The sequence below is a fragment of the Dreissena polymorpha genome, chromosome 4 (genome assembly GCF_020536995.1).
Source record: "Dreissena polymorpha isolate Duluth1 chromosome 4, UMN_Dpol_1.0, whole genome shotgun sequence".
Lineage (NCBI taxonomy): Eukaryota > Metazoa > Mollusca > Bivalvia > Myida > Dreissenidae > Dreissena > Dreissena polymorpha.
In genome coordinates, this window is record NC_068358.1 from 93,595,560 (window position 1) to 93,667,648 (window position 72,089).

At 33.6% G+C, this 72,089-nt stretch overlaps 5 protein-coding genes across 5 annotated transcripts; 1 reads left to right on the forward strand and 4 right to left on the reverse strand.

The window, feature by feature from the left end:
• The first annotated feature begins 10,316 nt into the window (after positions 1-10,316).
• Positions 10,317-17,973, forward strand: LOC127878622 (putative nuclease HARBI1). Its single transcript, XM_052425148.1, has 7 exons — positions 10,317-10,332; positions 12,069-12,272; positions 12,534-12,634; positions 13,391-13,623; positions 16,278-16,431; positions 17,116-17,216; positions 17,763-17,973. Exons 1-7 carry the CDS (start codon positions 10,317-10,319, stop codon positions 17,971-17,973), a joined length of 1,020 nt encoding a protein of 339 aa, XP_052281108.1.
• A 2,346-nt stretch (positions 17,974-20,319) lies between these two features.
• On the reverse strand, positions 20,320-20,931 carry LOC127878623 (NF-kappa-B inhibitor cactus-like). Its single transcript, XM_052425149.1, has one exon. It carries the CDS (start codon positions 20,929-20,931, stop codon positions 20,320-20,322), a length of 612 nt encoding a protein of 203 aa, XP_052281109.1.
• A 13,047-nt stretch (positions 20,932-33,978) lies between these two features.
• On the reverse strand, positions 33,979-35,052 carry LOC127878624 (NF-kappa-B inhibitor cactus-like). Its single transcript, XM_052425150.1, has one exon. The coding sequence runs from the start codon at positions 35,050-35,052 to the stop codon at positions 33,979-33,981; it is 1,074 nt and encodes a 357-aa protein (XP_052281110.1).
• A 13,450-nt stretch (positions 35,053-48,502) lies between these two features.
• LOC127878625 (NF-kappa-B inhibitor cactus-like) lies at positions 48,503-49,573 on the reverse strand. The gene has a single exon (XM_052425152.1). The coding sequence runs from the start codon at positions 49,571-49,573 to the stop codon at positions 48,503-48,505; it is 1,071 nt and encodes a 356-aa protein (XP_052281112.1).
• A 16,912-nt stretch (positions 49,574-66,485) lies between these two features.
• LOC127878626 (NF-kappa-B inhibitor cactus-like) lies at positions 66,486-67,478 on the reverse strand. The gene has a single exon (XM_052425153.1). It carries the CDS (start codon positions 67,476-67,478, stop codon positions 66,486-66,488), a length of 993 nt encoding a protein of 330 aa, XP_052281113.1.
• Positions 67,479-72,089: the final 4,611 nt, after the last annotated feature.

The following is a 72,089-nucleotide window of genomic DNA, read 5'->3' on the forward strand; positions in this document are numbered from 1 at the left end:
AGGATGGATAATTCTTAATTTCATATTAAGTGGTGGTTTATTCCAAATGTTGCCTTTGTTGTTTTTTAGCATCAATCGCACTATGTATGTTTATTTTATATAGGGACGTTACTGCTATCCGTGCCGAGCATGTACGTGCAGTTTGCCGCGTGCATGAAACAACCCGTCCGGAACATAATGTCATCCGTGTGCCACTGTGAGAAGTATTTACGGCAACAAAAGCATTTCACTATTGTAGCACAGCCTGTGTAGAAGACGCCATCGCTAGCCAGTCTTAGTCCGGATACATTTTTTGGTGGAAAGGTTTCAAACGATATAAATCTGTTTATTTCCCACCGCATATCCGCCCTGATTCGAGGAGCGATCGGTAGTACCATGATATTTTGTGTGTCCGCCGATGATAAACGATGTCTAATGTGATCGCAGCAATGTTCCAAATTCCATTATAAGCTTTATTCAATGTAATCTTAAAAGACAGATTTTCACCTCACGGTACATGTGATATTAATTTGTCCATACGTGGATTTGGTATGCTTTTACACTTTACTGGTACATAAATCGAATGTTTTCGTGGTGGCTGCTGTTGGATAAACATCCCTCACGCCGAAATACTTGGATTGTCTCATTTAATCACACGATACCCGACGACTGTTGAACAACATAAACACGTTGGCTTCATTTTGTCTCACGACTCCCGATGGTCTGAACACATATCTGCAGCTATAACCAAAACCTAACAACGTATCGACATATAGGACTGTGCATCATTTAATCAGAGACACAACTTGTGTATACGTGACATGAAAAAATCGTGATGTTCACCTTCTTATTCACGATAAACAGAGAACTGTTATTTGCTGGATATTGCTTTCTAGTGTAAGGATTGAGTGTGTGTTTTTCGATGAGCATTTTCATGTAAATAAATATCACCAAAACCACGTCACGTACTCAGAACTTGATTGTACAGTTTGTTAGTATCTTACTAGATATCATATGTAGGTGACTGTAATCTTAATGGACAGGATAAACACTTTTGAAGAGCGTGCGACCTCCTGTGCGCTTACATATTTTAATAAATATTTGTAATAATACTGATCATTGAAATAAAAACAATTAAAATCATTTCAAAATATAGCATTGCCCCACTAAAACACCTTCGGTGATTTATTTAGAGACGAATGCGTCATGAAATGAAGATTTCATATTGTGTTCGTAATTCGTATTTCGTCACGGGTTGTACATTTTACCACCCGTGATGTCTACGATAGGAGTATTTATAACTACACACCGTAACCAAATACATCAATAAAACATGAAGTTAAAATAAGACATGGACATTATGTATACAATGATAAGACATATCCAAATGAAATACGTATACTATTTTAAGCATAATGGTTGTAAAATATTAGCAAACGGTTTAGCATTTAAAAAAATATATTTAGTTCAGAAAATTTATTAGAAAATAGTTTTAATCGCGTCCCATATTATTAATGATAAGTCACGCGATTGAGTCTAAATTTAGACGGAGTGAATTGGCTGGTTAGTCTGGTTATACGCTGCTGAAGAGAGGATTGTGTGTTGAAAAAAGTTTTAAAACAGAGATGCATCGAAATTTTCATGCTTATATCTTTACTTAAAATCATAAGAATTTGTGTATGACTTGTCAATAATGATGTGTAGTCTCACTCAGCTTAAATGCATTCGATAAAATATTGATTTACTATTTTTTCCTCTTAGCGTTTAACTGATATTCAAAGTTCATATTTTATTAGAGTTAATAAATTCGTCAGTTTTCAGAATAATAATTTTTTTCAAGAATTTGTTGAAGTTCTACAAAAACAAATAAGTCGAAGATTTCAATTAAATTTAAAAAAAAAATAAACAAACTTTTTTAAAAAGGAATATAGTCAAACTAAGATTTCCTAAAGCCCTGTTTTAATTATCCGTCTTAGTTTCATTTCCCAGTGAGCTTGAATATACCGAATTAAGATTCAAAACTGCATGGGATCTCAAGATGCGGTATGTGTTTACATTACTGCATAAACTTCATATTTTGCTATTGATCAGTTTAGAGTCTTTTCCCAAAAATGCCATTGCTAATTCACACAGATTTGCTGTACGCTAAACAGTTTGATTGCTATCCGTCGACGTTACGTTTTACAGTTCTTACCAGCAACTTAAGAATGAATAAGTATCATAAATAAAATGTTGCTCTTGAACAACAATTCCAGAGACACATGCTTTACTAATTCCAAGTGAACTGCGGAATAAAAAAGAAAATACATTGTTATTACTTATAAAGGCGGGATTCTGTATGTGAGCGACTAATGCAGAAAGCTTTAACATATATTTGAATTTAATTTCTAGTAATCATTTTCAAATGCATACATTTCTTTTCTTGTATACCTTTTACATTCAAAGATTTTTAAGCGAATATATCTGAGCTTATTGTTTTGATGGAAACATACAGTATGATTTAATATAGTGTCGTCTAAATCTAGGCACAACAGAGTGCCGTTCGAATATACATGTATGTTGCGGATCTATATTCGTGTGTTTTCTTGACATTATGTCTATGCCATGATAATATTTATATTGTTTTAAGAAATATATAAACCCGCATTATGACTGTAATACATTTTAATGCATTTTACAACAAAATAAATATCATGCGGTGGATTAAGGATCAGCAATTAAAAAACAGATAAATCTGCATTTATTTTATTTCGATTTTTCCACTTTGATTCTTAAATCACATAAGCATGATATAAAATGAGTGACTAAACACTCATATGATTTAACAAATGTTACCAATTGAGGACACTACCAGTTGGTAGCGAATGATACAGCGTATGTAAGTTTAGGTGCGCGTGTAGTTATAATACATATATTTATATCAGCATGACATGTTATATCTAAGCTCGAAAGAATTTGTCGATTGAGTGGAATTAGTTCTAAGAGGTATTCAGGGTAAGTCTCTCTTTCAATATATTTTTAAAAAGCTTACGTTTTATTGATCAAATCGATAATCGATTACAATAGAGTTTGTATTACAAATTATAGTTGCGCCGGGATATATTTGTACTACTTCATTTTGTACAGTCTCTAATTATGCGTATAACGCGCTTAAGCAGTAAGTTAACATGTGTTTTTGTCATGGTATTGATTAAAGAAATAGCGTCCCTAATAATCGTTATAATTATTGATCTTCGTGACAGTTTATCCCAGGATAACATAATTGATAGTTCAATGTCATAAAGGAGCCCTTTATCCGATAATAACCCCCATAAACTTGACTATTTTATTTGGGCATTCATGGCTTGAAATTGTTTTAAAAACTTTTGATTTTGCGATTTTTGAACTTTTGGTACGAACCAGTTCGGAACAAAACCGAAGTTTCGTACCCATTGAAAATAACGAAAAAACAAATATTATATGCACAAATTCTTCACTACAACTTCATTAAACAACACATAAAATTGTATTCTCTAAAATATGACCGTATTTGTGCGTAAAATAAGGAAGGTTTAAAGTTGATATGCGTAAATGGGTTTCGCATTTCCTTAAAACGAACGTAATGAAAAACGGATGTGTTCGATTCATGTTTTGCGTTAGAAATCGTTATATACAAAACTCTTGTAAAATATTGCGATATTGATACTGTAAGAACATGCACGACCTATGCCAACGTACCGTGTAAGAGGTATATACTAGAATTGACAGATAAATACGAAACCCTGCAACCTCCAACACACATTATTTACTGAGTGATGGTTTAATGGCGATACAATTTATTTTAAAATCGATGATGCGTTATTGTTTTTATTTAGAAACAAGGGTAAACACATTCCACACGTGACACTAATGTCGTCCTAATAACCACCATCAACAAACGGACAGTGCCAGAGGAGCTAAATCTGAATCATGATATTGTATTGCTATTTTCTATTGTATTATATTAACACATATGGATTGACACCAACGTCATAGTTCTCACATACAGTTTTGAGTGCTGCGGACAGCGACCTCACAACATACCTTTTTTATACTTAAGTTGGTATTCTTATATTTTAAATTGGCATTGATGCCTGCTTCCAAGGGTCAGCCACGGATCAAACAATCATTCTGCAATCCAGCTAATTTTAGTCTAATTTGAACAATTAAAATTCAGTTGCCGTAAATTTGAAATTAGCCTTTTGTGACAGTTTAAAATTTAAAGTAGCCTCAGTTGGGCATATAATTTTAAAGTCCAGTTGCCGTAAACTTGAAGTTAGTCTTTTGTGACAGTTTGAAATTTGAAGTTTAACTCAGTTGGGCATATAATTTTAAAGTAAGCCTTTTTGACATTAACTGTTTGCTGGTAGGTTGTCCTAAAAGGCACAATTTGCTTGACGGACTGTTGAATAGAAGTTGTGATAAACACGATGAGTACGGGAACCATGTCCGCAAGTCCAAACCTGGAAAAAAGACTGTCTAGTTGAAATTAAATGTAGAATATTCATGAAATAAAAGTGTTTTCAAGGGTATAATGTTTTATGTGCTTTTTATGTCGATGGAATGTCGGACAACGAAACTGCTTTGGTAAAATCCGGATTTATACAACATAGTAAAATTTAGCTTAGATAAATGATGCAATATTGCTTGTTTGGTCTTACAGGATTTCACCCGGGGGGTACGTTGTCCGGCAATCGGTAGTCCTCCAATCTCCCAATAATAGCGGTTATCGTTAATCGATAACCGATATTTATTGGAGTGCGGTCTGTCCTGTTCTGTTCTGTAAAATAGTAGGGATAATTTGATCGGAATGACGTTAGGTTTACACCGCCTTGCTACTTCCTCTTTAGGGAACAAGCGAAAATTGAAAGGTTCGAAACAAATGTTGTTTAACAATTTTGGCAAAAATAATTTAAGCCCACCCACCACTAACCCAAAATTTATGTGTAATCATGTTCAATTACAAGTGTTGCTTTGGTGCTCTCGTGTGATTTATGTTTCAGTTTCCATGAATGTATGCTCATGGAGTCGGGCGTCAGTATGCATTGGAACAAAGAGGTTAACATCAACGTCGTGGTTCCCACATTCATGTACACACTAACACCAACGTCGTGGTTTCCACATACATGTACACGCTAACACCAACGTCATGGTTCCCACATACAGTTTTGAGTGCGGCGGACAGCGACCTCACAACATAACTTTTTTATACTTAAGTTGGTAGTCTAATAATTAAAATTGAAGTTAGCCTCAGTGGGGCATATAATTTTGAAGTTAGCCTTTGTGGCATTATCTGTTTGCTGGTTAGTTGCCTTAAAAGGCACAATTTGTTCGACGGCCTGTTGAATCGAAGTTGTGATCAACACGATGAGTACGGAAACCATGCCAACAAGTCCAAACCGGAGACAAAGACAGTCTAGTCGAAAGTAAATGTAGAATATTCAGTGAATAAATGAGTTTTCAATGGTATAATGTTTTATGTGATGTTTAGGTCGATGGGATGTCGGACAACGAACCTGCTTTGGTGAAATCCGAATATACAAAATATAAAAATTTAGCTTAGAAAAATGATGCAAGATTTCTTATTTGGTCTTACAGGATTTCACCCGGGGGTACGTTGTCCGGCAATCGGTTGTCCTCCAATCTCACAATAACTATATTTTACGTCTTCATTGTTTACTGCGAACAATGTAGTCGAATTGTGAATTGCTTTGAATAATAATACAAACTAGTTATCATTCAAATTTTTGAAAGGTTTTATACGTGATGACAATGTTTATCTAGATGGCGTAATGTCGTTTTGCAGACAAAACAAGATAAGATGCATGAAATGCCTTTAAAACAATTAAACAGTATGCATCACTATAAAGGTAGGTATAACAGTTCATACAACAGACTATTAATAGTATTTGTACACAGTGCTGTTTTATCATACACGAAATAGCGAAATGTGTACGTTCAATTTATTCAAAGTCACCAGCTAATATCATCAAGTATGGCATCAATCGCTATCAACCATAAATTATCTCAAACAACACGAGTTTAATATCGATTAACAAGTAGTGCACGTAAACATATAGTTAAACATAATCATACGTACCTAAAGTATTCTTCAATAATCATCGAATACATATTTGAAAGGGGGTTTACAGGAAGCAACATGACATAAAGCAAATAGTTTAGATGAAAAAATAGTAACATAGTAAAACACATTTCTTTTAAGGTTTCTTAAACGCACAGCACGTTACCATCAATGAGTTTCGTTTCCAAATCCTGATGTTCAAACCGTACACGCAACACTGATACATAATATTCAAGCAACGGCTTTTACCACTACGACTTAAAGTGATAATATCGGCATCTGACAGTATACAGGTGTCTATCGCAACCGTTGTTTATTTTTGTTGTTTTCACTTCATATACACTTATATTTGTTAAAGCAGCATCAACAATATTAAACAATATCCTGGAAAAAAAACATTTGAATATCAACCGTACTTGCGTTTTGACAACTGACGACAGAAATGATTTGCTGTACAATGTGAGTCTCAATGTAGTTTTCATGAAGATTTGTTCATACGACACAAAGACACAATTTTGTTTTACGGATCATTTCGGCTTTAGAGGACTGGGTGAGTCATGTAAAATATCGAAACTAATATATACTTTTAATAAACAACTGGTAGCAAGCGGAGTTGTCGATAATTGGTAAGTAACCACGTTTTAACTTATTCTTTTGACCTGTTAAATCTTTTCCGCTCAATTAAACAGTGAAAAAATGCCCATAATATCACTGTAAGTTTAAACGAACAACATCTGCCGGTATCTCCCACCGTAACTAGCAATACAATTCTGAAGTTGGTTGTTATAACGTTCATATTTTGCTCATTATAGTATGGATAATTCTTAATATCACATCAAGTGGTGTTTTATTCCACATGTTGTCTTTGTTGTTATGAGCATCAATCGCACTATGTATGTTTTTTTCACATAGGAACGTTACTGTTATCCGTGCCGAGCATGAACTCGCAGTTTGCCGCGTGCATGAAACAACCCGTCCGGAACATAACGTCATCCGTGTGCCACTGTGAGTAGTATCTACGGCAACAAAAGCATTTCACTATTTCAGCACATCCTGTGTAGAAGAAGCCATCCTTAGCCAGTCTTAGTCCGGATACATTATTTGGTGGAAAGGTTTCAAACGATATAAATCTGTTTTTTTCCAACCCCATATCCGCCCTGATACGAGGTGCGATCGGTTGTACCATGATATTTTGTGTGTCCACTGATGAGAAAAGATGTCTTCTGTGATCGCAGCAATGTTCCAAATTCCCTTGTTAGGCAAGGAAACTGCTGCCTACCTGACGTAAAATTGAAATATCGTTCAGGCGCACACAACACTCGAGTGTAAAGTACGGATTATGTGCCTATTACCAAATGGTTAATTTCCTAGATATGTGTTGTTCATTGGCGTTTAGAAAGCTGTATCGGCGTACGCAGAGAATCACCATTTATATTAATAAAATCCGAGTTGTTTTTTTTTAATTTTGTTGAAATAATGGGATCCCAGTTTTTCTATGTTTGAATGTCGAATAATCGTTGATTAACTTCAATAAATAACGATTTGCTGGCCTGATGTGTTAGTAATTAAATTTTAGATGTGTTTTAATTACCTATTCCGACGTGAAGGAGTGTCGATAGAAATATAAAATATTAAGGCTCTGTCCTAATATCATTTTGGATTTCATCATCAGCAAATTTAAATTATCAAATAGTATTTCTTTAATGTTAACTAGTTAAATACGGTACAATACATGTACTACTTGTAAATGGGAGTTTAAACTTAACATACATTATATCATATCTCACAGCACACTTAACAGGTAACGATACTTTTCATAACGAAAAACATGTTTGGGATTCCAACTATTTTGTTAGAGATAGATATGAATACCAATATGAAATTTGCAATTTGATATTCGATACACCAGTATACATTGCAACACCAGTCATTTCAAGTACACCATAGATATCACAGTTTACAGTCCTACTTAACGTCCACTTATGTTCACTGTTGTTTGAAACTTTTTATGAATCATTGTATGAATGAAATTTGTGGCGTGTCTATTTAATCTTCCTGTTTAAGAAACGATAATAAGGCCAGATTTTTTTAATTAAATGATTTTCGGATTTTTTTCTAAAAATGTCGGGTAGGAGGACGGAAAAAAAAAGATGGGTGACCAAATATGCACTCATTTTAAAAATGTTATGGTATGAAGTTCTTTTTACTAAGCAACCACAGTGATTGTTTTCAAACATGTTGATTTACAAAATTAGCATAATCAGACTGTAGGTCTTGATGTGCAGTTTTAAATTAGTTTGAATTTTAAAAATATTCACTTGTCCATAATAAACTTTTTGGTGATTTTTTTGCTGAGCATTTTGGTCATAGTACTAGTGCGTTCTGCGGACTTCGTGCGTGGAACAAAATAACTTTTTTCATTTTGATATCATTTTAATTAATTTTTTTAGTTTAAATTGTCTCATTTGGATGAAACTTGCCATCTGTATGTTGTTGTTGTTTTTTTCACAAGGAATCCTTATTTTGCATTAAAAATACTTTATCTCAACAAACAACACAATTAATAAGCTATTGAGGATTAAAAGAAACATTTAATAGTTTATTGTCCAGTAAAAATCAATACCGCAGAAAAATACAAATAGCATAATAAAACGCTTTTCACTGGCCCAAAAAATGTTGTCGCCACTTTATCGCGGTGTGAACACCGCCGGTAATTCCAACTTTATTTAAAAGGACAATCATTTAAGGAACCTTACGACATTAATGAATAATGGCATTGACTATATTTTTATTACTTTGAGAAGTATGTTAATACATAAATAACAATAAGTACCTTCATAAGTCTTAATAAGCTTTATTTTTATATAAATAACATTTTTTCCACTTGATAAACCAGATAACCAACATTATATAATAACGTTAACAATAATGTATGCATAAATGTTTCAGAATTATTTATTAAAACCTAGAATCACACAAATATACATCATCTGAAAGGAAAAGTAAATCCAACATCAGAAAATAAAGCATCTCAATTCAAATTGTTAAACATTTACATTTGGTCATTTGGACATGATCTACATCAACTTCTGTTTATTATCAAATTCACAAATTCTAAAACAACACCTATTGTTAAAAGGTTTTCTGTTAGCTGTGGTGGTCGATTTCCAGGTTCAATTAATGAATATTGTTCACATCAATTTCTTGACAGAAAGGCCCAGGATAATTGCCACCATCCATTCTTGTTGTCTGAAATAACACAAAACATATTTTTTACAAACTATAAAAAACAAAAAAAACAAAAAAAAATTACTATCTTTTTATGAAATAGCGTCCCTAATAATCGTTATAATTATTGATCTTCGTGACAGTTTATCCCAGGATAACATAATTGATAGTTCAATGTCATAAAGGAGCCCTTTATCCGATAATAACCCCCATAAACTTGACTATTTTATTTGGGCATTCATGGCTTGAAATTGTTTTAAAAACTTTTGATTTTGCGATTTTTGAACTTTTGGTACGAACCAGTTCGGAACAAAACCGAAGTTTCGTACCCATTGAAAATAACGAAAAAACAAATATTATATGCACAAATTCTTCACTACAACTTCATTAAACAACACATAAAATTGTATTCTCTAAAATATGACCGTATTTGTGCGTAAAATAAGGAAGGTTTAAAGTTGATATGCGTAAATGGGTTTCGCATTTCCTTAAAACGAACGTAATGAAAAACGGATGTGTTCGATTCATGTTTTGCGTTAGAAATCGTTATATACAAAACTCTTGTAAAATATTGCGATATTGATACTGTAAGAACATGCACGACCTATGCCAACGTACCGTGTAAGAGGTATATACTAGAATTGACAGATAAATACGAAACCCTGCAACCTCCAACACACACTATTTACTGATTGATGGTTTAATGGCGATACAATTTATTTTAAAATCGATGATGCGTTATTGTTTTTATTTAGAAACAAGGGTAAACACATTCCACACGTGACACTAATGTCGTCCTAATAACCACCATCAACAAACGGACAGTGCCAGAGGAGCTAAATCTGAATCATGATATTGTATTGCTATTTTCTATTGTATTATATTAACACATATGGATTGACACCAACGTCATAGTTCTCACATACAGTTTTGAGTGCTGCGGACAGCGACCTCACAACATACCTTTTTTATACTTAAGTTGGTATTCTTATAGTTTAAATTGGCATTGATGCCTGCTTCCAAGGGTAAGCCACGGATCAAACAATCATTTTGCAATCCAGCTAAATTTAGTCTAATTTTAACAATTAAAATTCAGTTGCCGTAAATTTGAAGTTAGCCTTTTGTGACAGTTTAAAATTTAAAGTAGCCTCAGTTGGGCATATAATTTTAAAGTCCAGTTGCCGTAAACTTGAAGTTAGTCTTTTGTGACAGTTTGAAATTTGAAGTTAAACTCAGTTGGGTATATAATTTTAAAGTAAGCCTTTGTGACATTAACTGTTTGCTGGTAGGTTGTCCTAAAGGCACAATTTGCTTGACGGACTGTTGAATAGAAGTTGTGATAAACACGATGAGTACGGAAACCATGCCAACAAGTCCAAACCGGAGACAAAGACAGTCTAGTCGAAAGTAAATGTAGAATATTCATGAAATAAAAGTGTTTTCAAGGGTATAATGTTTTATGTGTTTTTTATGTCGATGGAATGTCGGACAACGAACCTGCTTTGGTGAAATCCGAATATACAAAATATAAAAATTTAGCTTAGAAAAATGATGCAAGATTTCTTATTTGGTCTTACAGGATTTCACCCGGGGGTACGTTGTCCGGCAATCGGTTGTCCTCCAATCTCACAATAACTATATTTTACGTCTTCATTGTTTACTGCGAACAATGTAGTCGAATTGTGAATGTATGAACTGTTATACCTACCTTTATAGTGATGCATACTGTTTAATTGTTTTAAAGGCATTTCATGCATCTTATCTTGTTTTGTCTGCAAAACGACATTACGCCATCTAGATAAACATTGTCATCACGTATAAAACCTTTCAAAAATTTGAATGATAACTAGTTTGTATTATTATTCAAAGCATTTGGACCAGGAAGTCGGCAGTAGAGTTCATAATGCACAAAACGACCTATGTAACGTACAAAACCTTCATAATACGAGTAGATTTAATACGGATGTACTTTATTAAATGTTTACTTTGATGTTGATAGTATTTGTTTTACGCATCTCTTTACTTTACTGTCCAGGAATATCTTTACACTGAAAAAATACCAGACAATTGATAATTTATATAACCTGTGACTACTTTTTTTCTCTTCCATATGGTGGGCCATATCCATTTTGAATGTATAATTGTCTGTACTATGTGTCTTTATTTCTCAACATTCTATGTAAAACTAAAATAAAACCGAGTATGTGATATAACAATAAAATTAATATCTCATATTCACACTCTTTTATCGATTATCGAGAGGGGACCAAGAAATACTGTTGAATTACAGTCTTAGAGTGCGTTTCACTAAGATGCGTACGCAAATAGTCTCCGTAAATATTTGCGTACGCAAATGTTATTCTCAAAAACGCGTTTCACTAAACAGCGTAAATTAACGCTGTGCGTAAATTCTGGCGTACATTTACGTCACATATGTACTTCGCGTAAATCAGAAAAATTGGCGTAAATCTGGAAGTGTCGTGGCTGCCATTGCTGAAGCGTTCGCAGTACGCGAGATTCGTCCTCGAATATTCCGAGCACGAATCGACACCTTAAGCTATCTGAGCGAAAAGCAAATCGTTGAGAGGTATCGTCTGTCGACGGAGGGTATTATTTACCTCGAGGAGTTAATTCGTGCCGATTGCGAGCCTATGAGTGACAGGAGTCACTCACTGAACGTCAGAACAAAGGTCGGTGTACGTTGTCTTTTCGAACATGAATACCATATTATATATTATAATCCTTTTTTTGTGCAATTTAGTACCACATAACCGACACCTGTTTTCGTTGTTATTTCCCTTGAATACACGGACGCCATATTGTTGTGAACGAAAAGCTGATGTAGTATCTCCACAATTTAGTTTGGAATTTTATTCTTGTTTGTTTCTCTATCTAAAAAATATAAGTCTTAACATTATATACCGTAGAACATGCACGAAATGCATTGATTCATCTGCTTCTTATGGTACGAGTTTATAGACCTTCAGTTGAATTTTTTTTTGAAGAGTAACTGATTTTGACAATGACATTTTTTTGTGTGTGTTATTTATTAATATTATTTACAAACAAACTTGTGTTTGTGTAGTCCCATTTTATAGTTATTTCTGAACAAACGTGGATAAACTATTGTTCAGGAAATTTAATAAAGGTTATATATCACATAAGTAATTTTGAGAGACAATTTTTATTAATATTTTGTATTGGATTGCATGGGTCTCTTTTTCAGCTCCTAGTAACACTACGTTACCTTGCAAAAGGAGATTTTTTAGCGAAGTTGGAGATCTCCATGGAGTCAGCAGGAGCTCTGTGTGCCGGTGTATTCAACAGGTATGTCTTAACCCTTTGCATGCTGGGAAATTTGTCGTCTGCTAAAATGTTGTCTCTAAATTTCTAAAATAAGCATTTTCTTCGATTTTTTTCAAAGAAAACTCTCTGAATAGCAAACAGTTTGGATCCTGATGAGACGCCACGTGTTGTGGCGTCTCATCTGGATCCAAACTGTTTGCAAAGGCCTTCAAATTCCGGTTCCAGCGCTCAAAGGGTTAAGAAAACTTTATTGTGAAAACGTTCTCCTAAATTAATTAAACAATTTTCAATTAAAAGCTGTTTAATTCTTCTGCGGTTGAAACGCATCATTGCTAAAACGAACTTAGCTAAAGTATGCCACTAACCAGGCTGACATATTCCAACCTACAGCGATATAATGGTTAATGAACGTTTTGCTGATAAAAAATGATTTTATCGGGTTTGTACCCTTAAGGCAAAAAAATGGTTCATGTATACTAATGCACCTCAATGTATGCACAAATTATGTCTGTTTCCAGCATCTTATTTGCATAATTTCCAAAGCTTTATTAATAAATTAGATGCCCTAACATTCATGAAGCGACTATTTATTACTGCTATTTACTATTGTGTAAACTGATATATGTTCTAATGAATTCATTGAAAAAAATGAATTATTTGCATATATGAATAACATTAGCACATTCTTTGTGGAGGCCATCTTCTTCATCAAAAAATAAAAACCAGTGGATTGTAATATTTAAGATTATAATATATGAGACATTCTATAACTTTCAGGTTATAAGTGCCATTAACCGAAACCTGAACAACATCACCTTCCCAACATCTTTGCATGACCTTGCTGCAACAAAACAGAAGTTCCATCGTGTAGCAGGAATCCCGAATGTTATTGGCGCTGTGGATGGAACACTGATCCCAATTCAAGCTCCATCTGAAAATCCTCAGACGTATGTGTGCCGAAAAGGATACCATGCTGTAAACATTCAAGCTGTTGTGGATAGCAGCTTAAGGTTTGTTTATTTTGTTGTACCCCATTGGTAGGGAGAGGGGGGCTATATGTGTTGTTTTCTAAGCATAATGCTTGTGCGTAAATTGTCATCCCTAATCATGGACGACAATTTATGCTTTAACCCATTTATGCCCAGTGGACTCTCCCATCCTTTTAGATTGGATCAATTTATTTCCAAAATAAGGGATGTCTAGTATATTTATTTCTATATTTATGCCCCCCTTCGAAGAAGAGGGGGTATATTGCTTTGCTCATGTCGGTCGGTCTGTCTGTCGGTCCGTCCACCAGGTGGTTGTTAGACGATAACTTAAGAACGCTTGTGCCTAGGATCATGAAACTTCATAGGTACATTGATCATGACTAGCAGATGACCCCTATTGATTTTGAGGTCACTAGGTCAAAGGTCAAGGTCACGGTGACTCGAAATAGTAAAATGGTGATTTGAATGATAATTTTAGAATGCATACGCGGCCAACAGGGCACACTCTGAACAATATTACTGAAGCAACTGGTCTGTAATCCTAAATCTATAATTATCAGTCCAATGAAACATCATCCTTTAAGTAAAATACAGTGGATCAGTAAAAATATTATCAGAATATGAGATTTTTTGTATATTTTGTATATTAAATACTGTGTTAATGTTTAATTTTGTTGATTAATATAAATATAAGCAGGACAGGGGAGGTAATACACTACAGGGGAAACAAATGCAATAAGTTTAAATTTATTGTTACAGATTTGCCTCCCTTGTAATATATTTTAATTTTACCAAATGTAAGGCTAACTGCATTTTTGTAATGCATACTACTACTACTACTACTACTACTACTACTACTACTACTACTACTGCTACTACTGCTGCTGCTGCTGCTGCTGCTGCTGCTACTACTACTACTACTACTACTTCTTGTACTACTACTTCTTGTACTACTACTACTACTACTACTACTACTACTACTACTACTACTACTAGTACTACTAGTACTACTACTGCTACTACTACTTCTACTGCTACTACTACTACTACTACTGCTACTACTACTCTACTACTACTACTACTACTACTACTACTACTACTACTACTACTACTACTACTACTACTACTACTTATACTACTACTACTACTACTACTACTACTTCTACTACTGCTCTACTACTACTACTACTACTTTTACTACTACTACTACTACTACTACTACTACTACTACTACTTCTACTACTAACACTACTACTACTACTACTACTACTACTACTACTACTACTACCACTACTACTACTACTTCTACTACTACTACTACTACTACTACTGTTTCTTTTGCTACCACCACCACCACCTACTACTACTACTACTCTATTTCTACTACTACTACTACTACTACTACTACTACTACTACTACTACTACTACTACTACTACTTCTACTACTACTTCTACTACTACTACTACAACTACTACTACTTCTACTACTACTCTACTTCTACTTCTACTACTACTACTACTACTACTACTACTACTACTACTACTACTACTACTACTACTTCTACTACTACTACTACTATTTCTTCTGCTACCACCACCACCACCACCACCACCACCACCACCCACATTGACAAAAAACGTATTCAGTGACAAAAAACGTATTCACACAATTGCTGCTACTACAACTGATAGCCCATATAGGGGGGGGGCATGCATGTTTTACAAACAGCCCTTGTTAGAATATTACTTACTACAATTCCTGTAAGCAAACAGCGTAGACCCAGATGAGACGCCGCATCATGCGGCGCCTTTCTGTCTACGCTGTTTGCAATGTCCTTTTTTCAGGACGCTAGGCATGAATGGGTTAATTGAATTTATTGTTTAAATGATGTAAGAGACATATAATCTTATCGAAAATCTAGTTAGGCGAAAAGTGTCCTCCCTGATTAGCCTGTGGGGACTGCACAGGCTTATCTGGACTGACAATTCACGCACATGCATTATGCCCAGTTTTCTCAGAACGCCACAAATATTGCAGTCACTCTGTCATGGGAAAGAATTACATCGATATCTCCATGGTGGAGGTCACACTTTGTACTAATTCCTTAGAAATGCCATTAATTAGCTTCTCTTTTTTTGTGAAGACAACATGCAAAATATTCTGTTTCAATGTGTCATGTGGAGGTATTCATCACGTCTATGAAAAAGCTTTAGTTTTGTTTTGTTCCCTTAGAACCAGTTTCAATAACGACATAGATGTTTGTATTTAAATAAAATTACATTACTAATTGTATTAACCTTTTTCATATAGTTATAATAGTTATGTCTTTCTTTTTTTTTTAAATAGTCAACAATAAAGTACATCATTAACTTAAGGGGCATATTGACAGTATTAACCTATATAAATGCTAACATTAAGTATAGCACACAGTCCAATTTTTACTAATATAAGAAAATGAGGAACACTTCTTTATTGATGAAATAATTATTACAACAACTTAAAACGCCTAAAAATATTATTCCCAACACAATTCGAACTCTAGCTCAACGTAACTTCTAATTTTCAATGAATATTTTGTACACTGAAGTATTGTTAAAAGTCCATTTTAGTCTGTTAGCATGCGGTTTGAAATGCACTTTTAAGCATTTGATACATTGTCATAAATATGCACAGGTTTACCAATGTCAATGCAAAGTGGCCTGGTTCAACACACGATGCCACAGTATTTGATAACTCTTCACTGAAGGACCACCTTGCTACCAACAAGCCAGGATGGCTATTGGGAGATTCTGGTTATCCATTGAGAGAATACCTGATAACACCCAAGGTATTTTCATGGATTGTAGGTTTTTGTTATCTTCTTGTTGTATTAAAGGGGCATACTGACGGCTTATGCTCTACAATATTATCAACAATAAAATAACCTTTTGATCAGTAATTGAAATTAATGGAATTTTGTCAGTACAGAGCTATTTTCTCAGCAATTATTGCATGGTATGTAATTAAACTAAAATAAATGTGAATCATCATAATGCGGTGGTTCATTACATAAATTTTGTAGGGCTCGACTTCGTATTTCAAGAGTACTGTCCTCTTAATTGATTTAAATTCAGTATTTTTTTGGTGTTCATTTCTAGAGTTATGGACCTTTAAATGACTGATATTGAGCATTTTGTCTGTCTCGGCTGTAGTATGGAATTTAATGAAATTCAAACTAAATGTGTATTATCATCCTTAGTGTATTCAGGATGATTATGTCTTTTCGGAGTTGTACCTTTTATTGATTACATCTAAAGAACTTTTCATTCGGCGGCGGATACCAAGTAAATGAATTTGCTTGTTTATATGGAAATAAACATTTCCATTATTTTTTTTTTAATTTCATAATAACATTCTCTAAACATTTATTTATAATTTTTAATTTGAAAAATATTTACAATAGATTATTCAGATTGTTTATGAACTACTTTGCAATTTTCAATGGTTGAAATGAATTTTCCATATGTTTTAGAACAACCCACAAACAGCACAAGAATTGCAATTCAATGGGGCTCACAGCCGAAATCGAATTTGTGTTGAAAGAGCATTTGGACTTTTGAAGGCTAGATTTAGGTAAATTTGAGTGTTTGTTCAAATTGCATACTTAGTATAATTTAAATAAGTATTCTGTTTTTCTTAAAATTGTGTAGCTTGGCAGAATTAATGTCAGTGTTTTTCATGTTGATTTATTTACATGTATCACTATTTTTTAACTCTTTTTTTTAAAGCAATTTAAAATAAAACGGGTACGTGTTATGCATGCCAATAACTATTGTTATCAAATAAGAAATATGGTAAGGATTGTATTTAAATCTTAAGCTTGAGTAGCCGGTCAAAATTGCAGGATTGTATTGCTTTATTTGATTACCATAGAACTATATATTTACATATTTCAATGACAAAATCTTCCAAATGCCCTTGAAGCATTGAATATTTCTGTATATTTCCAAAATTAGCACAATTCTAATTATGAGAAAACGGTCAAGTTTAAAAAACATGTTCAAAAAACAGTAAATTCTTTCATTCTAATCTCTACTTGGGAGAGTAAAAAAACGGTTGGGTCAGTTAGAAAAAATTAGGGTTTGCCATGTTAGTGGTAATATGAAAAAACAATTTCAGGTGTCTGCATAGAAGTGGTGGTGTCCTTCCATTCCGTCCTGGCAAGTGTATGGAGGTGGTGTTGGTGTGTGCCAAACTCCACAATTTGTGCCTTGACCTCAAGATACCTTTTGACAATGAAGAAGAAGTGGACATTGATGAAGATCCACAGAATCTGTATCCTGAGGGCAACAATCAGCAAAGCAGGCAGAGAATAATTGCAATGTTTTAAAGGATATGTTCTTATTACATGCTTCATTGAAAATTTAAAGTCAGTCGAATGATACACCTGCATTGTGTTCTGATTGACTAGGGCGTATCATTCGACTGGCTTTTAATTCCCACATGGAATTGTAATTATTTGGTTGATGTTGGTGATTATGTTCAGCAAGTGGAAATTTACCTGTTTCACTATTGATTAAGGAAAATTAAGTATGTACTTGTAATTATAATTGTATGCCCCCTTTAAAAAAAGGGGGTATAATGTTTTTGGCCTGTCTGTCTGTCTGTCATTGTGTGTGACTGTCCCAAACATTAACCTAAGTTAGAGTTTTGTCATAACTTTTGCAGTATTGATCATAGCAACTTGATATTTGGCATGCATGTGTAACTCATTGAACTGCACTTTTTGAGTGGTGCAAGGTTGAAATGGTTTCAAGTCATTAACTACAAATACTGGAGTCCTGACGATTTATACTCTACTTAACACTGATTTAGCATAACAAATGACAAAAGGGCATCCACAGAAGTATGGATCTTCTTCAATTCCTCCAACTTCTGCTCTTCAACCTTTCGCATCCTCTGCATTTCCTCTATTTTAATTCGCTTTAGTTCGAGCTGCTGCTCTTGTAAGTCCATGTAAGATTTTTTTCGCAATTAGTTTTTTTCCAAAATTCATCATTTTCAATTAGTTTTTTTTCCTACAATGAAACCATGTAGAAAAAAGTGGCAGAACGTGTATTATTTACAGCTTCTCTATGTTCTGTACTTTTGTTGTGCTTGACTATGGTGTCTCTTTGAATGTTGCACGAGCCCTCTCTCGCCCAGACAGACGCTACATTGTGTTTTATACAAGGAGAACACCTCAAATGAATATCGGCATCCGAGCCTTCAATCTGTAACCAGGGAAAGTCATTTTCCATGCTGAGATCTGTTTTTGCGTGATACCGCGATGTTTGGGTTTGGAGATCTTTGATTCCACCGTTTTTGACACTATATAAGATAATAGACTGCCAACAATAGACTTTGGACTTTGATCTCGTCGCGAAATGAAACTAAGTATACTTGGCGCTGTCACCGAATGAAGTTTCTTTTGAACACGTCCACGCTTTACAGCCGCCATGTTCAATTTTGTAAACAGAAGAGCGGAAACGTAAATGCGAATATTATTGGTTAGAATCAACTAATTCGCGGACACGGTATTGGAAATCTGGTTATCATTTAAGTTTCGCTGCGCAGAAGTCGGAAATTCTGTACGATCAAACAGCCGGTCATAATTCGGATCCGTCTGTCTCAATTCGTTTTGATACGATGGATTTTGATTTTCTTTTCGTTTTTCTTTCAAAACAAATCGTAATAACGATAAAACGATGCTTATCTGGAGCTCTGTTAATTTATGTATTGGTCATTGTACATAGAAAAATAGAATATAATAGTAATTACACGAATGAAAGCTTCGAATAGTACCGATGAACACTTGAAATTCCGATAAAATTACACAATAACAGACAAATGCTTTATGAAATACACACATGCATTGTATGTAAAGTATACATATGAACATAATTACATTTACTTTTTCATGTTCATTGTAAAACACCAAAATATATTCAAACGACGTATTTATACTAAGACAATTATACAATAACGTCCCATTCCCAAATAGCACGAACAACCGCGGAATTTATGGGGCAGCCATCTATTTTATACTAAAAAACAACAAGTCATATGAACATGTTTGCTGGGACTGAGATTGATATAATGCGATATAATACTGATAATTAGGCTGAAAATACAAAACAATGATTTGAAATCGTATATAAATGAACAAAGACCTCCTTATAAAAATAAAATTGGCTACATGAATACAAAAAAGATATACTTAACAACGTGAACCATGCAGTAATAACCATTGACTACATTAAATATGCATACCATTTGCAACATGTTTCATGCAAAAACAACATGAATAGATTGACATTAATTAAAGACAACAATTGAAATATGATGTTAACAATACAACATGACACCTGGGACAGAAATATACATGTATATTCAAGATCAATCGTCACGTGGTATCTAGCCTATCTCCGGACGACCTGAGTACAACCATCACTTGTCAATAGCAACTGATCCGTTTGGAATACTTAATAAAGTGTATGCTTTACTAATAACGCGTTGGACCAAGGGCACAGTTTACAGTTAAACTGTAAGTATGACTAGAACATATATACATGTAAGAAACCGAGTGCAGAATTAGTTTATAAGGAACCCTATTCAAGGGATATGTAAAAGGAAATGAGGTAAATGTGAATTCAACAAAAAGATAAACTAACGTTAACAGAAACATATTGATACTTCAATCTGTGTCACTGTGCACAGATTCGGTGCCATGTTTCGCGCCTGCAGCCGCAAGGATCGTGTATACCCCGTCCTGGTGATGGTCACGCGCAAGGTCAAGAGGCGTGTACCCGCTGTACGTCCGTGCGTCTATATTGCACGATCTAACACTCATTAACGTCCGCACCAGTTTGACGTTACCGCTAATACACGCCATGTGAAAAACAGTTCTACCCGCTTTCCTCTCAATTATGTTTAAGTCTTCGTCGCGTTCGATGAGGAGTTGTAATATGTCCACGTGTCTATTCATGACTGCAAGATGAAGACAGGTCAAACCATCATAGTTCGCGATATCGAAATCCTGTGGAATGTTTTGATAAGGTATATCGAAAGAATGGCATTGGATTTCGCGGTTTCGCACTGGCTCTAACAAACAACGAGCAATTTCGTACAAACCATCACGAAAAGCTATATGAAGCGGCGTATTTCCGTTCCTATCGACTGCCGTGACGTCTGCGTCTGCGCACACCAGCTGCCGCGCGATGTTCATTTTGCGCATTATAACCGCCAAATGTAGCGGCGTTTGAAAGAGTTTGTTTCGTATGGACAGAAACGTACACGCTGGGGCCATTTTGATAATTATAGTAATCAACCACAGCTTGTCCAAAATAATTGCAAGATGCAAAGGCGTATCGCCGTCATCGTCTTTTTTAAACATTTCTGCAGTATTACGCACGATGTCCTGTTGAAGTACATTATTGACATTCACACTATTAACATATTGTTGTCCATTAGCTTGAGTCTAGTTCATCAGACAGCGTTGTCACCGTTGGATATTTGTCCGTCGCTGAGTATGGATCAGTTGTTACTTCTGATGACGGTGATTCGTCTGCCCGAAGGCAATACTCCTCCTCCTCTGATATTTGCCGGGCATGCGTTGGCATGGCTAATCTGGATTTCTTGACATTGTGGTGCGTGCCTTCCATATTGAAGTTCAAATGTGGTTGGTTGCTTTTCGTAGAACGTCTCCAGTATCTTTATCTATGTCATATAGATTTACTTTCTGAAATATATAACATTGATAATTAGTAACATTTGTTAAACGTGATCATTTAAATACCAATACCATCACAAAGGCGACAGCTACACTAATCGTGTTGAGCGTAAAAGCTATTTTCGAAAATCATAATTATTGAAAGAAGTTGTCCTCTTTGACCCGTGTCCGTAACTATTATAGACATGGTCCCAAATCTTGATCAACTAACTATAACCAGAACACAACCATGGAGAATCGACCGTTTAATGATTCAAATATAGATTCAAATCAATATATATTAGAACTATTAAATAGACATGCCAAAATATGTTAAATCATTATTTACGTTACAAAGCCCCTTGTAAAGTCAGTCAATTGAACGCATTCATCTCAATTTTTTACCTTTCGGTGCGACTAATAATAATGTTTACATTAAACGTGGGTTGTAATGATTTGACATTTTATCTCAAGGTTACTGGGACATAGATTGTAAGTTTCTTTGTTGGGAGCTATCGGATAAACATCCCACATAACAACTTAAGTCTGCACGTGTGACGCGTCCGGCCTAGTTATGCAATACAAGGCGGGGGAGTAATTACATGTAACTCGAAACATTAATTATACACTGAACAACACTCTATCTTCAAGGGGCTCCCGAACTTCTATATTGGACACTCGGATGTATGTACTTAAACATTCTAAGCACCGGCTTGAGCATTAAACGGCTTGAGCATTGTTACATAAAAATGTATACAAGTTTGTGCTTAGTTGAGAACTTGCCGAAGTTGTTTTATTAAAATAAAAAAGTCATGCTTCTAGTTTACTTTTTCATTATTGAATGCATTGAAATATGTGTTGCAACCACCATTTCATTTTTATTTTCTTTAATATCATTTGTCATAACCAACAAATGGAAATTTATAATTGTAATGTTGGTAGATAAATATCCGTTCAGACGTGCACGTGCGCATTTAATGACCGATACGTGCACATGTGGAGATCTGCAGTTACGCACGTTAAGACTTGCTCGAGGAGACCAGTACACGCGCACGTTCGGAAAACAATAGTTAGGATGTCAAATTCATGCCACCTTAAATAATATCGTATAATATCACACTGTATTTAAATATGTGTTCGTTGCTGACTTAAGTGAAATAAGCGATCCAAATTACCGCTACGTTTAACTAAAATTGTATTTGCTTATAACTAGACAAATATTGCACAATCTGTCGCAATTTAGGATTGTATAACTCTTTAGCCAATTAAGTGGTTAAAATACCTAATCATAAAATATATTTGAGGACCGTAATCACAGTTTATTTGTCGTTTAAGTTTCACTGTTGCTATGGTAAACAAGCTCCGCACTAAATGATGATATGGTTTGTTCTTCAACTAGCAAATTCATAACTGGTCGATGTTAGTGTTATTGTATAGGCATTTCGTATGCGCTTCGTTTAATGTTTTTAGGGAATAGGACATATGTCTGTTGGATGCTTATTTAGTAATACGAATCTATGAAGAAAAAAACACTCACGAAACAAAACATTAAAAGAATCATTTGACCAACTGTGGTAGTTTTTTTATACATATTTTGTGTCAGTTTGTATTTGTCACAAAAATCCACTATATTTTTTTTGCTGTCATAATAATACGGTTAATACCTGTGATTTGAGTTCAAAATTGAAAATAAGACATAATCCTTATTATTAAAGGCCTTTTATTAAGTTTGATACACAAAATTAACAGTAAGTGTTATCACTTGGTTTACTTAACGAAATACAGTAAAAATGGTGTATTTGTTCAATTCATAGAACCTGTCACTGAAATATCCCTCAAGTTTACAGCAATACATGTATGTACATCTAAATGAAAAAAAAATGATACTTTTAAAAATCAAGTAATCTCGCAAAAATGAACATATAGTTTCAAAATTGATAAAATGGAAACTTGGAATAAATAAACAAAGATATATTAAAAACACCATCTATATCATAGTATATGAGCGACCAATACAAAACCTCAATTAACAACGGCACATATGATACAACAAACTTAAACGTAAATAAAATACACAAATTAGTAGACAAAATTCTTACCACGTGCTAACCATGCTTGTTTATGACAACTGCTTACAAAAGTTGTATTTATCTCGTCTGCACTTGGAGATCGTACTCTTTCGACTAATTTCGGTTTATTCCGGAACAATCCGGTAGATCGACGTACGCAGTGAATCACCATTTATATATATTTATAGAATCCGAGTTTGTTTTATTTCTGTTGAAATAATGGGATCCCAGGATGTTCTATGTTTTAATGTCGAATGATCGTTGATTAACTGCAATAAATAACGATTTGCAGGTCTGATGTGTTAGTAATTAAATTTGATATGTGTTCCAAATACCTATTCCGAAGTGCAGGAGTGTCGATAAAAATATTTCACAGATTTTGGCATGTTTTGAAGTTTGTCATTAAATGCTTTATATTTATAAATGTTATCATTGGATATAAAAAGCTCCAGAAAAAAATCAAGAATAAAATAAGAAAAAAAATGTTACCCTCAGCAGAGCTCGAACCACTGACCCCTGGAGTCCTGAAGTAAAAGGCCTCACGCCTAGACCTCTCGGCCATCCTTCCAGATAAAATGTTATGTGTATTTTATACTTCATAAAACCAATCCTCGTAATTTGACAAAATATAACGACAACAACAGAACTATCCAAATTATAAATTCGTTTCGCGTTGCAACGCTTTATAATTTTCGGGTTTTTCAATCGTCAAAAGATGCATATAATGGCTATTTTAGAGCATGGTAAATGTTCAGTATTACTGTTTCCTCACAAATATCATAACTTAAACGTAAATTTGCGAATCTGAAACAACTTCTTTCGGCATAGCTGTATAAGCCAGCTTTTCACCTTAACTAACCTTTGTAAGTGTCCAATAAAATTCAAATAAAATTTCCCGCGGCTAGATACGAATGAAAACACTTCATTTTTTCAATTGGCTGATTTGAACATACAACCAGAACATTGGAAACATGACCGCGTCTTTGTAACAATATTTTACTGCGTTTTCAGCATGAAACAATTTTTATTTGTGAGCTGGCTCACAAATAATGCAGACGCAAAATTTCAAATCGCTTCGGCTTATCTACGGGGAGCCTAACTACGCTTTACACATGCCGTATCCGCGCGAGAAAGAGTTGTATAATTTATGAAAGAGGTTTGAGTTCTCCAACCATATTCATTCACAAATGGAAATATTATACGAATATCGTATTAAATGTAATAGTTTCGAACGGAGCTTATATAGAAAATCAATCAATAAACAATGATTGTATTATACCTGTCGCGGAAGAGATTGTTTATGAATGAATAAAATAGTCCACTTTCTGCTACGTCTTCATGACGTAGTATTTTTGCTCAGTTCATTCATAATTTGAGGCTATTAATAGATGCGCCTGTCGATAAACAAAGGAGAGTCCGCTTGCACGGGTGATAACAACGCAATATGTTACGCTTGTTTGTATTCACAGTTCTCAGTTTATAAAACGTTGAACATGAGTTCAACAATTACTACTGGGTAGACAAAATCAAAAATGCTTCATTATCGCTAAAACCGATTATAACAAACAATTATGTATAACAAGAATTATCTTTTCAAAAGGTAGTCTTGCTGTTTTTAAAATAAAGTTTGAAATTTTGTTTCTAAATAATTTAATTGAAAACAATAGTTAAAGTGATATTATGGGCATTTTTCACTGTTGAATTTAGCTGAAAAGAATTAACAGGTCAAAAGAGTTAGTTAAAATGTGGTTACTGACCAATTATCTGCAACTCATCATGCTACCAGTTGTTTATAAAAATATATATTTTATATTTGATATTCTTACGTGACTCACCCAGTCCTCTAAGCCGAAATGATACGAAAAACAAAATTGTGTCTTTGTGTCGAATCTGCACTAAAACTCAATTTAGGTTTACATGCATGATCAGTTGTCAAACGAAAGTACGGTTGATATTGAAATGCATTATTTTTCTCTTTCCGGTATATTGTTTTAGTATGTTGATGCTGCATTAACAAATATAAGTGTATATGAAGTGAAAATACCAAAAAATAAACAACGGTTGCGATATACACCTATAAACTGCTAGATGCCCATAATATCACTTTTAACTATTGTGTTGTTGTTTTTTTTACTTGTTAGTCGCATATTTACCGCATGAAATGTGTGTTATAATAGGCAAACCATAGATCTACATAAGTATAAGTAGATACAAATTATGCTATGACCGCCATCATCGCAACATATCGTATGTTAATATTTGATTAACATGCAGTTTTCTTTCCAAACATTTGAATCACACTTGCATTACCGCGTCATGCGAAAATGAGTCTTGTGGTCTTTCGACCAGCGTAGCTCAAGTTTTAATGTGTTTTGCTTGAAAATTTAATACAATGCTGTTTATTACCAATACATTATTATTTGTGAGCGAAGCTCACAAATAATGCAGACGCGATTTTGCAAATCAGTATGCCTTAGCAACGGAAGGGCCCGTAACCCATGACTGCCTGTGTGGATAACTCCAGTCAAATTTAGCAGACGACAAAATTAAGGCTTAAAGCGTTTCTGTTTATACTTAACTGGTACACTTCAGCAGACGACAGCCTGTAATTAGTAATTATGTAAACAATAGGTTTAAGAGCTTGTGGGACGTATTGGCCAGTCTAGTGTTTAAAACAGCGTGTGCGATGACATTGGTAAGTTTATCATTGAAATCTGTACATATTGGCTGCTTTCAGGGAAAACGGGGCTTAATGCAGCATTTAAAGTCACGTGGGCAAAATTGTTTCTCAATAATGTAAAGAAAATAGATAAAGTATTAGATACACATATCACAACATGTACATGATTATAGGCTTGTTATTCTTTAGCAAGGCAACCACAATTCTGAAGATGGTTGCCAGTGAAGCGACAAGTTGTGAAAAAAGACAAATTGTTGTTATTTTGTCAAAGTTATCTCTATAACATAAATATGAGGATAAACAGTCACACATATCTCGACATGTGCTTTAAGACACACTCTTTAAAATTTGAATGGGTTGTCTTCCTTTCAAACTTGCGATATAAAAAGCTATAACATTAGTTTGAAAACTGAGTTGCTTCTAAGATTATGCAATAGCGAACAAATTCAGTGCCTTCAGCGCTTTGATTTCTATCATGAAAAGGCTTGATAGATAGAACAGTTTTACACTCAACTCTCGACATCAATACAGTTGGTGCGTGTATCTTTTATTTTCAGAGGATTGTCAGCGCCAGAGCGTTTGTACTTAAAAGCTATGTTCTCATATTTAGTAATTACTTCCATATTCCTGTCTGTGTAATAGTATATTTAAGTTCATAAAAGTATCGCTTTTCCCTATCGTGATATTCGTTTTGGCCAAACCATTTTACATTATTTTCGAAATTAAACATTTAACATGATTGTAAAAGAATATACAGGTTTAAACAAGCTGTCGTTCCAGCAGTGGAAGCGTGGCCTCACTTTAATGCATTGCATTCCAACCCGCAATGCATCAAGGTCAGTTCGCGGCCAGTACAATACTCGTTATATAATATAGACGCTATCGCGTGAACTAAGTGAACTGGAATGGACCAGAAATAGGTTAAATGAAGATATTCAGCGATATAATTATGGTATGTCAATAATAGATTCTTAATGTGTTTTCAACAATACCATGATAAATATTATTTTTCATTAATTAAAGAATAATTATTCCACCATATTAACTAATGTATTAAGCATGAGCGCGATGATTCTCGATACTGTTAATAATCGAATCAAATAGCAATGCCTGACAAACCACTAAACAGGTTTGTTCGGCCGGTTGTCTCGTATGTTTTAATTTCACTTCCATTCTTCTTTTGGTTTTCTGTTTGTATCTATAGGTTTATGACCAGCAATATGTAGCCGCGAAAACTCCGCGTAACATCCCGTACTGCGTGTGATGCAGCTAAGAACTGCACAAAAAAGACATTCGCTATCTTTGATCTCATTCATTGAACTCTTTACCTTTCAACAACTCCAACCACAATCAACGCCGTATATCTTTTTTAAAAGATATTTCTTGTTTCAATTTTGTCAAATTACCCAAACGTGAAAATGCCCCTTTAATTAGAAGCTAGCGTGTCACAAATAAATTCACTAATCCAAAATAACGCTAGCAACTGTAGATGTTTAAACGCTTTTCTTGGACTTCTATTCACTGTTCAGTTTATTATGGGTGGCTTATTTTATCAGACACATTAAGAAAATCGGATTTGCACTTTTAGAAAGTATTCACTCAGGAAACATTATTTTGTTAGAGAACATACATGTACGTATAAGTATTTTGGTAGATCAACGGTATTCTTAAACTTTAAGGAAACACTTTTATATATGCCGCTTTATGACTAATTATAAAAAACATAATTTCGTTCGAAAATTTTTATGTTAAAAAGTGTTTAAGACATGAATTTTCTACAAAAATAAAACAATAAAAATAAAAATCAACAACATTCGATTTATTACTTATATTTTTTATTACTTACAATAAATTAACTTTAGGGAACATCCTGACAATTTATAATCTTTGTATGTTTTATCTTAACAAATAAGATACATTAAATATACTATGTATATAAGGAAAATTATCAAAACATATAAGAATTAAGGCTAGTCGTTTTTCGATATTTTCTGTAAACATATAAAAAAAACATTTTTTATATTTCTTGTTGCATTTAACGTCAGTAGTTATTGATTGTTGACTTTCGAGATTTTAATGTAATTAAGTGATGAAAGTTTTAGCAATAATACATGAAATATATACATGTCTTTGAATTACACGGATATAATATAATATTTATATTAAACAACTAAACATACTTGTAAATTATCAATGAACGCTGAATGTAGACATGATAACAATGAAGAATACTATCGGTAACTATTTTTGGAGCGAGTATTTTCAAAGACGTTAAAGCTTGTTTGATTTGAACCTCAAACAATTATGTCTCGTGAAAGAAAGTAATTTGTTTCCCATTCCGAAGATTATTTTATATAAATTATATTGATCTGAATTGAGTAATTGAAAACAAAATGTATCGAATTAATTATCCGAAAACATAATATTTAAAAAAAAAATTCACGCGTGATGCTTTATTCTCAACCTTTGATACATATTTTTCATTTTATCTCTATATTGAAAATATACCCATTCAATAAATTCGCAATCATTAACAGGACTTAACATACAGTTTTTCAAATTTATTCCTTATTGCTTTTCTTTCTCCTTTAAAATGTACTTAAACTGCTAACAAAGATGAAACGCCCATGTTGGTGAATTTCCTATATATAAGGGCATGTTCGAAACAATTAAAATATAGAAAAAGATAGAGATGCATTTTAGGACCTTAAATCACAGTCCACACAAACACATGTATGTTCTCATCATAAGATCAAAACATACATGTGTATATAAGATACAACGCGACAGGTTGAATTCGGTATGTTTGAAATGTGCGTCGCTGGCTGAAGCCGTAATTAACCAACATCGTTGTACTTCCATATTTTTAAGCAAATGCCATTTGTTTTTACTTGTCCGCTTGCGAACAACTAAGGATAAGAACAAGTTTTTCAAGTCGGTCTGCTCTTAACTACGCTAAGAACGATAACCACCGCATCTGCTTGTGCACACTGATTAGCCTGTTTATACTTCACCACTGGTAAACTGCAGACAGTGAGAGTGTGTATGTAATCAATAGTGTTTGATGCGAGCGAAGACAGTGGCCAGTTTGTCATTGAAAGCTGTACATATTGGCTGCGTTCAGGAAACACGAGACATGCATGTCGGATAAGTTTTGTCCTGTGCACACTGTTTAGCCAGTACAGTGCGCACAAGTTAGTCAAGGACGACACTCTCTGATTTTATTGTGTTTTTCGTTAAAAGAGAGTCTCTGGTACTGGGATGACAATTAATGCATGTGCATGAAGCCAAGTTTTCCCAAAATGAAGCTTATATGATCTTTTCTATTAATGATTCGAAAAAAAAGATAAAAGTGATAATAACTTCAAAGTAACCTCGCTGACAAGGCAAATAATCAAAATCACCTTTAAATCAAATTAACAACCAATGAGTTCTTTTTTTTTCCTTGTGGCATTTTTAGTAAACATCTAAAATATTCACAGTTTTTCATTTAATGCTTAATATTGATATATGTAAACATTGGATCTTAAAAGCTCCATTAAAAAACAAGAATACAATTAAAGAAACAAAAAAAAGTTACCCTCAACTGGGCTCAAACCACTGGTCCCTGGAATAAAAGTCTATCGTTTAGGCCACTCGAATATCCGTGATCATACAATGAGAGATGTATTTTATACTTTATATAAGCAATCCTCGTAGTATGATAAAATATAACGACAACAACAGAACCCTCCAAATTATTAAATCGTTTATTGTTGTCAATTTACCGAAACGTGAAAATGTCCCTTTTATGTCTTCAGACTTTCAAATTGAATTAGTTCAATACAGATCTTTCATCATAAATAACTTACAGGTTTAGTGGTTGCCTGTTAGCCTGGGACCAGTAGATTTTAGCACAGGAAACTCAATTTCAAACGTTGGTTATAGTTGGGCTACAAAGCAGGGCAACTAGCTTTTTCAAAGCTTGAAACAACTCAATTCAATTGAACATATAATACAAATATGCGACTGTGGATCAATAAGCCATTGCGTAAAAAAAGAGACATTTTGTTGTTTTTTTGTCTAAGTTATCTCTATAACATAAATATGATGATAAACAGTGCACCCACATCTCGACCTGTGCTATAAGACACACTCTTTATAAATTCGAATGGGTTGTGTTCATTTCAAACTTGCGATATAACAAGCTATAACATAATTTTGAAAACTGAGTTGCGTCTAATATTATGCAATAGCGAACAACTTCAGTGCCTTCAGCGCTTTGATTCAATATTTATTAACGTATGTATACACGTAGAAATCGACTGCTGTTTTAAACAGCCTTAGTCACCTTACTTTAAAACGTGATATGTAAACTAAATATATACATTATGTTAACGTTTATGTTCTCCTATGATCGGGTATTGCGTAACATAAGCTAGACATTGACAAAACAGATATGCTGTAGCAATAGGTCATTCGTCTAGGACGGTGCAATATGACTATGCATTTCTTATTTTAAGACAAACATTAATGAAAAAGAATTAATTTTAGTACGATTTAGATGATAATCGAACCATGATATTATTTGTTAACTTAAATTGGCGTATTCCAATCAATTTTACACATCGAGTTGAATTACTTTGTTCAATAACAATTTAGAAGGTATTGTACGACTATCCATTCAAAACAAAACTTAATAATACTGTTTTCAATATCAAACGAAGACTGTAAGTTTATGGGACTCCAAGTGATCGGTTTAGTTTGTTTATATGCATACTTAATCGTTGTTATTCGGAACTCTCCAGTCTGGGTTTTTCCGATATTTGAGCACGCGCGGTAGGTACAAAAAAAAGCTGACTAGCGTATTTTAAAAGAGAGTGAATCAATAATTTCTCTTATCGCTGAATAGTAAACACCACTTGTTCTGCTCAAACGTTCATTATAGTTGATAACAATACCATGATTTAATCATTTTTCATTAGGTGAACTAATCTCGATCGTGTTTAATTTGTAAGAATACTATGTAACACAATATAATGCTGCATGTACATATCAACAGCTTCGGTCACGTAACTATGTCATTGTATTTACTGTGCGTAGGCCTGGGCATAGAGTGTTAATGGAAGTTTGTCAACGAAACTACCAAGACATTGACTCCATCGTATATATATTATACTATTCAAATATATTTTAAATCATACAGACAAGTACCAAACAACAAAAACCTTACTATCCTCAGTCCATTCGTATTACTAGAACTGATATATCGTTCCATATCAGTTGGATATTTATATGTCTATTGATAAAGCTCTATTGCGATGCTTTTCTTTAATCTAATATGTAAAGTAAAGAAAATGATTCGCTTAAGACTAAGACTTTAAGTTTAGAAGGCACTTCAATAAAGAGCTTTACCATACATTTCTTTTATTTGCCATATCTATAAAGCATGCCAAACAAAACAAGAACATGAATAATGTTTTTCAGAAGAAATATTGCATATGTCATGCCGTTTGCATAGGTTCCTTCATTACCACACAGCTGAAAAAGTCTGTTTTGTTCATGTATTTTAAGGATGTTAGCTACTGGACCCATTCGTATTTGCGGCTTTACATCTGAACGGTGTATTTAGACTTTAATCATGTATTAAACGTCTGACATTCATGTATATCATTGTTGGATTTGTTATGTGTAATTATTAATAATAATAGTTATAGTAATAACAGCAGACTTGAATTTTGACATTTCCTAAAAGAAACACTACTGTCGTTTAAATACTTATTATCCACTACTGATTAGGAACCAAACCGGATATCTACGTTACTGGTCATTACTGTATTTATGACAATGTTTGTACCTCCCGCGCGCGCTCAGCAGAAATCGGAAAAACCCACAGCGCGCGAGTTCCGAATTATATCTATTAGACTACGCTGTTATTTTGTTTGCATTCATAAACAGTAAGATAAGACTTTGCAGTTAGTTTGTTTACTTGCATGATCAGTAAGACAAGACAAGGTTTTTAGTTTGTTGAAGAATGTAAGACGTGTACACTTCATGCGTCAATAGTGCATTTTGCATCAGTTTGCATCGGTGAAATTACTGGACAAATGAAGCTGAAATGTGGTATGTCTTGAGACGGATGTTTCTTTAGAGCAGTATTTGAATTTCATACATGTACTTGCATGTAAAAGATTTGAATTTATATTGTAACTTTAATGTACTAATATCACACTATGATGTAAAGATAAAGCTGTTTTTTTAAAATCAATTACTGAAATAGAACATACACACGTGGTTCTGTAAAACGTTCATATTGAAAACGCATTTTTAAGTATCATATTTGTAAAACCCAAGCCATCACATTCGCTACAAATGTACAGTGCTTAGACTGTATAATCGAAAAACTAAATCAAATATTATACCTACACACACAGTCAGTTAAATCTGAAAAACTGATGCACAAAGTTGTAATTCATTTTAATAACAAATCCTTAAAAACATAACATACTCATACACACTTACAAAAAAAATTGCTAAAAACACCTATCCCTTGGGACTTTATTAACATAACGACAACACATAGATTGACAGAGGATATAATGGTTAGTTTTTAATTATCATTTTAATAACAAAATGCTGATTCAAATCTTCATGTTCATAATTAAGCACCATTCTGCAAGTATACACACGCAGACAATCATCTTATAATTTGGTACAGGTACAAAAACTGTTTTGGAATGTTCCAGACGTTATACCCAAACACAAAAGTATTGCACTTCGCCCTCAAACATAAACCAACAGAAATCTAAATTATTGGTGTTTGCTCAAACTCTTAAACAGCCCATGAATGTAAAAGTACACTGAATTTAATTCAATAACAGGTAAATCAAAACCATATAGTCTTAAATTATACAGAAATACTGCATATAAGCCACTGTTGGTGTTAAATATGACAACCTACAGAAGTACATTTGAAAGTGTATATAGCAAGGGAAATAGAAACACGAATTCAGAATTTGAATGCCGATGAACACCAACTTATTGCAGATCTAATTATGTATTATTCCGATAAAACAATTACACTTAAAAACGAATTATACAATTACGTACATGTATCTATTCTAAACTTAATGAACAACCATGGAATTAGTAGGACAGCTACACAATAAACAATAATAATTAACACGTAATATCGCAACGTTTGTTAAGCCTGCGGCTTACATCATATGAGCTAATATGGATAATAGTACAGAAGAACAATTTACAAACAAACGGGAAAACAAAATGCATATAATCACAAACAATAGGTACAAACACGTATTTACAATAACTTTAAATCGTGTGTAAATGAATAAAACCCTTCATGTTTAAAACAAAGTTGGCACCATGGTTACAACGATGAAAAACTTAACAACGTGAACCCTATCGAGCCGACGGCGCGATAAAGGGGCACTAGCAGTAATATAATCAGCGAAAAAAGAAGGGCATATAATTTGCAACACGTTACTTGCGTTCAAAATGTAAGTTCAGCAATATTTAAAGACAACAATCGCATTATGCTATGTACAATACAACCTAACGCCTGAGACAGTAATATAAACACAAGATTAATTGTCAAGTGGTATTCTTAGTTTATCCAGTCTATTTGTGGACAACCTTAGTACAATAATCGGTTGCCATAGCAACACGTTTGCAGTACTTAATTAATAATATTGTAAGTTGTTTTACAAATGATGTGTTGGAGCATGGGCACAGTTTACAGTCAAACTTTTAAGTATGACTGAAACATAAACTCAACACTTACCGAGTACGAAATAAATGTGCATGGTAACGTATAGTATATGAGGAATAAATAAGGTAATAGTGATGCCAACAAAAAGATAAACTAACGTTAACAAGAAACAACATATTGATACTTCATTTTGAGTCACTGTCCACAGATTCTGCGCTATGCTTTGCGCCTGCAGCCGCAAGGATCGTGTATACCCCGTCCTTGTTATAGTCTCGGGCTAGGTCAAGGGGCGTGTACCCGCTGTACGTCCGCGCGTCTATATTGCACGCTCTAACATTCATTAACGTCCGCACCAGTTTGACGTCACCGCTAATACACGCCATGTGGAAAACAGTTCTGCCCGCTTTCCGCTCGATCATGTTCAAGTCTACGTCGCGTTCGATGAGGAGTTGTAATATGTCCACGTGTCTATTCATGACTGCCAGGTGTAGACAGGTCAAACCGTCATAGTTCGCGATATCGAAATCCTGTGGAATTGTCTGATACGGTATATCGTTCGGATTGCATTTGATTTCGCTATATCGTACTGGCTCTAACAAATGATGAGCAATTTCATTAAACCCATCACGGCAAGCTATATGAAGCGGCGTATTTCCGTTCTTATCAACTGCCGTGACGTTTGCGCCTGCGCACACCAGCTGCCGCACGATGTCCATCTTTCGCATAATGACCGCCAAATGGAGCGGCGTTTGAAAGAGTTTGTTTCGTATGGACAGAAACTTATGCGCTGGGGCCATTTTGATAAATATACTAGCCAACCACAGCTTTTCCATAATAATTGCAAGGTGCAAAGGCGTATCGCCGTCATCGTCTTTTTCAAACATTTCTTCCGTATTACACAAGATGTCCTGTTGTGTAGTCCGTTGAAGTAAATTATTGATATTAACACTATTCAAATCTTGGTGTCCATTAGATTGAAGGTCGGACAAGTCACATGATTCCAGTTTATCACACAGCGTTGTCATCGAGGGATATTTATCGTTCGCAGAGAATGGGTCTGTTGTGACTTCTGAGGACGGCGATTCGTCTGTCCGAAGGCGATGCCCCTCCTCCTTCGATATCTGACAGGCATCCGTCAACATGGCTAATCTGGATTTTTTCACAGTGTGGTGCGTTCCTTCCATATTGCAGGTCAAATGTGATAGTTTTCTACGAATAAAGTCGGCTTCCTTTCCCCCAGTATCATTCAGTTTCGTCATATTCGCTTTCAGTTATTTTCTGAAAAATATTACATTACCCTTACGTTAATTGTGAAACGTGAAACAACAATCGCTACATGTATACCCATACCAACAAAGTGACTGAGGCCACGGGTAATATAACCCAGCTTTGAAAATCGTTAATTGAAGATGATTTCTCGATTACCCGTGCCTGCAACTATACTTGACATGCTTCGTCGAATATTGGGAAATGTACAAAAATGGAAAATATAATATTTTAAATCCACAAGCAAACTATCAAACAAACATGCCAAAATGTAAACATATTCTTAAAATTCCAAAGTCCCTTGTTAGCTAAATGCAATGCATTGTTGTAAGATATATTGAACCTCACGGTGCATGCGATATTAAGTTGTCCAACGTTGGTTGGTATTCTTTTGTCATAAATCATAAGTTTTCGTGTGGGTTGCTGTGGAAGAAACATCCACCACAACGAGATACACCTTTCCTTTTATGCGTCCCTCCCTGTTATCAACACCAGGCGGGGGAGTACTTAGTACATGTTAACTCAAAACACAAATTAAACACTTAACAGCACTCTTGCTGTAAGAAGGTTCTGAACAGTATCGTGCTCACTCAACCTTATGTACTTCAAAACTAAATGGATGTCGGTACTAAACGCTTATCGTTCAATAAACTACAGATGTTGTAGGAGGAACTGTAATTAAGCCAAATAAGTAAGTTGTTTGTTTGCATTATCATCGGCAATAACCGGTTGGTAGATCGGCTTAACGGTTGTGTGTGCATTTCGAAATTTATGAGGTCCTTCCACCGGAGACTACATTATCAGAGGGCTCGGTTTGTGTCCGATATCTAAGTCAGATAGTATCATATCTCTTACCTAATATATTAACTAGAGTCACGAAAGTCAGGACAAAGTTTAAATTATTGCTGAAAATACGCCTGCTATACAAGCTCTATTATGTATATTGATTATATTTTATCTTAATCATGAAAACTGATACCAAGTCGATATAAGTATTTTGTCATGGGTATGACGTATGAGCTTCGATGTTTAAATTTAAAAAAATGTAAGTTGGTCTTTTGTTTTCGTAATTGCTATATTTATATATCTTAGAGAGTACACACATACAAACTGTACAAAAAAAAATCATACGACCATCTGTGGTAATTGTTGTACAAAGTTTGTGTCAATGTTTTGGTCGATAATGATATTCTCCCAAATTATTTAGCTTAAGTTTAATTTTGAATGACAGGCATACTCTTTATTAGATATGGCCTCCAAATATGTTTGCTATTTCTTACGATACTTCGTGCTATTACCGGGTGAAATGAACAAAATTCATTATATATTTTCAATTTATAGGAATTGATGTCTATTGTATATCCCAAAAATTAACTTTAACACAAAAATCTTACTCAAGTCACTGAGTTTCTTATAAAAAATTAATTTACCTGGACACAAATAAGATACATTTTAAAGGAAATTGATAAATGAGAAACTTGGAATATATAAACATAAATATGACCCCAAAGCAAGTATACGAGCGGCCAACACAAAACCGTGATTATAACGACACTTTATGACACTTAAAATACTAATACATAATTTTTAAGTACCTGAAAACTCTTACCATATGCTGACCTTGCTAGTTTATGACTACTTTTAAAACATTCAGTATTTATATCGTGACAAGGTGATCGTTACACATTGTTATGGCATGTTGGAAATCCAGTGTTTCACAGTTTGAACTTCGACCTTGTATTAAACGTCATAAAATATTCATGGTCGACATTCGATATTTAAATTTAATACATAGACGAAAATGTTTGCAATAATTAATGCAAAATATCAGTTGTATTTAAGTGCCATTTTCATTAACCCAGCAATCTGCGATTAAATGCTAATGCTTCTACACAAACACAATTTATAACTTTTGTCTCAAAATTAGTCGTTTGATGGGCTTTTTGCAACGCTAAGATTCCCGGCTCAAACATGGGTTTCCGTTCATTTAGCATTTGTATAATCCACATGTATCCCTTCAAACAAATTTAACAGGCTATGGGGTTAGAGATCTACTATTTACCGCTATTGTAAGTCGAATGGTATGACCGCAGTAGACCAAGAAAAATTACGAACACATTTTCATTTTGAATGTTCGAACATAAATGTTGTACAATAATTTTTGAAATTGATAAAGAAACCCGTAGATGGTGGCTTACAACAAACGCTTTACTTAGCGGTGTTTACATAAAATATTCTGGAATTCCGTCAAGTTTCGATTTGTATAGTTCGAGAATATTTACTCAGATGAAAATAATACGTTTACTTAAGAGGATTATTAAACATGAATGTTTAAGAAATTTGTTTTAATGTATTCATATTCGAGAAAGGTTGGTACTGTGATCTTTTAATGTATTATTCGACTATTTTTATGATTGTGTTGAAATGTTACGCAATATTCAATTAACACAACTAGTATATGGATAAATTGGTTGTACATGTTTCGATTTAGAACAGTGTAATTATCTAGGGTTTCGTGTGTCCTTAAAAACTTACGTATTTAAAAGTCTTCATTTTAATATTGAGAATGACACACTTTGTAACTAAAATATGAACATTGGCATTTAGTATTTTGAAAGGCAAACATCAGCTATGATATGTCTTAATTGGTTGTACATGTTTCGATTTAGAACAGTGTTATTATCTTGGTGTTCGTGTGTGCCTTGTTGTTTTACTTATTTCAAGGCCTATATATTTATAGCGAGAATCATACACTATGTAACTAAAATATGAACATTAAACTTAAGTCAGTTGACAGGCAATGATAGGTATAAACGTGTTTCATTTTACCAATTATATGAAGCTTAAACATCTTCATGTATATCTTAGCTTTTTAAAAGTAAAAAGAAAATCGAGCTATTTAAGTGTCTGTTTTAAAATAGACAATATTACTCCAACGCACATTCCGTTTTTAAGACATAATAAACGGTCTATTAAGCAAATGTTTGTGTCTAAAGATAGATTTTGAGACATGACGTATACTAAGTCGCAATCACGAATAGCTATTTATGTACTGTTTTCCATAATTGACCGTATTTGTGTTTGACACATATTCTTTTTTAAGCATTTTGTAAACGGTCTATTATGCTATGCTTATGTTTAAAAATAGAGTTTCAACTATGACTTAAATCTGGGACGCAATTAAAAATTAAAGTCAACGGAATAACGTGCTTGAAATAAAAACAAATAATTATTGCTAATAATCGTATAATTGATAACTGCAAGTTTACCCCCCTCCCCCCACAATTCAGCGTTATTTGTTCGTGCAAGTTTGCTAGTAATTCGCAAATCGTATTTAATTTTATATTGTATTAAGTAAATAGAGTTATTTATTTGAAGATCCATAAACACGCAAATTCAACGAATACTTCGTAAAATAAAATTTAACCCACCATACAAATCAGTATTCCTGATAACGAAAGTCACAATTTCATAGCTAGATGTGATCTGGTAACATTGATTTCACGAGATACAAAATGCTCTTTTTTAATTTTTGTGGGACAATATATTCCATTTGAATTTCCCGCGACATTATCCGAACATTTACGAGCTGCTCTAAGCAATTCAGAAAAAAAGGAAAAGGAAAGAGAGCGTGCAAAAATGCAAGTGTATGTGAAGAAAAACATAAATGAAAGGAACTTATTCAAGGAAAGAATGTAGTTGCCCGTTATCTTAATAGCGCGCGGACCTAACAAGAAGCACTGGCAATTGCTATCCAAATTATTCAAATGAAAGCACACCGTATGAATCCGATCCTGACGCGAGTTTATCCGTTTAACGAAGCAAGGTGACATATTGAAACATTTTTAGATGCTTAGTTGTTGAGGATGTTTGTATTTTAATGTGTTTACACCAATGATGATTGTTTTAGAGTCTTCCTATAGTACTTTACCTTCGTATGGCACTTTTTGTTGTTGGAAGTTTTTATAAGCATACTAGTAATGGGAAGTGCTTAGGGATCTTCAACATTCAAATTACGCTAATTGTAAACTAACTAACACGCATTTATGTCTTTAGTAAAACATCGATGCGTATTTTATTTGTCTAATTCGAGGCCAATATATATCAATAAATTGATTTTTTGGTGAAGTGTGAAATCAAAGAACCAAGGCATTATTATAACTTTTATCAAGATTAATAATTGTCTCGGTTGGACGTGTCGTACCAAAAATAAATGTATTAACACATGAATTGTTTTGGTTTTGATATATATTTTATGAAATCATATATTTTCATTAATATGATATGGTTGTGGAAATCTATTTAGGGGCCAAGAAATCTCTCTCAACTAGAAAATAAGAACACACGCTGGTAAAAGCATAAAATCCTAACATAATATTTACTTTACCTTGCTTCCTTCTACATGATAGTTCATATCCATTGATATTGTAATGCAATTGTGTGTGATGCTTATAATATAAAAAAAAACACTATCATTACGCGGTTTCTTCATAACATCGCCTTTATATATACGTAAAGCATGACATACATCTGAAAGCATAGGTAACTACAAAATAAGAAATTGTATAATAAAACAACAATAACATGAGTTTCCTTTTTTTGCGTTCTCCCATGTGGGCGTATAAAGTGCTTTGAAATCAAGACCATTTCATTGGAGTCTCGCTTATCATATTTGTTAAATTCCACAAACGATATCTGACTCAAGTTCTATAAAATATAATTTCTACGTAAGATAAATCAGTTTTTCTTAGGAATCTTCTAACTTCCGGCACGAATAACACATGACACATTAGGAAAGTATGTCTTGTTAAATAGCTGACCTTGTATAAACCGTTCTATGGTTGCATTGGCTTAAACAATGAAATAATTTAAATAATCTATTATTATAGTTGATAAACATATTGGTTATCAAAACTTAAATCGCTTACATGTAAATCATTTGAGTTTTTCTGTAACCTGGAAAAGTTAAAGGACGTGACAATTGTAGTGATATTTATTGCTAATTTCTTGCGCAAGGAGTTCATCCGGGAACTAAAATGCGATTAATAATCTCGTTTGTTTCCGTGGTTTAACAATTGCTTCGTGGAACAAATAGAGAAGATGATTTTTTTGTGTTTATTAGTTTATAAAATCCGGACATTGTGCTCTGTTTAACCCGGAAAACAAACTCCGATAGTTTATCTATTTCTATACAAGTATCCGGCACAAATTAACCTACATACTACAATAAAAATAGTCATTAGTGAAAATGATTGTGTAAAGTCTCATGGCAAGCTTAAGCAAACCCATTATAAATAGCTGAAAATAACTACTTAGAACTAATGTTCATGTTATTTCCATATACACGAGCATTTAGCATTACATTAATTGACAACATTGAACATTGAACATTGAACGCATGCCTTATGCACTAAACAATGGACAGTTATTGTTTTAACGTATGTATTACAATTCTCGTAATTCGATCGTGAAGACGCCCATCAGATTTTTGTATTCACTGAGAATATGTATTAAATGTTGTTGCAGTAATCTTATATAATGTCCGAAGACAAATTAAATTTCAAGCAATGCGTTGTATAATTATTTCCAACATACTAAGCATTTTTAGAAATATTAGTATAGATACGTAATCATTAAAAATAAAGCTACTGTCCGAAGGCAGGAACATGGACGCAAATACCCTCGACCGCTTAATCGAAACAAAAAGAAAGAGGGTTCAGCACAAAATAATGTTCTTGCTTAAAATTATTATTTGGATTTTATATTATTCCTTACATGTGTTGTTTAGGCATGCAGAGTAAAACGTTATTGTGTTTTATTATAAAATAAATGTGTATGTCAAACTAGTCATAAAACTCAATAGTATTTCCATTTACAGAATTTACAAGATTTTGTCGTTCTATCCTGTCAGTCAACTAGCATAGTCAAAGTGCAGATCACTGTTGTAGTTATCGCAGTTATCGAGCAAAATTATTCACGATGACAATATCTTAGCGACAGTTAATTATGTCTCTTATATAAATTCGAAATTCAAATGATTACGTTCCAATATTAGACTGCTTACGATGTCTCAAATGTCTCAAACCGGCAACATTTCCAAAAACAGCGTTTTTCGTTCATACGCTTTAAGTAATGATACATTTATCGCAACTAAATTCCTCTCTATATCTTTTAAATAAATCAGCGTGCATTTTCGGGACTTTACTTAATGTTTGATAGTTATCGCCTTTTAAATATTTTGATACATTTCCTCATAACATAAATCTTTATTTGTTACAATGGTATATCTCGTGTGTAGGTGAATTCCCGTTAAAGATCGAACATTAAAGCCTCTATAGTGTTCATGTGTCGTATGAATAGATATCGTTGCGGGAAATTAAAATAGAATTGTATATGCTAACCAATAATAAAAACGAGCATTTTGTATCTACAAACATCTATTTTACCAGATCACATCTGGCGTTGAAATTTCGGCAATTGCCATAAGGAACACTGATTTTTAATTGGTTACGTTTATTTTACGAACAATTGTACGAAATTTTCCTTGATTATGAGTAGTAATGTTTCTTTAACAGTTCATAACAGCCGGGTTTGATAAGTGCATTAAAGTAATGTATTTTCTTCCCCCGTACACACCGGTACTGATTATATTTGATATTCAAACGACGTAACACATTTTGAAGAACTCGTATTGTTTAAATAAGACAGTGGTAAGATTTGCTGTGGATCATGTGATCAGTTTTAGGGGATATTTTCCTTGATATGTCGTGCAGGCATGCTTAAAGTGTGTGTGTTTTAAATTATTAAGATATTATATTGAGACATGAAACAGGACTTTTAAAAGATATCTTCAATTTGTTTTCTTTCTAATCAGCAATTTAAAACATGCATGTCAGTATTACATCAAATGTAAATAACATACTTGTTTAACAATAGACACAATGTAACTTACAGTGATAACAGAGAAAGATAATCATTGAATAATCTCGCCTACTTTCGATATCCTGTGAGAAACAAAATATATTTAATAAAACATTTGGTTGAAGAGTAAATGTGTGATGTGTTATTTAATAAACCATGTCAAACTCGAACTGCTTGGAGATTAATGTATGTGCTTTAAATCGAGGCGGCTTGACGAAATATATACCGAGTTATATGTATTTTATAATATATTCGTGTATTATAAATCATGTGAGCACGGAAAAAAAATCATGCTCATCTTTCAAAGTGGTAAAAGAAATTGTAATTTATTGCAGCTTACTTTAACACTATTCAACAACGAATTTTGAATTTCTGGTTCACTAAAAAGGATCTGCTAAAACTGTGAGGTGTCATTTTCATTTAGATGATTGGCTTTAAACAGTCCGTCAAAAATGTGGCAGCCTTTCAAACATGTGTTTTGGCTATCATACGTTAGTAACTTACAAATTTAACATGTTGTAACATGATAGGGATATTAATTCGAATAAAACACTTGCTCTTGATTAAAGTTGCAGTATTTTCATTTAGTTGAAATATGCACCAATGGTGTTTATGGTGACTTTCGATAAAAGTTTCTAGGTTTTTAAATGAAATCCGCTGTTCTTTTGCAAATTTCATTCTTTGGAATTCGAAGTTCTTTACAACTTATCGGCAAAACAATGTTTCGAATGAAACAAGAGAACAAAAAAGAACAACATAAATGCAAAAAACTAAGAACTCACTAGATTCATTTAACATGCCTATACTTATAACTATTGTATCGTAGAGATATGCGTGTTGTTAATTCAAACTAGCGCATTTCTACACGTTTGATGAGCAGGCTGAAATGATGCTATCTAGGCATTCAAATTGAAGTCACTTATGCAAACAATCGAACACTTTAATCGACTATTGTTAAATTACTAAAAACCTAACGTTTATGATAATATAAGTGTAAGTGTAAGTGAACTTGAATCGTTGTTGCGCGTGTGTCATGTAAGTAAAACTGAAGTGAACGGAAGGAAATTGTTAAGACGTCTTTGGGCATTGGACGTTTTGTTACACTAGACATCGGTTTTTAGCTTATATGGCAGTAAAACATGATCAATGCTTATTACTCATAGAGAAACTATTAGTCGTGGGTTATTATTTAATCATGTCAAAGTTCATGGTGGTGACATGAGCAGATTGGAATTGGTTTAAGATGGCGTGTCTGTCAAATGCACGCACTTGAAATCGAAACTAAAGAAACACAGCCTCATTGTTAAGAATGTTATTTGGATCGGAAAAAAAATACTATAAGTCATTGCGTACATTACTGAGATGTTTTCTGAAAGTGACTCTACTCGGGTTTTTGTCGAGACACTCGAGCTAATTTAACTAATACGCACATTCAGGTCAAGTCGTGGTACAAATAATTATGTTACGTCATTATTATGAAAATGTCCAATTGCTTGTTTCTACGGCACCGATCTTAATGGTCAATTCTTAGAAATCACGTTACGTATAATATGCTTGGCATGCGTGTTACTTTGTGGTAAAGCGTGCGCTGAGTGCAATGTTTAACCCATTTATGCCTAGAGTCTAGAAAAAAGGTCTTGGCAAACAGCGTAGACCCTGATGAGACGCCGCATGATGCGGCGTCTCATCAGGGTCTACGCTGTTTGCTTAAAGGGATTTCTGTAAGAAATATTCTAAATATCGATATAAATATAGACTAGACATGCCTAATTTTTTAAATAAATTGATCCAATTTAGAAGGATGGGAGAGTCCAAAAGGCATAAATGGGTTAATTACAATAAATAAATTATTTAATACACTGAACACGGAAAGCTTGCATATTATATTCCGAACCGACCTGATAGCAAAGTTATTTACACGGTTACCGCAAAGCAGAACACTAAATCTATACAGGGGAAATACAATATGATTTCCACCTTACGTCTGCGTAATAAATTAAGTTGTTTTTGTGTCTTTTTACTATGCAGTTTATTCATTATATCTAAAAAGCCTTTCCATAAATTATTATAAAAACACACGATTTTAATTTTTTTTAAATCATATTAATTGAAATGTATTGTTGAAATATGTAAAGTGTAGGAAAGTGTATGAAGCCACTGAAATCTCCTTCACATTTTCACACTCTGCGTTTAAACATATCATTATTACAAGCTATTTAATGCATGACATCAAACGGAATTCGAATTATCATATCCATTTTAAGTCATCTTGTTTGAATATAAATAATAGCAAAGTTCGTTTTCATTCGATGTGACGTGTATTACCGCCTACCAGTTTGAATTTTAAACATTAATTCATGCGTGTAACTTCGAAATATTTGTCACGCGGGTATCGGGCTGAGCGCATACCACAGCTGATACAAACTGTAACAAACTAACATGTGTTCCCAGAAGAAGTTAAACGGGGGTGCAGTGTATCTATTCACCGGAACTTTAAAGAACCAGGAGTGCCTCTGAATTCGCGGCGTCGTCTGTATGCCACTCAAACCCTCACTAACACCTGACTCGGTGCGGAGTCTGGAGAGAACATTATCAATAATCATATAAAGTATTCAAACTATACCAAATAGCAAAACTTATTTAGTGAAATTTAATTCGTAAAGTATTATAATAGCCATATTAGGATTATACCCATAATCACTATATAACTACCGAAAATTAAAAGCGAATATGTATTGAGGCAATACATAACAATAACAAGAGATGTGTTCGTCAGAAACAGAATGCCCCCTATTGCGCCGCTTTGAAATTAAACATTTTTTTTTACCTTTGACCTTGAAGGATGACCTTGACCTTGAACTTCCACCAATCAAAATGTGCAGCTTCATGAGAACGCCGCTTTGAATTTTATTTTTTATTTTTTACCTTTGGTCTTGAAAGATGACCTTGAACTTGAACTTCTACCACTCAAAATGTGAAGCTTCATGAGATACACATGCATTCCAAATAATCAAGTTGCTATCTTCAATATTGCAAAAGTTATGGCCAACGTTAAAGTTTTTTTTTTTGGACGGACGGACAGACTGACATACTGACGGACAGTTCAACTGCTATATGCCACCCTACCGGGGGCATAAAAAGTAATTATCATGTTTTAAACGTAACACATAATAAATAATAATTTATTAAGAGTTCTAAACTCTTTCGGCTTCCAAAATATTATTATTACATATAAACTGTAAGGTTATCTCCGTATATTATGATATTTCATAGCGCCTTTATCTTTCAACATCCCAATCACCGTCTGATGATCCGCAGATGAAACTATCTGCCACAGTACATCGACCACCTTGCAATGTTTTCCTCCAAAATCCAGTTTTGGAATAAGTAGAGAAACTTTGAGTTTTTAAACAAAACTTAATGAAGAAAACTTTGTTAACAAGTCATTATTTTAAAAAGTTTCATGTTCATGTACACTTTAATGTAGTACACGTTTACTTAAACACGACGTAGTATGAATTTACTTCTTTACACCACGATTACAGTGTAATCTTTAATTGATATGCATTATGCTTTGAGAAAAATTCCAAAATAAACCCCACCAGTCATTTACAATATGCAAATGACACATAGTGTTCACTCTAAAAAGATATCCAGGTAAATACATTGCATATACTCATATAACATAATATAAAGTCCACTTGGCCAAACAAATGAAGGATACAATCTATGACAATATATGAATTGACAAAAATAAATGTGAACTCAATACTAAGTAAATACAATTAATTATTAAATGCTTATGCACAACTACATAATATATATTGAGCAACGTTATGCGAGAAAAGACGCACATACAATTTGGCACAGGACATAGACATCAGATATGTTACCTGTTTTAGAAAGATCCAGGAGATAAACACAACTAATTATCATTTCCCTAAGCGAAAACACATGCAATAATAATCACAGGCGTAGTAGGTTTGCTCCAGCTAATTGCAAAATGAATAATGGATATACACACTAGAACAGTGGCATCGCAACTTGTTCGATCAAACTGAGGACTTATATTGAATATATTTGCAACGTCTCATTATAATCTGAAAAGCCTACTACGCCAAGTTTACAAACAAGCATAAAATTAACAACACACAAAAAAGAAGACAATATAACCTTGTTATAAACGCAAATATTATGCACGTCATTTAACTCATTCGTAAGTTACTATACACGTACACTGATTTAAACCAACTATACATGGCAAAAGACACAAATATGTGAGGTTATATGTCATCAAAAAATCAACTGAATCATAAAAAGTACATGTTTCATTAATGTGTTTGTGTGCTTTATTTTTTCCGTTTTCAAACACGCTGAATCAAAATTTGCATCATTTACTCCCAAATCGAACAAAGAAAATAACATGTAAGCCACTGTATATAAATAATTATATTTTATATCTACCAAGACCAATTGCCCACAAAAAAAATCGAAAAGAAGGGATGAGCGCCAATCAAATGTAAAGGGATAAAACAAATTTTATAATATCAAAAGAACGTTGTATGAATTGTATGAGGGTAGTTAATCATTTAAGTATAAACCTGTTTGAAATAAGAAAACAACAATTCAGTTTTAATTTTCTAATTTTCTAAATAAAACACATATATGAATTCCAAATTGCATAAATATAGGTTGATTTAATGGAACAACCTTCACACTTTCATAAGAAACAAAATATCATACCAAAATTTTCAACGACTTAAATATTACATCATATGAGTTGAGACTACTAATATAATACTATACCAAAAAAGCGCATAAAGCAAAACATAATAACACAAAAAACGTACTTAAACGTTCATACAATATCATGAAATCTTTATAAACATGCAACGAACGTTCTTATTTTACATTATAACATTTTAACTTTACAAAAACAATTTGAAAAGCACCATCAAAATAAAGAAATATCAACATAAGATTACTTTCAAGTCATAGACTGAAATATATACCAACAGTTATAACAACAACCTTGATCAGAAACATTGAACACGTGAATTTGCAACAATTTTTTAACGGCACATAATTTTAAACCTACACAATAATAAAAATAATTATCGCACAAATGTTTCAAAAATGCCATATAACGTATGTTATGTATCAATTAAATAATAAGTGTAATAATCTCGTATACAAATATAATAAACTTACAATCGAAGCCGTTCGACTTTACCTGTTACATATTTCCCTGACCAGCAGGACACAAACACTGAGACAGGTCATTTAAATACGTTCCAATACGGCAAAAGACTTATGATGACTATATATCCACAAAGTAAATATGACATTACAGCGTATTAACTGCTATATATAAAAAATATATGACTACATGTAGAACAGAGAGAATAAGTGTTACAAAATGTAAATCAATTTATCATATTTTGGAATGTATTTAACAAGTATATCTTACTATAAACTGAATTCAATTATAATTGATGTACATGTCTTAATATTATTTGTTATTGTCGATCTATCCTGGTGTTGTCCGGCTAGCGCAGTAGCTGGTACACTCGCTTTTCACCCAGGCGACCCAAGTTCAATGCCCGTTCCCGGCAGCATGTGAGTTTGGTTGGTGGTCACCATACCAGACAGGTGTGGTTTCCACCAGGTACTCCGGATTTCTCCCACAGCACAAGACCAAGCCAAAATTTAAAAACTTTCAGTAACAACGAAATAGCTTGAAATTGCAGCTATGATTCACAATTTGTCCCAATTTTCATGAGTCTAGTAAGTTAATTAGGTAGGAGTGCAGGGGCACACTCCGGGTCCATACAAAATGTAGCCTCTGGCTCGGAAAGGATCTCATAAACTTCGAACTACAGATATATTGTCAGTTTATCCAGTCAAGAACAAGCATCGATTTTCAATAACAAATGATTTTGTAATGGATTAGTTTATTTAATTGTAATTATTATTTGCATGCATTTTGATGATATTCAAATGTAAAGGACGCTTTTATTGCTATGTTTCCTTTAACACTATCAAAATTCAATCAATACGAAGACACGTATACGTATATCCAATGTTAACAAGCGAGGTAAGCTAAACGTTGATGTTTTAGGTACTTTCAATGGTAGATTGTAAGACGTATTTTGGAATTCTAGTTACTAAAGTTTAGGTCTTTATTTGCTATGTTTCCTTTAACACTATCAAAATTCAATCAATACGAAGACACGTATACGTATATCCAATGTTAACAAGCGAGGAAAGCTAAACGTTGATGTTTTAGGTAAATTGTAAGACGTTTTTTGGAATTCTAGTTACTAAAGCTTAGGTCTTTTACAGTATACAATGTATAAATACATAAAAAGAACGTAATTGGTGCAGCATAAACACACGATAAAACGTAGTGAGCATTTACACTGAAATAAATTAGGTAAATATCAATGGAACACATATGCCATTTACCCTCAACCGAAAAAATAATTTGGTTATCCTAGCTAATAAAATAATATTGTTGCTCTAGTCCGAGTCACTGTCCATCGATTCGGCACCCGGTTTCGCGCCTGCAGCCGCAAGGATCGTGTATACCCCGTCCTGGTTATAGCAAAGGGCCAGGTCCAAGGGCGTGTACCCGCTGTGCGTCCGAGCGTCCATATTGCATGCCCGAACACTCATTAACGTCCGCACCAGTTTGACGTCACCGCTAATACACGCCATGTGAAGAACAGTTCTACCCGCTTTTCGCTCGATCATGTTCAAGTCTACGTCGCGTTCGATGAGGAGTTGCAATATGTCCATGTGCCTATTAATGACCGCAAGATGAAGACAGGTCAAACCGTCATAGTTTGCGATATCAAAATCCTGCGGAATTTTCTGATAAGGTATATCGTAAGGATTGCATTGGATTTCGCTGTATCGTACTGGCTCTAACAAATAACGAGCTATTTCGTACAATCCATCACGACAAGCTATATGAAGCGGCGTATTTCCGTTCCTGTCGACTGCCGTTACGTCTTCCCCTGCGCACACAAGCTTACGTACGATGTGCTTCTGGTTCATAATGACCTCCAAATGAAGAGGCGTTTGGAAGAGTTTGTTTCGCATTGAAAGATACGTATACGTTGGGGCCATTTGAATTATTTTACTAACCAACACAAGGTTATCCAAAATGATTGCAAGATGCAAAGCCGTATCGCCATCCTTGTCTTTTACAAACAATTCTTCACTATTACAGGCTACACCCTGTGCATAACTTGAATTGTTAATGTGAATACTGTTTGATTCTTGTTGTCCACTTAATTGTAGATCAGACAGGTCGCATGAGTCAAGTTCATCACACAGTGTGGTCAAGGAGGGATATTTGTCCGTCGAAAAGAACATATTGGTCGACACCTCCCTTGTCGGGGATTCGTCTGTCCTAAGGAAGCCCACGTCCTCGGGAATAAGAAAAGCAACAGAGAACTTACGCCTGTACTTTCTTTTAGTGTGATATCTAACACCCTCCTCCATATCGGATCTCTGTGGACAGCTGTCGTTATGACCGTGGTCGTTCTGGTTTCCTAAACTGCCGTCGGTTCCTGTTACTGTCATGGTTGCTGTATACTATGGTCTGCAATAGACATTAATCAGACGGTTGTTTATCAGAGATATATCTATACAATTTAGTAGCGTGTAATAAATGAATATAGGAAGCTTACATAATTTACATTTATCGCCACCAATAAAAATAACATAAACCTATGATCAACAACATGTCTTTTAAATGGAATACGATACAAAATTAATGTATGAGAATGTGTCATTAAAGGCATTTAACCGTAAAGAAAATGCCCTTTGTTTTTTATATACATCGCAAAAAGTAAATGAGGGTAAGTAGTCGGCTAAACTTTTATTGAGATATTTTTACGATTCACCATTTGAAAAAGATTAAGTAATGATATGCAGAAATCGTCCCAACATCTATTTACTTAGGTTTTATAGTTATTGTGTGCTTATTACAAGCAAATATGTAGCAAAATTGTGTGCAAGCTTAATAGTTTATATACTGAATATCATCGAATTCAGCAAAACTGATCACAAATTCAAACTGGAATATCAAAAACAAAATTAAGGATATGCACAAAAAAGAAGTGTTGGTCGGTTTAGTGGAAACTTTTTAACGCCTGTTTCAATTGAATATAAACAAGCAAAATCCGCTTGTCTACATGTAGATTGTACTTTACGTCTACATAGCGTGTACTTCACTTGATAATACGCATTATTGGCTGACGAGAAACCGCATCAGTCATTAATGTGCAAGGTTGTTCAATTCAGGTACATTTTATCAAACATAACAGCGGTTGTAACCAACGGTGGAACTATTTGAATTTATATTATGAAATACTGAAACTGGCTAGGCGCGTATAATCTCCTGTCTTAATATTTGGGATACATACTTATATGTACAACTAATATGCAAATATGTTGATTTTGTTGCACAACACAAAGTATATTAATAATATTTAAACACGTCTTTAAACGACTAATTATGATGAAATAAACACATACTTCCGCTAGTCACAATTAATGAATTAAAGCCATTGTATACGAGCATTCATAGGTTAAATTAAAAGTACAATCAAATTTAAATGTTACTTAATTTTTATATAAAATAGAAGTAATATATGTGTACACTATTTCTTCCCTTTTTAATAGCATATTGATAATATTTGTATCAACAAACAAACAACGCGTTACCAACCGTTCAAACGTTGATAAACCCCTATTGCTACTGCTATTGCTACTGCTTTACCTGTTATGAATAAACCAGTTTTCGGTTTGTATCAATCGACATAAGCGAGCTATTTTATACACAACTGAAACTATTAAAGGGGCCTTTTCACAGATTTTGGCATTTTTTAACTTATTCATTAAATGCTTTATATCGATAAATGTAAACATTGGATCGTAAAAGCTCCGGTAAAAAATCAAGAATAAAATTAAAAAAAGGAAAAGAACATTGCCTGGACCAGGTTTCGAACCAGTGACCCCTGGAGTCCTGCCAGAGTCCTGAAGTAAAAACGCTTTAGCCTACTGAGCTATTCCGCCGAGTACATACATTCGAAGTATTTTATACATTATATAAGCAGTCTTCGTAGTTTCACAAAATTTAACGACAAAAACAGAACTCTCCAAATTATTCAATCGTTTCGCGTTGCAACGCTTTATAATTTTTAGGTTTTAAAATCGTCAAAAGATGCATATAATGGCTATATTAGACCATGGTAAATGTTCAGTATTACTGTTTCCTCACAAATATCATAACTAAAACGAAAATTTGCGAATCTGAAACAACTTTTTTCAATTTTGTCAATTTACCAATTTGCATAAACCAGTACTCTTTACGGAGACTCCGGAAATGGACGTAGTGTTACGATTGCTATTTAACTGCGTATTGTCCAATCGTGATAGATCGACTATCTCAGGAATCCTCCGTAAGATTTAAGCAATAAATCGTCTGCTGATCCAGAGTTAGTGTTTTCTTAACGCTATGGGAGGCCTGGTTGCCGGTTTGTCCGAGAATAGTACGCCTGGTTTGTCCAAGAATCATTCGCCGTAATCAAATATTATTTCTATTACGTATTAATGTTTTGGTAAAATTCCGGAAATGCTAAACGTAACGTCGACGCTAAGGAAGCAAACATGTGCGGGAACCGCAGCTTGTTAACGGTGGAAGTCGGCCGACTGAGCGATTGGATATCGGGAAATAGCAATAACAACGTTTCAATTTTAACAAGTATGTTATTGAGAAACATTACGCAATGAAATAACATGAACGGCTCTAAAGCTGCCCAATATCACAAGGTCTACTTCATCATGGTAACATTATTTTTATATCCTGGGATCCCATGCAGTTTCTATAAATTATAAGTCGGAATATCCAAGCTCACTTGAAAGTGTAACTGTTACTATATGAAGGATATTTAAGAATGTTTTTTTAAGAAATCTTAGTTGGACTATAATTCCTATTTAAGCAGGTATGTTGTGTGTTATGTAATTAATTTAAATGTTCTTCTACTGTGTCTTTAGATAAAAACAATTTGCATTATTTTTGCGTGGTCTTATTCGTGCAAGTTTCCATTCAAAACACAGTACGATTATTTTGGTTTTTTGTTCATGGTGTGAGAAAACGTAAATAAATGTATTATAATAAAATATAAAAATGTAATTATCTCTGTATAAAATGAGAGCTTTGAATGTCAGTACTGTTGAGATGAAAACATTAGTAAATATATGTTTTATTGAATAAATATTAGCTATGTTAGACCACGCTCCATTATTGACATGTTGTCCAAAGATTAAGATTTTAAATTATATATATGAAATTCATATGTCTTTACATCCTAGTTTCATCGGCGTATAACCGGATTATCAAACCAATTTATTACGTCTAAATTTAGATTCCAGTGCCTGACCGACAATTAAAATAGGACGCGATTAAAACTAATATGTTTTCATGGATATGTTCTGAACTAAATATAATCAAACAATCGCCATATTTTATATGTTTTATGCAAACAAGTTAAATCAATTTATTAAGATATTTTCCGTGCAAATATTCATTGACATGTCCTATTTTCAGTCTATGTTGTATTGACGTATTAAATCTATTTATGTATGTGTGCTGTGCGCAGTGATCATGAGCGGTAGCCAATAAACAACATATCCGATTACGATTTTATAAAGAACACACGATTCAACGTGATTTAAATGACTCATTCGTCTCCAAATAAAACAAACAAAAACACTGAAACTGTTATATTGAGCCATTATTATATTTTGTAATGAGTTTGTTTTTGAAATTCACGGAAGAGAACTATAACACATATTTATTTAAAGACGTGGGCGAAAACGAGGTCGCACACTCGTCAACTAAAAACGTTTATCTCTGTCACTCAACAGTACAGTCACCTTCATATGATAACTAGAAAGATTGTGACAAACTGTGCATTCATCAACCTGTACGTGACGTCGGTCTGGTGGTATTGATTAATAAGCAGACATAAACTATCGAAATGACTCCAATTTCGTGATCTATAAATCAATGAACGTTAAAAAAAATTCAAACTTCTCTGATTCTCAAGCATAAGAATGTAAAACATCACATGCACAAGTCGGTTCGTAGTTCAACAGATACGATGTCCTGAACCAGTATGTTTTGGACCCGGACATTACTGTAGTTTAAAATGAACTAAACAACCTATGTAAAGAACGACAAGATCATTTCACGAATCGATGTAATTAACTTGTATTTTCTTAAACGTCAATTTTATTTCGATATGATTTGCGTTACGCATCTCTTCACATTTCCTGTCAAGGAATCTCTTTTTACGGTTAAAATACCAGACAATTATAATATAGATTGTATTCTTCTTCTACCTTCGTTTCTTCCATATTTGGGCTTATATTCATTTTAATGTTATGATTTGTTTGATTATTCGTCGTTATTTCTTTGTGTTTTCCATAAATATAAAATAGTTATTGTGACCGCAATGTTATTTTAAGTATCATATTTTTAATAAAACATAAAACACAAATCAACTAATTTACCTTGATTGCTTGATTTCATCGATTGGCTGGTGGGCACCAGTAAGTTCTTCAAATTTTAAGTCTAAATCATTGATATTTATATTGCCTGGACGGATATAAAACTCCACTCCTGATTAATTGAAATGTCCATGAACAAAAAGGACTTCCGGTTTTGAACATTGTTAATTACAGGAATCTACTTCTAGTAGCTCTTTGGGAAAACATTCATTGACACATTTTTGTTACCTGAGCATGAATGTTAAGAATGTTGATGTTCTTAACGGGCACCAAGTACATTTTATTTAACTGGAATAAGGAGTTGTTTAAGATAAAGCTGATATTTTGTAGGTAAATAAGCATGTATTTAAAAAAAACACGATATTGTACGTTATGTTCCTTAGACAAAATTCTGTTCATTTGTGTTGAATCACGCTCAGAACTCGCAAACGCTGTTTTATACTTTAATCATATTGTAAGTAAGATATTTGCACTATGGAAAGTGCAATCGCAATTTAAGTTATTGCTAAATTATATTACAACTTCCAGAGAAGTAATAGGACGCATTTTTACAATAATATTGCGAATCTAGGTTATTGTAGTTTTATTTGCATGTGCAATCGTTTCGCAGAAACAGAAAGGGAAGCGCAATTGTGTTAACTGCACACTATGTTAAAGAAACCCCGAAATATTATTAAATACTCTTGATACGTTATGTGTAGATCAGATGATGAGTTAAAGTCCGTTCAACATACACATAGTTCTAGAGAAAAATAATAGAAACACAACATTTTGCAGAGATCTTTTCTTTCAAGCATCGTACTGATAAAATACGATAGCAGCATACCCAGTTCAGACACTTTTTGGTACATACAGGTATTTATTATTTAACCGATATAACAAGGCGCACATTCACGCAAATACCATTAATCACTATGAGAGCTAAAGCGGATCATCCCGAAACACTTCTTGAGACAACCCTTGCTTAAAATATTAATAATAAGAACGTTTGTAATAGAACACTACTTGCCTATTTTTGTCATTTAAAGTTATAGTGTTGTACTTTGTATTATTAAATGTATAATTAATTCATATTTTATTTCCATCATAAAACATGTGTCTTGCCGTTTGAATGTAACCTCTGAGCGTTAATCATGGGTTTCGATACCGACCGCCATTGTCGCAACTTGCGACAAAGTTTCGAAAATGTCGACACTTTTTTTCAAATTGGCGAATTTAATTACTGACACTATAATTGTTGTCTGTGCTAAAGATGGTACATTATTATGACAAAACCAAAAAAAAACAAACATTTTGTGTTTTTGTTTATTTATGTAACTGAACAATATTAGTAATAATAGTTAATTAATTTAATTGTTTAGTTCACATTTAATACAATATCAGCATTCATGTGCCTTTTATAAATGTAAAGCAAATCTATCGTCACCTTATTATGGAAAAAATTCACGGGACTTTACGTGAAAGTGTTCAGGTATATTTTTAATTCGAGTATTTTATTATTTATATTTATGATATACCTTATTTGTTAAAAAAATGATACAACGCCCATATTGATAACGTCCTCATCGGTTTTGAAGTGTTAAATACACTTAAAATACAGGGACAGACACGTTATAGGGGTTGCTACTATAATCAAACTAACGAATTCTCTTGTATATCATCATTCTGATAAGCTATCTGGTTGAATTCAGCATATTTGAATTATTGGGTCGCTGGTTGAACCCATTAAACACAGGTATTATTTACTTAATTTCAAAGCAAAAACACTGTGAACTTGTATTTGCTATATAAAAGGGATTTATTGACAGATGTTCGTAATATTTAAAATGTCGTTAAATATGTTAACTAAAACATGTAAAATGTTTTGAACAGTATGATATAATTATAAAAGCAAACGCCACGAAGGTTTACTTCCTGTGTGCGAAACATGAACGTTACATCAGTAATCGATGCATTTGCCAAATTATCGAGGAAAAGCGTTACAAACGCTTTCTTAATTTACCGAATTCGAATGATGATTATGCATTAAAGAAACAATATTTCATGTCAATTGTGCAAGTTTGCTAGTTAAACATAATTTGTACATACTCTTTAACCTTTGACCATTATTTTTTTTTAAATCGGCATATTATCACATTGTGAGAAAGTCCCTTTAATATGGAATTTAGCAGTCGTCCTAGTTTGTGAACATATAATGGTGGGATTCCACACTTTCTTTTCTAAATTTAAAAACTAACTGCAAAAGTTCTTTTAAGACATTTTCTTATGGTTTTATATTCCTTAAATCAGAAGTGTGACATGTCTGTCCGGTATATTAGGTTAATTACTTTATACATTTAACGATTTCTGGGTAATATCTTTACATTGAAAACTTTATCGTATGAAATGTGTTGATCGTTCTCACCTTCTTTCTATATCCAATGTGAAACGAAAAGCTTATGTAAGGACAACATTTATTACTTGTATTTATAAACGTATACTTGAGTTCCAAATGTTTAACTCATCTGTTCAAAGCTGTGAAACTTTGTTTGTTTTTAAATGAGATAAGTGCATGTTATATATACATAATGTTTAGATGTTCTCGTATGTTCGAGTACTGTAAATTGCATAAGCATGATATTGAAAAAAATATACATAATGTTACATTGCGTCCTGAATCTAGGACGGTGAATTTTTTTTTACTTTACAGAGGTTGACTCATCGGTGTTCTCATTTAAAACGTAAAAACATGCTTCTAGAAAACTCTACTTATACAATATCCAATTATACTCTTAACAAAGTCTAGTTTTATGAAAGATGATTCCAGAACGAACCAACTTACGTATATATGTACAATTATATCTGCAAAGCAATGAGCACCAGTAAAGGAGAAAGAGTAGTTTCCCCTTTGACAGAGTATGGCAAGTGGACTTCTATTAAAGCTATCATCATTGGGTATAGTACATTTGCTTCTAAATTGTTTTAAATCATTTCAATCACAACGTATACAGTGAGTCCATTCGCGACTGAAACGAAAATATTTACTCAGAAATTCGGTAATTTGCTGACGATACCAGTCTGTTCATTATTGTTGAATCACTCTCATTAACCTTGATCTCGATTTCGTTCATACTTAGTCTCTATCCTTGATCGTCTCATTTATAATCACACTAAAACAATTTAACAACGTAAACACAGTAGCTTCATTTTGTCTCACGACTCCCGATCAGGCCGATGGTCTGAACACATATCTGCCGCTATAACCAAAACCTAGAAACGAATCGGCATTTTGAAATCTTTGAAACACACTGTACAGGTCTAACATTTAAAAATATGTGTTCATTTTCACCGATTGCTTCTAGAATATGGAGAAACAGTCTTGATGACTGCTTAAGGGAGGTAAGCGCATAATTAGAGGCTGTACAAAATGAAGCAGTGCGAATATGTCCCGGCGCAACTATAATTTGTAATATTAATTCGCTTTTAATCGATTATCGGTTTAATCGATAAAACATAAGCTTTCCTAAAAAAATATTTAAAAAAAGACTTACCCTAAATAACTCTTAGTACTCATTCCATTCAATCGACAAAATATTTTTCGAGTTTAGATATAACATGTTATACTGATATAAATATATGTATCATAACTACACACTGTTGTGCCTAGATTTAGACGACACTACATTAAATCATACTATATGCTTCCATCAAAACAATAAGCTCGGATATACTCGCTTAAAATATCTTTGAATGAAAAAGGTATACACGAAAAGAAATGTATGCATATGAAAATGCTTACTAAAATATATTCAAATGAATGGTAAAGCTTTCTGCATTAGTCGCACACATACAGAATCCCGCCTTTATAAGAAATAACAATGTCTTTTCTTTTTCCTTCCGCAGTTCACTTGGAATAAGTAAAGCATGTGTCTGTGGAATTGTTGTCTAAAAGCAACCTTTCATTTATGATAATTATTGAGTCTTAAGTTGCTGGTAAGAACTGTCAACCGTAATGTAGACCAATAGCGAGCAAACTGTTGAGGGAACTCTGCATTTGTATCAAGTGTGTTAACGAGTGTGAATTAGTAATGAAATTGTTAGAAAATATCAGTAGCTGACCAATAGTTGTTATTCGGAACTCTCCAGTCTGGTTTTTTCCGATATTTGAGCACGCGCGATAGGTACAAACAAAAGCTGACTAGCATATTTTAAAAGAGAGTGAATCAATAATTTCTCTTATCGCTAAATAGTAAACACCACTTTTTCTGCTCAAACGTTCGTTATAGTTGATAAAAATACCATGATTTAATAATTTCTGTTAAGATGAACTAATCTCGATCGTGTTAAATTTGTAAGAATACTATGTAACAAGATATAATGCTGCATGTACATGTATACATCTTCGGTCACGTAACTATGTCTTTGCATATACTGTGCGTAGGCCTGGGCATACAGTTTTATTGGAAGATTGTCAACGAAACTACCAAGAAATTAACTCCTTCGTATAATTATAATATTCAAATATATTTTAAATCATACAGACAAGTACCAAACAACAAAAACCTTACTATCCTCAGCCCATTCGTAGTGTAAGAACTTATATATAGTTTCATATCAGCTCCAGATATTTATATGTCTATTGATTTAGCTCTACTGTGATGCTTTTCTTTAATCTAATCTGAAAAGTAAAGAAAATTATTAAGACCTTAATATTAGAAGACACATCACTAAAGAGCTTTACCATACCTTAGTTTTATTTGCTATATCTATAAAGCATGTCGAAAAAACAAGAACATCAATAAATGTTTTTCAGAAGAAATATTGCATTTGTCAAGCCGTTTGTATAGGTTCCTTCATTACCATACAGCTGACAAAGTCTGTTTTTCATGTCTTTTAAGGATGTTAGCTACTGTACCCATTCGTATAGGCGGCTGTTCATCTGAAAGGTGTATTTGGACTTAAACCTGTATTAAAATTCTGAAATACATGTATATCAGTGTTAGATTTGTTTTGTGTAATTATTAATACTAATAGTAATGGTTATAACAACAAAAGACTTGAATTTTGACATTTCCTAAAAGAAACACAACTGTCGTTTAAATACTTAATATCAACTACTGAATGGGAAGCAAATCGGATATCGACGTTACTGGTAATAACTGTATTAATGGCAATGTTTGTACCTCCCGCGCGCGCTCAGGAATCGGAAAAACCCACATCGCGCGAGTTCCGAATTAAAAGGTCGTATAAGGTTTACGCAGTAATGTGAACACATACCGCATCCTGGGATCCCATGCAGTTTTGATACATAATTCGGAATATTAAAGCTCACTGGGAAATGAAACTGTAACAAAGAATGATAATTAAAACAGGGTTTTAGGAAATCTTAATTTGACTATATTCCTATTTTAAAAAGGTTAGTTTGATGTGTTTTTATTAAATTGAAATCTTCGACTAATTTGTTTTTGTAGAACTTTATAAAAAATAAGTAAATAATGTTAAATAAACACATGAAAAAGTTTTACGTGGTCATGGTCGAACAATTTTCGATTTTACACATTTTGATTATCTTTGTTTTTTGCTTATCATTTGATATTCTTAAACAAATTTATTATTTTGAAAACTGACAAGTGTATAAACTCTAATTTAATATGAACTTTGCATATCAGTAACGCTAAGAGGACAAAATAGTAAATTAATGTTTTATGGAATGCATTTAAGCTGAGTTAGACTACACAACATTATTTACTTGTTATCAGCGTCGTAGCCACGCTGAGGCACAACGAGGCAGTTGCCTTGGCTAAAATTTGCAGAGCAATCGTAAGATTACAAGAAAAAAAAGGAATATTTATGTCAAAAAATAAAATCTATATAAGAGATTGAGGCAATTTAATGAATTTTAGGCACTATGATATTCATAAACAAATATTATCGTTGAGTACAACTGGTTTATGTTGAGACAGATAATTATTGCAATTTAATAACTTCAATTGATGCCAAAATGGCTCAGCAAATGATTTGGAAAATCCGTATATTAAAAAAGCGTGTCACTGTACACTTCGATGCTATAATCATGGTGGACATCGGAACGTTCCGGGCTAGAATCCGGTGTTTCTTCACGGCCAGATCTGGGTCTATTTTGGACCTAGACACACTTCGGGTGGTTGGCGTTTTCGGCTTTATTCGTATTCTCCTCTTTATGGCCTGCGTCGAGTAAAATCCGGGACCGTTTCAATTGGTACGATTAAAGAATCTTTGTTTACATTAGAATTTTCAAATTATGATATCCCGCGTATTAAACTGTTTTGATATAAAGAAGCTCAATTCTTTTATTTTTAATAGTCAATGTAGCTGATTATAGAAGTGACAGAAAGAAAATGATGACGCAGTGCTAAAACAAAATTTTACACAAGAAAATGGAAAAAAAATGGCCAGAAACTTTACTGATTTAAGCTAAATATTTGTACTCCTCATGATAATCCCTGTGACGCAATTGGTAACGCGTCAGACTCTGGATAAATTGACCACTATTATATTATATATTGTCATTGCGTTGGTTCGAACCCCAGTATGTACGTTTTTTTTTTCCAAATCACTTTCATCAATGATCCTTTTTATATTTGCTTATGATTGTAAACGCTTTTGATTTAATGTATTTAAACATTTTTTTTAAAAACCTATGGTGATTTCAAGCTCTAAATGGAAAAAAATTGTCCATGAATTTTTTCACGGTGAACTTGTCTGAATTACAGCAGCAAGTTTGCGGAAGCTGATTTGATGTAAACTCAAAAATAAAATTTATAAGAAAACTCTTAACGAATAATATTTAGGTAACAGAATCTAAAATTGACAATAAACTTTTAGCAGATATTTGTGTTTACTTTATTGATACTAAACGATCATATATAGCGTCAACTATTCCGATGATTAAGGTATAAAATGTGGTTTAAATGGCCTTCAAAACGCAAGAGACGTTATAGGCATAAACAAATTTCCGGGGGGGGGGGGGGGCGGCATGCCGGACCCCCTAGAATGACCTAAGATACTCGGGGTTCTATCGACTGCTGTGACGTCTGCGCATGCGCACACCAGCTGCCGCACATTGTCCATCTTTCGCATAATGACCGCCAAATGAAGCGGCGTTTGAAAAAGTTTGTTTCGTATAGACAGAAACTTATACACTGGGGCCATTTTGATAATTATACTAACCAATTACAGGTTTTCCATAATAATTGCAAGATGCAAATGCGTATCGCCGTAATCGTCTTTCGCAAACAGTTCTGCAGTATTACGCACGATGTCCTGTTGAAGTACATTATTTACATTCACACTATTTACATATTGTTGTCCATTAGCTTGTAGGTCGGACAAGTCACATGAGTCTAGTTCATCACAAAGCGTTGTCACCGAGGGATATTTGTCCGCCGCAGAGAATGGATCAGTTGTTACTCCTGAAGACGGTGATTCGTCTGTCCGAAGGCAATACTCCTCCTCCTCCGATATCTGCCGGGCATGTGTTGGCATGGCTAATCTGGATTTTTTCCCATGGTTGTGCGTTCCTTCCATATTGCAGTTAAAATGTGGTTGGTTGCTTTTCGTAGAACTTCTCCAGTATAGTTAAACTTTTAAATTTTTACTTTCTGAAATATTTTGCATTGATCATTAGTTACATGTGTGAAACGTTACCATCACAAAGGCGACACGGACCGCGGTGTCCGCGGTCTCGGCTACACTAATTGTGTGGAGCATAAACAACTATTTTCGAAATTTATCATTACTTAAAGAAGTTCTCCTTTTTGCCCCGCTACGCAACTATTATAGACATGGACCCAAATCTTGATCATCTAACTATTACCGGAACACAACCTTGGAGAATCGGCCGTTTAATGATTTAAATATTGATTCAACTTAATAAAATAATGAAACTATTACATATACACGCCACAGATGTTAAATCATTATTTACGTTACAAAATCATTTTTTAAGTCAGTCAATTAAACGCATTCATCTCAAATTTTTACCTTTCGGTGCGAACTATTAATTTTACATTAAACGTGGGTTTTGATGATTTCGACATTTTATCTCAAGGTTACTGGGACATACATTATAAGTTTCTTTGTCGACAGCTGTCAGGTTAACATCCCACACAACAACTTAAGTCTGCCCGTGTTACGCGTCCCGCCTAGTTATGCAACAAAAGGCGGGGGAGTATTAACATGTAACTCGAAACATTAGTTTAACACTGAAAAACACTTCTTCTTCTAGGGGCTCCTTGACACTATCTTGGACACTCAGATTTATGTACTTACACATTCTAAGCACCGGCATTATTACATTAAAATGTATACTATGTATACATGTGTTTAGTTGAGAACTTGTTTAAGTTGTTTTATTAAAATAAAAAAGTCATGCTTCTAGTTTACTATTGCATTTTTATTTTCTTTAATATCATTTGTCATAACCAACAAACGGAAATTTTTAATTGTTATTTTGGTAGATCAATATCCGTTAAGAGGCTCACATGCGCCTTTAATGACTGATACGTGCACATTTGGAGATCTGCAGGTGTGGACGTAATGTTAGTGTACACGTACAGATTTGCACATGATTGTAAATACCCGCAATTAGGAGATATTAATTAGAAGCTTATAAGCCACAAATAGATTCGCTGATCTAAAATAACGTTAGCAACTGAAGGTGCTCGAACACACGTCATGGACTTATATTCACTGTTAGGTTTATTCTGTGTAGATAATTGTATAATACACTTTAAATGAAGTTTTGCATTTTTGTAAAGTATTTATTCAGGAAACATTATTTTTTAGAGAGCATACGTGTACATTGTATGTATAAGTATTATATCTGTTTATGTTTTAGCTTCACAAATAAGATGCATTATATATACTATGTACATCAGAAAATATATCAAAATATTTAAGAATTAAGGCAACTCGGTTTTGGCGATTTTCTTTAACATATAAAATTAGATAGTACCTTTTTATATTTCTTGTTGCATTTAAAGTCAGTAAATATTAATAGTTGACTTTCGAGATTTCCATATAACTTATTGATGAAAGTTTTATCAATAATACATGCAATGTATAGATGTCTTTGAATTACACGGACGTTTATATTCAACAACTAAATATACCTGTTAATTATCAATTAAAGCTGAATGTAGACATAATACCGATGAAGAATGCTATCGGTAACTTTTTTTTTGGACCGGCTCATTTCACAAAAGTGAAAGCTTGTTTGATTTGAACCTCAAACAATTATGACTCGTGGAAGTAAGTAGTTTGTTTCCCATCCAGAAGATTATTTTATATAAGTTATGTTAATGTGTATTGAGTAATTAAAAACCGAATACATCGAATTCAAATCCGAAAATATAATACTTACATGGTTTGTTCAAGCGTGATGCTTAATTCTGAAAACATAAACACATGTATGTTCTCATCATAAGATGTAGATAAGATATCATGCGACAGGTTGAATTTGGTACATTTGAAATATGTGTCTTTGGCTAAACCTCTTATTAACAAACAACATTGTACTTGCCAATTTTTAAGTAAATGCCATTTGTTTTTATATATTTATTTCCCCCTACGAAGAAGAGGAAGTATATTGTTTTGCACATGTCGGTCCGTCCGTCCGTCCACCGAATGGTTTCCGGATAACTCAAGAACGCTTACGCCTAGGATCATGAAACTTCATAGGTACATTGATCATGATTCGCAGAAGACCCCTATCGAGTTTCAGGTCACTAGGTCGAAGGTCAAGGTCACGGTGACTAGAACCAGTAAAATGGTTTCCGGATGATAACTCAAGAACGCTTAAGCCTAGGGTCATGAAACTTCATAGGTACATTGATCATGACTTGCAGATGACCCCTATTGATTTTCAGGTCACTAGGTCAAAGGTCACGGTCACGGTGACTCGACACAGAAAAATGGTTTCCGGATGATAACTCAAGAACGCTTAAGCCTAGGATCATGAAACTTCATAGGTACATTGATCATGACTTCAAATAACCCCTATTGACTTTCAGGTCACTAGGTCAAAGGTCAAGGTCACTGTGACTCGACACAGTAAAATGGTTTCCGGATGATAACTCAAGAAAGCTTACGCCTAGGATAATGAATTTCATAGGTATACTGATCATGACTGGCAGATGACCCCTATTGATTTTCAGGTCACTAGGTCAAAGGTTAAGGTCACAGTGACAAAAAACGTATTCACACAATGGCTGTCACTACAACTGACAGCCCATATGGGGGCATGCATGTTTTACAAACAGCCCTTGTTTTATATACGTATGTATACATGCAAAAATCAACTGCTGTTTAAACTGTCTTAGTCAATTTGCTTCAATTAAAACGTAACATGTGGACTATAATGTTTACGTTTATCATCTCGTATGTTTGGGTATTAAGTAATAAACACGTGACATAGGAAAAACAGAGGTTTACTCACGAATTTCCCACATTTTGATTTTAAGGATTAAAATTCGATATTGGAAAATCCAGGTAAGTCGCTAAAATCCAACTACAGTAAGATTCAAATTGTGGTCCACTTTCTACACTACGCGTATTCGGTCTCGATCGAAAGGGTTTAACTGCGGAGTTTTTCTCTCATCGTTTTTTTGCATTTATTACATGTGATTAAATAAACATAAGAAACACCAAAATGCTTCTTAATACATTTTTATTTTCTTTATTAACATATTATATTTAACAACTCATAGATTTCATATCTATAGAAAGTGTAATATGAATGTATTAAAATACTCAGACATGTTTCCTTTTCTTTATCAACATATTATATCTAACAACCAATATCACTTTCATATGTACATGCGCCGAAATCAATACATTCACAGATGTACAAAGCATAAACACACATCGGCGTACTGAACAACAGTAACAGTCTGATCACGGAGTCGCACTTCATGGCATTAAGTTGATGGTCGATGTTTCGGTATTTTATCTTCCTGGTGGGTCGGTGTCCCACCTTTGAGTACTGTAGCTGTCTGATGTAGCTCAATACTTCTATTTCTTTTAGCGTTCGGATGATGCCATATGTGTTTGAGTGTGGGTGATGGATCACTTTTTCATCACCAACACAGATATCCTATAGACATTGGTGAAAATCTAGGACGGTGCAATATGACTATGCATTTCTTATTTAAAGACCGAAACATAAGGAAAAAGAATGAATTTTATTTGGATTTAGAAGATAATCGAACAATTATATTATTTGGTTACTTAAATTGCCGTATTCCACTGAATTGTACACATGGATTTGAATTACGGTTTTTTCAATAACTATAAAGAAGGTATTGTACGACTATCCATTAAAACAGTAAAACATTAAAACGTAATAATATTGTGTTCAACACCAAATCGAAGCCTGTATGTAAATGGGACTCAAAGTGATTTAGTTTTGTAGTTTAGTTTGTTTATATGCATACTCAGTTAGACTACGCTGTTATTTTGTTTGCATTCATAAACAGTAAGATAAGACTTTGCAGTTAGTTTGTTTACTTACATAATCTGTAAGACAAGAATTGGTGTTTTTTGTTTGTTGAAGAATGTAAGACGTATAAAGTTCATGCGTCAATAGTGCATTTTAAAATCAGTTTACATCGGTGAAAATAGTTGACATATGAAGCTGGAATGTGGCACATCTTTAGACGGATGTTTCTGTATGAGTAATTTGAATTACATAATTGCATGTCAAAGATTTGAATTGAGATTGTGACTTTAATGTACTAATATTCAAATATGATGTTACGATAAAGAAGTCATTTAAATTAATAAATCATTGACTGAAATAAAACATACGCAGTTCTGCGAAACGTTCACTTTGAAAACGGATATTGAAGTATCATAGCAAGGGAAACAAAAACACGAATTCAGAATTTGAATGCCGATGAACACCAACCTATTGCAGATCTAATTATGTATTCTTCCGATAAAACAATTACACTTAAAAACGAATGTTTTACGGAATGTACACATGCATTGTATTTACAATAAACATATGAAGATATTAACAATGAAATACTGTAACTTTTCATGTAATTATACTGTGTAAAAAATACATTCACAAATACGAACAATTATACAATTACGTATCTTTTCTTAACTTCATGAACAACCGTGGGATTAGTGCGACAGCTACACAATAAACAATAATAAAAAACACGTCATATTGCAACGTTTGCTTAGCCTAAGGCATCATATTAGCTTATATGGATAATAGTACAAGAGAACAATACACAAACAATCAGGAAAACACAATGCATATAATCACAAACAATAGGTACAGACACGTTCTTACAATAACTGGAAATCGCTTGTAAATTAACAAAACCCTTCATTTTTAAAACAAAGTTAACACCATGGGTACAAAGATGAAAAACTTATCAACGTAAACCCTATCGAGCCGACGGCTCGATTAACGGGGACTAGCAGTAATAAAATCAGCGACAAAAGAAGGACATATAATTTGCAACACGTTTCATGCGTAATAAATGTAAAAATCAGCAATAATAAAAAAATAATAATAAAAAACAACAATCGAACAATGCTATGTGCAATATAAACTTACGCCTGAGACATTAATATAAATACAAGTTCAATTGTCACGTGGTATTTTTAGTTTATCCAGTCTATTTCTGGACGACCTGAGTAAAATAATCGTTGCCATAGCAACGCGTTTGCAGTACCTAATTAATTATAATGTAAGTTGTTTTACAAATAACGTGTTGGAGCATGGGCAAAGTTAACAGTCAAACAATAAGTATGACAGGGACATATACACATCATAAAACACCAAGTACAAAAAAATGTGAATGTTAACGTATTAAGGAAGTATGTAAAAATACATTACAAAATAAACTAACTTTAACATAAACATTATATTGATACTTCAATCTGGGTCACTGTCCACATATTCTGCGCTATGTTTTGCGCCTGCAGCCGCCAAGATCGTGTATACCCCGTCCTGGTTATAGTCCCGGGCCAGGTCCAGGGGCGTGCATCCGCTGTAAGTTCGTGCGTCCATATTGCATGTCCTAACATGCACGAACATACGCACCAGTTTGACGTCACCGCTAATGCACGCCATGTGGAGAACAGTTCTACCCGCTTTCCGCTCGATCATGTTCAAGTCTACGTCGCGTTCGATGAGGAGTTGCAGTATATCCATGTGCTTATTCATGACTGCCAGATGAAGACAGGTCAATCCGTCATAGTTCGCGATATCGAAATCCTGTGGAATTTTCTGATAAGGTATATCGTACGGATTGCATTGGATTTCGCTGTATCGTACTGGCTCTAACAAATAACGAGCAATGTCGTAAAGCCCATCACGGCAAGTTATATGAAGCGGCGTATTTCCGTTCCTATCTACTACCATGACGTCTGCGCCTGCGCACATCAGCTGCCGCACGATGTCCATCTTTCGCATAATGACCGCCAAATGAAGCGGCGTTTGAAAGAGTTTGTTTCGTATGGACAGAAACTTATACGCTGGGGCCATTTTGATAATTATACTAACCAACCACAGCTTATCCATAATAATTGCAAGATGCAAAGGCATATCGCCGTCATCGTCTTTTCCAAACATTTCTTCCGTGTGACACACGATGTCCTGTTGTGTAGTTCTTTGAAGTAAATTATTGATATTAAATAAATCTTGGTGCCCATTCGATTGAAGGTCGGACATGTCACATGAGTCTAGTTTATCACACAGCATTGTCACCGACGGATATTTATCCTTCGCAGAGAATGGATCTGTTGTGACCTCTGAGGACGGCAATTCGTCTGTCCGAAGGCAATCCCCCTCCTCCTCCGATATCTGCCGGGCATCCCTAAACATTGCTAATCTGGATTTCTTCATATTGTGGTGCGTTCCTTCCATATTGCAGGTAAAATGTTTGCTAATAATAAAATTGGCTTCTTTCCCATCAGTATCATTCAGTTTCGTCATATTTGCTTTCAGATAGTTATTTTCTGAAAAATATTACATTACCCTTAAGTTAATTGTGAATCGTGAAACAACAATTGCTATACCCATACCAACAAAGGGAATAAGGCCACGGGTAATATAACCCAGCTATGAAAATCGTTAATTGAAGATGATTTCTCGATTACCCGTGCCTGCAAATATACTTGACATGCTTCGTCGAATATTTGGAAATTTACAAAAATGGTAAATATAATATTTTTAATCCACAAGCAAACTATCAAACAAACATGCCAAAATGTTAACATATTCGTAAACTTTCAAAGTCCCTTGTTAGCCAAATGCAATGCATTGTTGTAAGATATATTGAACCTCACCGTGCATGCGATATTAATTTGTGCAAACGTGGGTTGGTATTCTTTTGACATACATCGTAAGTTTTCGTGTGGGTTGCTGTAGGAGAAACATCTCTCACAACGAGATACACCTTTCCTGTTATGCGTCCCTTCCTGTTATTCAACAGCAGGCGGGGAAGTACTTAGTGCATATTAACTCAAAACATAAATTAAACACTTAAAAGCACTATTGATGTTAGAGGGTTCTGAACAGTATCGTGCTCACTCAACCTTATGTACTTCAAAACTAAATGGATGTCGGTACTAAACGCTTATCGTTCAATAATATAACATAATATTTACCTTACCTTGCTTTCTTCTACATGATAGTTCATATCCATTGATATTGTAATGCAATTGTGTATGGTGCTTATATGATAAAAAAAACTATCCTTACGCGGTTTCTTCATATCATCGCCTTTATATATACGTAAAGCATTACATACAAAGAATAGGTAACTACAAAATAATTAATTGTACAATAAAACAAGAATAACATGATTTTCCTTTTTCTTACGTTATCCCATGAAGGCGTATAAAGTGCTTTGAAATCAAGACCATTTCATTGGAGTATATTCGCTTATTATATTTGTTAAATTCCACAAACGATATCTGACTCAAGTTCGATAAAATATGATTTCTACGTAAGATACATAAGTTTCTCTTAGGAATCTTCTAACTTCCGGCACGAATAACACATGACACATTAGGAAAGTATGTTGTGTCAAATAGCTGACCTTGTATAAACCCGTCTGTGGTTGCATTGGCTTAAAAAATGAACAATGTAAATAATCTATTATTATAGTTGATAAACATATTGGTTATCAAAATTTAAATCGCTAAAATGTTAATCATTTGAGTTTTTCTTTAACCTGGAAAAGTTCAAGGACGTGACAATTGTAGCGTAATTTATTGCTAATTTCTTGCTCAAGAAGTTCACGCGGGAACTAAAATGCGATTAATAATCTCGTTTGTTTCCGTGGTTTAACAATTGCTTCGTGGAACAAATAGGGAAGATGATTTGCTTGTGTGTGGCCATTGTTTATTAGTTTAGAAAATCCGGAAACTGTGCTCTGTTTCCTACTAATACATTTAACCCGGAAAACAAACTCCAATAGTTTATCTATTTCAATACAAGTATCCGGCACAAATTAACCTAAATACTACAATAAAAATAGTCGTTAGTGAACACAACATGATTGTTTATAGTCGCATGGTAAGCTTAAGCAAACCCATTATAAATAGCTCAAAATAACTACTTAGAACTAATGTTCATGTTATTTCCTTATACACGAGCATTTAGCAGTAAATTAACTGACAACATTGAACGCATGCCTTATGCACTAAACAATGGACAGTAATTGTTTTAACGTATGTATTAAACTTATCGTAATTAGATCGTGAAGACGTCCATCAGATTTTTGTATTTACTGCGAATATGTATTAAATGCTGTTTCAGTAATCCTACATAATGTCTGAAGACATATTAAAGTTCAAGCAATGTTTTGGTAATTAAAGCATATTGCGTTGTATAATTACTTCCAACATGCGTAACATTTTTAGAAATAGTATTATAGACACGTTATCATTAACGATAAAGCTACTGTCCGAACACGCGTCAGCAGACAGACGCATGAACGCAAATACCCTCGACTGCTTAATCGAAACGTTAAGAAAGAGGGTTCAGCACAAAATAATGTTCTTGCTTAAAATTATTATTGATATTTGGATTTTATAGTTTTCCTTACATGTGTTGTTTAGGCATGCAGAGTAAAACTTTATTGCGTTTAATTATCAAATAAATGTGTATGTCGAACTAGTCATAAAACTCAGTAGTATATCCATTTACAGCATTTTCAAGATTTTGTCGTTTTATCCTGTCAGTCAACTAACATAGTAAAAGTGCAAATCACTGTTGTATTTACAAGCTGTATATTCTTTTAAACTGAAACCTTATATTAAGAACATATCGAAGTTATCTAGCAAAATTATTCTCGATGCCAATATTGTGGCGACAGTTAATTATGTCATATGTATATACTCGAAATTAAAATGATAACGTACCAATATTACACTGCGTATGATGTCTCAAAAGTCTCAAACCGGCAACAAAGAAACGATTACAGTACGTATCATTTTATAAGAGTATGTCCGTTACCATGTTCATTTAATCTTGTAGACATTATGCACTTGTGCGTCTTTAATTATCCATTAAAATGAACTTTTTCCATCTTTTTTAATATCCAAAAAACAGCATTTTTTGTTCATACACTATTAGTAATGATACATTTATCGCTACTAAATTCCTATATATATCTATTTAATAATTTAGCATGCATTTTCGGGACTTTACTGAAATGTTTGATTGTTATCACCTTTTAAATATTTGTGTTACATTTCCTCATAAGTTAAATCTGTATATGTGTGTAGGTGAATTCCCGTTAAAGATCGAACATTAACAGTTCATAACAGCCGGGTTGGATAAGCGCATTAACATAACATAAGATAACATATCTTTATTCTGGCATAAAATAGCACAATGCATACTTATAGCCAAGTACATTAACTTAATTTCTTTCCCCCTACACACCGGTTCTGATTATGTTTTGATATTCAAACGACATAAGCATATTTTGAAGAACTCTTATTGTTTAAAACAAGCCAATTGTGAGATTTGCTGTTGATTATGTGATCAGTTTTACAATATATTTTCCTTGATATGTCGTACAGGAATGCTTAAATTGTGTGTGTTTGTATTATTAAAATATTATATTAAAAAACAAAACCTGATTTCAAAAAGTTATCTTAATTTTTGTCTAATTAGCAATTGAAAACATGCATGCCAGTATTACATAACATGAAAATTAAATTCTTTTTATCAATATACACAATATAACTTACACTTATTACAGAGAAAGATAATCACACCCAATTTCGATATCCAGTGAGAAATAAAATATATTAACTCAAACAATCGGTTAAGCAGTAAACATGTAATGTGTCATTTGATACACCACTTAGAATTCAAACAGCATTAATATTTATTGATGGGCTTTAAATTTAAATTTAAATGTGACCAGTCAACAATAATTGTATACCTACATAGCATATTTTTTATTTGAAAATCTGTAAGACAGCTTTTATTTCTCTAAATGAACAAAACCCGAAAATACCGTAACTATTTTTTTTACAAAACACATATCATGTACTTATTTAGAAAATACTCCTTTGCCATAAATCGATAATCATTACAAATAATAAGCGACTCATGTATCATTCATTAGAACATACCAACCACGTCACAAATGCTAATCGAGTTGATGTCATATATTGGGGCATATCAAGCATGTTTCAAATAGAAATCAATACCATTACATTTACTAGAACATACTGTACAAGCCATAATTGGGAATCGACATTATGGCATGTTCTAGAACACACCACAAATATTACAAATTTGTCTAACGATAATTATAAACATAATATGTATAACCAAGCTCATCAATTGTAAAAGCGTGTAGCGATACACAAATGTCTGAAATAGTAAAATATTTTAGATATTAACTAATATCACGAGAAACATGATGCAATTAAGCAAATTTAGAGATAAGTTATTGTTACACTAGCCTCGCTCACCTGTTCAAGCACACACACATTTTTACGAGAAGTTCAATAAAGAAAGATTCGTTACAGTATTTTACTTCTCTCAAGCACATGAACGGTGCATGTTAAACGTAATTATCTGCAATTGAACAGAACTAAATATGATACACTGCACGTGCTATTTGAAGGATATTGAAAATGGTCATGTTACAACAGCTGATATTGAGTAACAATTGAACGGTTTAATGTGAAACCGTCACTTCCGAATCAGACTTACAAATGTTCCGGAAATACACACGGACCATCCGCCTCCTCCTCCTTCTCCGCATCATCATCATCATCATCATCACCACCACTATCATCATCATCATCAACATCATCATCATCATTACTATTATTAGTTTTATTGTTATATTAAAAAAATCTGTCTTAAAATATCAACCTTAAAACATTCCGCTGTCAGCCTGTCCTGTATCGAATTACAATTCATAGCATATACATACAGTTCATTAACAACATGAATCGCTGCCATTCCTTATTTGAAACAGAAACTAAACAAACAAATGCA

Coding starts and splice junctions, on each gene's coding strand:
- LOC127878622 (XM_052425148.1), top strand. Junction 12,273..12,533: donor TGATTCATCTGCTTCTTATG/GTACGAGTTTAT, acceptor TCTCTTTTTCAG/CTCCTAGTAACACTACGTTA. Junction 12,635..13,390: donor TGTGCCGGTGTATTCAACAG/GTATGTCTTAAC, acceptor TATAACTTTCAG/GTTATAAGTGCCATTAACCG.
- LOC127878623 (XM_052425149.1), bottom strand. CDS start 20,931: ATGGCCCCAGCGTGTACGTTTCTGTCCATACGAAACAAACTCTTTCAA.
- LOC127878624 (XM_052425150.1), bottom strand. CDS start 35,052: ATGACGAAACTGAATGATACTGGGGGAAAGGAAGCCGACTTTATTCGT.
- LOC127878625 (XM_052425152.1), bottom strand. CDS start 49,573: ATGACAGTAACAGGAACCGACGGCAGTTTAGGAAACCAGAACGACCAC.
- LOC127878626 (XM_052425153.1), bottom strand. CDS start 67,478: ATGGAAGGAACGCACCACAATATGAAGAAATCCAGATTAGCAATGTTT.